Genomic DNA, 72,089 nt, shown 5'->3' on the forward strand with positions numbered 1-72,089 from the left:
TTACAAATGCGGATTGTAGTAAATAGAGCCCTAAGTCCCCACATTTTTAAACAAAGATAGGGATTTTGCACAACTTTTCACCTGCTCTGAGATGGTGAAAACAGTTTGCTGGTTTTTGTCTATGGAGGATTCGCACATGCACAGCAATAGGACTGCATTATACGCATTTAGGTGCGAAAAGTTCGTACCAGCTAAAACTTTTCGCCAAATCGCTGCTTTTTGCCCCTAAATGTTTGACTTTTCGTCCTAGATTTTCTGTTCCCAGATATGGACCTGTTCCTATGTAAGATCACTTGTACACTATGTGGGATGTCTGGGGCGGGTCCAGCTGGGCTATTCTCTACCCCTTTTCTTTCTTTTTCCGCCCCCTTTCCATGCTTCTTCTCTTACATCAGGGATGGGGAACCTCAGGCCCGGGGCCGTATAAAGCTCTTGAAATCATTTGGTCTGGCCCTTGGAGCTTTTTTCTGTTAGCCTGATCTGGCTAGCAGGGGGCCTAGAATGGCCCCCTGCAGCCAGAATCTATCCACAGTGCCGCCTGGAGCTTCCTTAGGACACTTCAGACACACCGCTGCCCTTACAGCTCCCCGGAGCATACTCAGGATGCTCCGGGCATTGCTGTAATCACCGGCGATTGTGCCCCCGCCCCGTGTGACATCATACAAAGGGGCGTGGCCTGCACCAGGCGCGCTAATAATGTTATATATATCAAAATGGCCCTCGGGGGAAAAAAGGTTCCCCACCCGTCTTACATGGATGGCCAATCCATTCTTTCATCTAATGGAGCGTACACACGGTCAGATTTGTCAGACTTGTTAGATGAACGACTGAACAATTAAGCGATTTGAACGATTTTACCAAAGTTTTGAACGATTTGAACGATTTTTGACTGCATTAAAATGAATGGAATCGTCCAAGTCTGACTGCAAACCCATCAGATGTCAGATATCATTATCTGACAAACGGGAACGCGCATCGTTGATCGTCCATCATTCAGGCATGTCAGATATGAACGATTTTCCTTCAGATATGAACGACTGAACGATTTTTAAATCGTTATCGTTCATATCTGAAGGAAAAATCTGATCGTGTGTATGCACCATTACTCTGCTTGTTTATTTTTTTCTCTTCATTACTGTCTGTCTTCACAAAAAAATACATCTGGATGAGCGTAAATATGTGATGTAATTTCTTCCGTTACACGCCATCTCATGATGCTCTTTCATTATGTGCTGTTTGCAATTATTATTGTGGTCTTTTTTGTTTAATATTAGAGATGAGCGGGTTCGATTCTCAGAGATCCGAACCCGCCCGAACATTGGGGATCTGAGTCAGATCCCAGCCAGCTCGGGTTTTCCCGCCTGGCACGGATCTGAAAACGAGGCAAAACGTCATCATTCCGCTGTCGGATTCTCGCAGGTTTTGGATTCTATAAAAGGTCCCTCGATCACCACCATTTTTCATTCCGGCTGTGGAGTGTGCACAGGGAGGGAGCTGGGATCTGTTGCTGACGCTGATTACAGGGGCTGGCTGGCTACTATTATCCATATAGGGGCTGGCAGGCTACTGTTTTCCATATAGGGGCTGGCTGGTTACTGTTGTCCATATAGGGGCTGGCTGGTTACTGTTGTCCATATAGGGGCTGGCTGGCTACTGTTGTCCATATAGGGGCTGGCTGGTTACTGTTGTCAATATAGGGGCTGACTGGCTACTGTTGTCCATATTGGGGCTAGCTGGCTACTGTTGTCCATATAGGGGCTGGATGGCTACTGTTGTCCATATAGGGGCTGGCTGGTTACTGTTGTCCATATAGGGGCTGGCTGGTTACTGTTGTCCATATAGGGGCTGGCTGGTTACTGTTGTCCATATAGGGGCTGGCTGGTTACTGTTGTCAATATAGGGGCTGACTGGCTACTGTTGTCAATATTGGGGCTAGCTGGCTACTGTTGTCCATATAGGGGCTGGCTGGCTACTGTTGTCCATATAGGGGCTGGCTGGTTACTGTTGTCCATATAGGGGCTGGCTGGCTACTGTTGTCCATATAGGGGCTGGCTGGCTACTGTTGTCCATATAGGGGCTGGCTGTTGTGCTGTATTGTCCAGGGGATGCTCTTTCCTTCAGGGGTGCTCGTCTACACCCACTCCCAGTGTGAAAAACAATATATATATTTTTTTGTGTGCGTGTTAGCCACACCTGTCACTGTCATCGGCGTAGCTGCGCAGGGGTGCTGAACTGCTGTCTGTCAAGGGCTGCTGCCCAAAAAAACTCCTAAAAACTAACAATTTTTTTGTGTGCGTGCTAGCCACACCTGTCATCGGCGTAGGTGCGCAGGGGTGCTGTGCTGCTGTCTGTCAAGGGGCTGCTGCCTCTTTTGGATGCTCTCCCTCCCAAGTGCACCCTAAAAAATAATTAATTAATCAATCAATCAATGTGGGTTTTCTTCTGTGTGTGTGTGTGCATTAGGCATGGCATCACAAACGCCTCTGCTGAGATTTGCATAAACATTTTCAAAGGTGAAAATAGAGGATATGGTTTAAAAAAATGGAATAAAGCAGCTAAAACTGCATTCTCTGATTATAGTGTTCCAACTCCCTGCCCATGGCCCCTCTACCTGAATTTCAGTGAGTCAGAGGGGCAACTCCATGCAACCGTATTCCAGAGTGCAGATGCTCCTCCTGTAGCCCAGGTCAGTGAGTGTGGTGATGATATGGTCTAAAATGGAGCTCACATCCACTAAAGTGGACAATGAATGCCCAATCTAAGTGATTTTAGCGGTTTTTATGATTTTTTAAGGAAAAAATCCAGATTCAAAACCGATAAACAAAACACGGAGGTGAGGTTTTGGCAAAACCAATCCAGATCCAAAACCAGGGGAGATCCAGATCCAAAACCAAAACACGGGGGGTCAGTGCACATCTCTATTTATTATGGACCTCTGCGTAGGTCATTTACATATTGCCTCTCATCCATTTAATAAAATGTAATAATAATAAAAAAAATAAAAGTTCTAGCATTCTATGTAAACGGCAGAGTAGAAACAAATACATTTTAAATAGTAACATGTTAAACATCTGCCTTTACCTAAAAATATGACGAGGTCTCACAAATATTTAAATCTAAGGTCATATTAAAAGAAATCTTCTGTCCTTTCTGTAAACATGTAACGGGCTATTGTTCTTATCTGCGGAGCAGGGCAGGATCAGCCTTCAAAATGTTTAGGTTATGGTGTATGGCTTTCTTGCCTATCAATGAAAGCTTATTGAATCTATGTAGAATACATGTGTCCTGTGATATACTTGTAACACCATGTGTAAAACAAAGAAAAAACAAAACTCATACATTTGCATAACACAGAAGCATTATTCGCACAGGAGATGGTATTTATATGTATATGCATCCGTGTAGTAATAGTTGTTATAAAAATTTGTGTATATAAATGTAATATGTATCGGTGGTTGTATCACGTTGTTGTAAGGAGCAGTCTATTTGTATTGCAAGAGGGAAATGATTAAATTGATCCCTCTTTATAGTGAAGGAATGTATATGGGATTTATAGACACAGTGGAGGTAATTCCCCTATATGAGTGCTGACAACACCACATGGACACATAGGTGAATGAGGTAAGGGAACTGGTGGGGCTTCCAAGTGTGATGGGACTCACAGAACATTCCAGAGGCTGCACGCGCTAGTGAGGCTCGCGCGCTAAGCGGGAGAAGAGAGGGGCTCGTGGCAGGCTGAGAGGTACGCTATATATAGGAGTGAGTCAGCGTCAGCTGGCAGTAACAATATACAATGTATATTTTTTAGAAGTGTCTCATTGGCCAATGATGTATGTTGTTTACATGTTTATAATTTATTTTTAGTAAATAAAAGAGTTAACACTTTTATATGACATAACTGAATATTTTTTGTATCTGTATATTATCAATTTAGCTGCACGTGTCCCACAGCGCTGTAATTTCTTCTTTTTTTGCCCCCTCGTGAGTCCTCGGTTTTGTGTCTGTAGCGCCGCACTGAGCTGATTCAAGCGCGAGTGGCGGCGGCTACGTGACATAGTCTGAGGAGCCAGTGTGGGCTGGACAGGGCAGGAATACCTTGTGGGAAAGGTACCTGCGAGAAGTAGAGGCGGCTGGGTCTCGGCCAAGGTCTGGGCGGCTGTGAGAATGAAGGGGGTTGTGTCCAATAAGCGGAAGCCTCCAGTGAACTGAAGGGGTGGGCCGCAGTGACACACTCCGGCAGCTGAGTGGAACAGCTGGGAAGGAGGCGGGCGGTGTAGCCGGATCGATGCATATTAGCCACACAGCAGGAGAGTCTGCAGGAGGTGGTGAGCCCATTGAAACGATGTGCCCCTATTGGTGACCGCTTGCACAATCACACTCCTCATTCTGTATAGCGCACAACTGGAGTGGTTACTGCTAAGATCAGACTAGTTACAATAATATTATACCCCAGCCGTATTAAAAGAGACCCAAAACAAGAAACTCAGTTCATTAGAGTATACACTACAGCAAGGCACTAAATTAATAGCTCATGAAGAACTGTAACCTTTAGACAGCAGGCGTCTAGAGTAATCCCTATCTATGAAGCTAGTTGATGGGAGAGCACATACCTTTGCACAACTATATAGTGCACCTTTCATATATCTATATCCTATGTGAGGGTTAATGTGCAAGGAAAATAAGACCGGTAGCCTAATTGAAGACATCACAGAGCAGACAGTGTATGGGAGGATTGCCTTCACTTTAACGATCACTGATGACCAGTGATCGCGTTGAGCGACAAAATGTGTGGGTACCAGGGACCCACCACTTTAAAAAAATGGGGTCCTACCTGACCATTTCTGGATCCCATCATAATTTATGCTTTAGAGCTCCCCATATGCCTCAGACCTCCCCACATGCCCCTAAAATGCAGATCTGATACCCCCAACAGCATCAGATATCCCCACAAGCCCCTTAAATGCATGTTTTAATGCCTCCATGATCTTTCAGGTAATGACTTGTCTGTTCACAAAACCCATAGTGAATAAGTAGGTTTACCATATCATCACTTTATACCGGGACACTCATGGATTACACAGGTTCTATGGCTCATTAAAACCAGGTGAAATCCAGGCATGAAGTCAGCCAGTCACAGAACCTTTGTAATTAATTCATGTGTCCCATTTTAAAGTGATATTATGGTTAGCCACTTTAGGTAATAGGCATATTTATCAAAGTATAAATGCCCGGTCTTTACACATTATTTTGCACATTCATGCCCTTTACACATTATGCCACAGCAAAGCCCAGCCTTTACACATTATGCCATGCAGTAATACCCCATACAAAATGATGCCGCACATTAATGCCCTTTACACATTATGCCGCTCATTAATGCCCTTTAGTCCTCCTATGCATTGCCCCCAGTAGTAGCCCCCCTGTGCATTGCCCCCAGTAGTAGCCCCCCTGTGCATTGCCCCCAGTAGCAGTCGCCTTGTGCATTGCCCCTAGTAGCAGTCGCCTTGTGCATTGCCCCTAGTAGCAGTCGCCTTGTGCATTGCCCCCAGCAGCAGGTCCCCCTGTGCATTGCCCCCAGCAGCAGGTCCCCCTGTGCATTGCCCCCAGCAGCAGGTCCCCCTGTGCATTGCCCCCAGCAGCAGGTTCCCCTGTGCATTGCCCCCAGCAGCAGGTCCCCCTGTGCATTGCCCCCAGCAGCAGGTCCCCCTGTGCATTGCCCCCCGTATGCCTTCAACCACGTATGCAGTCCAATGAACGTATCTGCCCCAATAGGTGTGAGTGACCTGGGCATTAGGCCCAGTCCACTAAAGGGCAAAAAGGTGTGCCCTCTAGTGACCTGGGCCTAATGCCCAAGTCACACACCTATTTGGGGGGCATATACCTTCAATTGGGCCTAATGCCCCCCATGTTGCCCGGGCCTTGTGTCCGCCTATAGACCCACAGGCCTATTGCCTGAATTTATCCCACGGGCCTAGTGCCCGACAACCCTGGTGGTCTAGGAAGGAGTAAAATTCCGGTGGCCCAAGGCCGCCTACCGGTACGGTGGAAGAGGCTGCGAGGGGGAGCTTCGTTAGCTCTTTTGCTTTCCTCCCCCGCAGTCCTCTTCGGTCCTCAGCTTCAGTCTTCTGCCGCTGGCCCGTCCTGGCCAGCGGCACCGCCTCTTCCTTATTGATAACGCTGTCTTCTGTCCTCTTGCGCGTCTGCCGGAACTGTTGCCGCGCCGCTCTTCTCTTCGGGAGGTCTTCACTCCTCCCCTCCGCCGACGAACTGAACTTTCCCGGACTGAATTTATTTATTCCCCAATCAGGTGACGACCGGGCCCCAGTGCAGGCTGGGAGACCAGATGACTGGAGGGGAGACATCACCGGAGCCCCGATCACCGGTCCCTGGTAAGTTTTTTTCTACTAATTATTATTTTTTTTTTTACAGTGTATCAGCGTGTGGTCTGTTTAGACCACACAGCTGATCACTGGGGCCGGCTCCGGGCTCTGCCCTGCCCGTTAGAGCGGAGCAGGAGTCTGGTAACCGGGGGAGACCCTGGATAACGCCACCTCCAGGTGGCGTTATTATCACAGGGCTTTCCCCGGTATTTTTTCACAATTTATTTTTAGTAACTGCCAGGCAGATCGCATTTCCCATTACAATTATGGGAAATGCGATCTGCTTACTAAAAATAAGTGATACTTAGGGCTTGGAGTAGAATTGTGCGAATTCTACTCCAATTGCCCCTTAGTAACTTTAGATGATACTAAAATAATGTGAAAAGGGTGGAAAACACCCTTTTTCACTTTTATGTTAGTAAAAATAAAGTTAATAATTAGAGCCCTTAGACCCCTTACAATGTACAGTAGAGAAGTCACTTACTACAACCTAAACATCAAGAACTCTTTAATAATATTTAGAAGCTATATAATTAAGGGGCCTATTTAACAAACCTCACAGCCCCATTAATCACGTTTCCTCATGATTATTACTAAATTGTATAAAATTCCTAATTATTAAGCCTATAACACAGACAATACTGGCGTCATGATTATGCTATTTAACTTTAGATGGTGTTAGCATACTTTTTCCTTTGGAAAGAACTCTGAGTTCGAAGAGGGATCCATTTAGATCTCTCCGGCTTTCACAAGATCGCACATGCACAGTAGACTGAACCTGGCAATGGAGAGGGTAGCTGCTGCTATTAGCGGCGAAAGTAATTTTTTTTCAAAGGTTCGCCAGCTAGCTACTTATTGGAACATTTGTTCTGGCACTAAGGCACTTATAACTAGTCCTGAAACGCTTCCCAAATCACTGTGAATTGCTGCGAGAAGGGATGTTAGTTAGCTAGCAATGCATTAGCACGCCCAGTATTTCTTAGAGAGCGATCACATAGTGTATGCAGACACCCACCAGCCTGTCTTAAGACGCCCACTTGTGCACTTCATGTCCACAAAGTGTATGCAACCATCGGTACATCGGATGCAATCGCAGCGCTTGAGGTTGACCATACCCTTCCGCAAGCACTGCGAACACTTCAGTGTAAAAACAAGCCAGGTGACGTGTACTATGACGCTGTCTTATGACTATGCACACCTCTAAAACGCCGTTGAGATGCTCAGGCACGCCTGCGTTTGCACCTCCACTCCCTCTGATTTTAATGGCCAGCCCCTGTTACCACCTACAAACGGCTTCCCCTGTCACTCACTCTGCTGGGCTGTCTATGTGCAGTGAGCGAATGCATTGTGAACTTTCGCTAAGGTATGCACATGCGCACTGCGATGCATGTGCACAATGTATACACACTGCATACCATCGGCAGCAGCGAGTGTTTGCATCTTAGCGAGCGGGTCTGAATGAGCTTCCGAGTGCGAGTGTTTCACACACACTATTACAGTGTGAAAATGCGAAAAAACACAGACCTGCTTCAGGATAGCGAGTCTAGCCTGAGCAGGTCCAAGTAACACAGAAACATGCACATATCCATGAGATCCATGCATGTTTCTGTGTGTTAAAAAAACTAAACAGTTAAAAAATAATGACGTGCGTGCCCCTCCCACCCACAAGCATAACCAGCTCTGGGCCTATCCTGGTTCTTAAAATCCAAGGGAAAAATCCTAAGAGTCCTTGTATTTTAAGAACCAGCACTGGGCTCTGTTGAGCCTGAAAAAAAACAGGCAATTCAAGGCGCTGTCAATTTTTACACATTTAATTAGTATATATTAGCAAATCAATTAATGTAATATAAAATACCAATAAAATACAAAAAACATATTCACATAAAAAAGATCAGCAGACCGTTTCCCTACCAAGAAATGAATATATATATATATTGTACACAGGAAAACTGCTTAAGTCAGAGACATTTGAACAAATGTCTCTGAATTAAGCAGTTTTCCTCTGTACAATACATATATATTATGTGTAAAAATTGACAGCGCCTTGAATTGCTTGTTTTTTTAGTTTGCTGTTCAGTGGGGGATGTATAATTCCCACATTGGTATTTAAGGCTGCAGTCAAAATATAGGAAATTTATTTGGTAGGTTAAGCAACAGTTTTTCTTTTGTTTTTATCAGCTGAGCCTGTCCTGGTTCTTAAAATTACAGGGGAAAAAATGTGTAGGATTCCCCTGTATTTTATGAACCAGCACAAGGCTCTTCTGAGCCGGTCCTGGTTGTGGAAATACAGGGGAATAATGAGTAGGGGTCCACTGTATTTTCCAAAATCAGCACGGGACTCTTTCTAGCGGGGGGTGTAATGCCACAGCCAGGGGAACCCTTTCACTGGGTCCCCCGGCCACAGCACTACACCTGACCGCTAGTCAGCCAAGGGAGGTAGGGACCCCCCAATAAAGGAGTACCTCTCTATAAGGGACCCCAGGCCTGGCATAATAGCCCAGGGCTATCCCTGGCATGTGGGTGCAGGGTTGATTGTGTATAAATGTGTGGTGCAAAAAATAAATGTAATGATATTCTTTGCTTTCGAACTACAGGTCCCAGCAAGCCTCTCCCACATGATGGTACTTGGAGAACCACAAGTACCAGCATGCAGGGCATTAAGGGCCCGCTGGTACCTGTAGCTCACGGGCAAAATAAATATTAAAATAACCACAAGACACACACACCGTGAAAGTAAAGTTTTATTGAAGCATACATGCACACTCACATTTATGCATATTCACCTATAATCCTTGTAGCCATACATATCGCCTTGTCCAGTAGAATCCACGGCACCTGTAAAAATAAATGTCCATATTCACCTATTCCTAGCGTAGATCATGTACTCTTCGGTCCATGGAGTTAGGAATAGGATGCAGACAGGCGGGCCGACAGCTGCACTGGGCCTGGGTGAAGGGGGCGTGGCCTTACCGAGGGAGGCGTGGCCACACCCCCTTATGAAAAAATAAGAATTTACAAGCCTTGCGTTGGGGAGGGGGGCGCTGTTAGCCCTGCGCATAGCCAGTGAGGGGCGTGATCACACCCCCCACAGGAAACTGCTGCGGCTGCTGCTTAGCAGCCGCGAACAGTCTCCCAGTGCAGCCCAGCACACAGCAACATGTGTTGGGCCGCTGTGATGTAAGGGGGAGGGGGGGCACCGCAGGGCAGGAGGCGCTGTTTGGGCCTGTCAACATTTTTGTTTATTATCATTCTCACTGTAGCTTACTCTTCTTTTTGGCTGCCCCAGGAGTACCCCTATCTCTTTCCTGGCTCTTCCCTGAGACCCTTTTTCAGGTGCACTATTTTATGTTCCTATTATAAAAAATGGGGGGGAGGGCGCCAATCAGGGGCGTATCTATAATGGGTGTAGGGTGTACGAGGAACACGGGCCCCTGGGTCCAGGGGGGCCCCTCACAGCACACCCTGCACCCATTATATTACTTACCTCTCCGGAGTCCCACGTCGGCGCGGGCGTCCGCCGCTGTACAACGACTGCAAAATGGCCGCGGTGGCCACTTTCCCGTCGTTTGTGCATGCGCAGTACAGGGAAAATGGCCGCCACGGCCATTTTCCCGGTGACCTGTGCATACACTATAGACTGTGGGCACACTGTACTGCCCAGAGTCTATAACTCCAGCGCTGGCCGCACACAGCTCAGTGCGCTGCCGGCCGCCGGGCGGAGAGGAGGGGGCCCGTGTCGGAGTCTGCACACGGGCCCCCTCCTCTCTAGAAACACCCCTGGCGCCAATGCTCTCTCTGGCACAGGGCACCAAAAAGTCTAGTTACGGCTCTGCCCGCTCCCCCCCCGCTCTTGGTGGCACTGGATGCAGAAAGGGAGGGTTAGGATACTTACCCCGTATGTATTCCGTTTTGTGTTCCAGTACATTTGTAAGCAGTCTCAGGTGCTCCTTTTTGTATGTTGCACTGTGAAGATAATATCTTTGTTCTATCTTGCAGTATTGTTAAGTAGAGCTCTCTATCCGGCCACCATCGGCTTGCACACAGCCGCTGCTTTTCCTGAGCCAACTGTGAGCCGTTCTATCTGCCCTGCTCGCGGTGTGACCGTAGAGCGTGAGGACTGAACTTTTCACCCCGGCACATCACAGACTAGCTCAGATGGAGCAGTAACTTTGACCGCTGCCTTCCCTCCATACCTCAGAACGGCATTCTGGACACTGCCTGCTGTACACAAGAGGACGGGACCAGGAGGAATACTTACCGGTTGTGCACAGACCGGTGCGGTCAATACTACGAATCAGCTAAGTACTACACCAACTACATACTCACCATTAAGGTCCACATGCCTTTCTGGGTTCATCCTGGTTAGCTACATTTCTTTTTTGGGACACAATCACCACCACAGTGCAGGGACGTCAGGATAGCACTGGTTTATGGAACTTTCCGTTTTTTTGTGACATCTGGAAATTGTACTACTTCTTTTTTACATGACTGAACATTACACGTTCTTTCTTAGGATACCAGCTACAGTGTACACCATCTATGAATCACTGGTATAGTTCCACACACACTATACCAATGTTGCTGTCCTCATTCACATAACTGTTTGAGGCTATGTTGGAATTCCACCATAAATGTGCAATTTATATGTATTATCTATGTTTATTTATATGTGGTTTTTACTTTTCATTTTAATCTCATCTTCTAATTAATTTTCATTAAATTTACATGAATTCTAATTGCGCTCCCTTTTTTCTATTTACCTTTCTTCATATCAGGGGCTAGCCACCCTTTTAGGTGAGCTGCTTATAAGATATCACTTCATAGACCACAGCGCCCGGTTAGTATTTTCCTCTCTTTTGAACTTTGTGTGACCCACTATCTCCCTGAGGCTGCTCAACCTGCTCAACTAGGGGGGAAGATTTGACAGCCAGCCAGACAACTCAGGGAGCCTGCTAAAAAGGCCCCCATTAATTGGCTGCCCTAGGTTGTGGGGCAGAGGGCCCAAGGGACGGGCTGTTGCTGGGGCCCCTGGCCAATGATAAAGGGGAGCCAAGGTGAGGGGGAGGGCCAGCCTGCACTGGAACTCTATTTAGGAGAGCTCCGCTGATCTCTGGGGGCTGCTGTCACGGACAAAGGAGAGAGGCTGCTGTGACTGAGGATCCGCGCTCTGCGGAGAGGAGCGTGGCCAGGCTGCTGCGGAGAGTTGCTATCGGGGACGAACTTTAGAGACCCCTAAACACCCCCTGTCACATCTGCCCCGTTGGGAGACTGCCTAAACCCCAGCTGCTGCTGCTGCCAGGCCCCCTGGGGCTGTGGATTTCTGGCCCTGCCTCTGCCAGTAACTTATCTCCACTGCTGAACACCAAGGAGCTGCGCTGGCTGCCCGCTGCCCCAGAACCGCTTGCTGCTGACTGACGCGTCGCCATGAGGAGGAGCGTCTGAGGCCGTCTGGAGCCCTCGCTGCCGCAGAGGACTGCTGGGAGACCCGAAGGACCCGGGAACAGGACCTCTCCAGCGACGGGCTGTCTGAAGAGGTGCCGGTAGATCGGAGGACGCCCCCTGCCGAGGAGCTCACCACTGGGACCGGAGTGAGTGGCCCACGGTTCTCAGTGCTACTGCTGCTTAGAGGGACCCCTGCTGACAGGAAGACCCCCGCAAGGGACACGAGGGTACCGCTGGCCAGCCGCTGGCAGCAGAAGGGGCAGCCCTAGAAGAAGACACTGCTGCCGGGACTGCGGAGGAAGACCCACGGAAGAGACCCCGCCTTCGGGGAGAGGACCTGCGCTGGCCAGGGAGACGACGCCGCTAGGAGACAGCAGAGGTGAGGAGGACCACGGAGGAGACGCCGCGGAGAACCGGAGCGTGGGGAGGAGGATGACGCTGAAGCCTGACCCCCTGCACGGAGTCCTGAAGGAAGAAGCGCTGCCTGATGCTGTAATAATGATGGATACCCCCGATTGTGTGAAGGGGTCCACTGGGAGACCTGGCTGTCTTAACCCTTGCAGTGTTGCTGCTGCCGGAGCCTGTGGAGCAGATTATCCAGCTCATCTATCCCCGGACATAAGCGCAGCCTGATGCGGTGCCCTGCCTCCCGGGCTGTGCCTGTTCCAGTAACCAGGAGTCGGATTTGGGCGGAAGAGCCCCTGCCTGTGGTGAGACTGTGACTACCCCTTGCCCCCTCCCCATAGAGCCTTCTGCTGGGTCCCTTACCTTTCCCTGAGCATAGATTATTTAGTAGGGCTCCCCCATTGTAGATTTGAGCTGCCTCCGAGCAGCTGTGGGAAGAGGCTCCCAGGCAAGGCCGTAACTAGGGTAGTGCGGCCTGTGCCATGGCACAGGGCACCGCAGGGCAGGGGGCACTGTTTGGGTCTGGCAATTTTCTATTTATTATTATTCTCACTTGTAGCTTCCTCTTATTTTATCCCCAGCATCTCCTGGCCTCCCCTATCTCTTCCCTGGCCCTTCCCCTTGAGGCCATGGCCCTTTTTTGGGTGTGGTATATGATTATTTAAAAAATAGGGGGGCGCCAAAGCTCTTTCTGGCACAGGGCACCAAAAAGTCTAGTTACGGCTCTGCTCCAAGGTAGTTAGGCTGTCCAGCCCCTATATTAGTGAAGTGGTTACTGTGAGCTGTCTTAGGGGCACCCAAGAGATCCTGCTTAGCTTTTCCTTGTTTTATGTGTTGTGAAAATAGGGGGGAAGCAAGAGATAGGTCACCCCTCTCCTTTCTGTCCGAGGTCGGCTTGCTTGCCCAGACTGCTCCGTGTTGTTGTGACTCGCAGCTCATGCTGTGAGTTAATGTATGGTACCAGCTCATGTCTGGTACCACTGTTTAAATTGCTATTCAATATTTAAAAATTGTTGGTTTAATCTAAAAAGCAATCTGAAATTATTTGTTGATGTATTATCTCAATTCTTATTTCACTGAAGGCTTTGTATGTATTGAGGGAACTCTAACCTGTTGGTATATTTAACATAATGTACATTCAGCTGCTGGTATTTATTCAAATGCTCATTTCAAAATGCTCCATGTGTATTAGTAAGTGGTACATTTGACCTGCTGATGTATTTTAAGCTAATGTAAATTCATTTGTTGATACATTGAAATTGACATTTGTTTTTTTTTTTTTTTAAATCTTTTTATAATATGAAAAGATAATATATATGCAATACAATGGACCAAATATATAGAAATTCATGCATCAAGTTACAGCCATATTTTCTACAATAATCCCAAAAAGTGGTTGTATTATCCATATAAACATAAATTTTTTTTATATATTAGTAATAATCGATAGTCAATAATTTTTAGTAATAATCGATAGTCAATAATCAAATAATATTCAAATCAAATGGTAAGGAAGAGTAAAAATTTGTTGGAAATACTTCCAATCCTACCCATTCATATCCCATCAATAGTACAGAACAGCAATCAGTTGAAACATGATACCAGATAACAATAGGGTATGATCCCTGGCTGAGTTACAACAATTGTTTAAGTAAATACCATTCAGTAAATTCAAATATTTAAAGAACTTGTTCATGGGTTGTACCATCTCTAGATGATCAAAATAGTACTCCCATTTAGTATAAAACTTTTTCACACCCCTTTCTGTATCTGGCATTGCTGATCTCCTATCAATATATAGCAGCTTCAATAACCAACTCTTTACTTGGGTAAGTAGTGGGATATTTTTTGAGGTCCACTTCTGTAAAATAGTTTTTTTTGCGACCGTTACAATTACTGTGAGCAGAGGAACGATACTTTTCTTAGTAGGGCCTAAGCTCCAATTTGTAGATATTGCACAGGGACAGGCAAGTGGGTCTAAGTGTATTTGTATAGAACATAATGAGTTTATATAAACAATAATTTTATGCCAGACTTTTCTGATTTTTGGGCATTCCCAGAAGTTATGGTAAAAAGATGCAGAGTGGTAATGACATCTGGGGCATCGCCCTGTCTCATTCGGTACCATATGTTTACTTTGTAACTGTGCTATGTATGCCCTGTTTATTGATTTAAAATGTACTTCCTGGGAAAAGCTTGACTGCAGATATTTCATTGTGGAATCAGCATGGATCAATAAATGTAACTGATTGGGGCTGTGTGACATATCAGTGGCCCAGTGAGCATTTGTGGTGGACCACAATTTTTGAACTTCTTTGCGTATTAAGTCTTTATGGGGGGAATTCAATTCAATGCGATGTTGAATAGCCGCAGGAGGGAGCTCCCGCAGCTATTCAATTCAATATGGGCGCGCTAAGGATTTCTTCTCGCACTCCCCTGGGCATGCGAGGAGAAATCCGACCAAAATGCCAGGTGCGCAGATGTTTTTCTGCTTAGCGCGTGGCTAACAGCTGCGCGCCCGACACTTTGGTCAGAGAATGCCGGTTAACGCGCCTTAACACCCTTGTTAAGGCGCGATAGGTGCGATAACCGGCATTCTCCGACCACGCAGCGCGGTGTATTGAATAGCTGCTCCCTCCCGCGGCCATTCAACATCGCGTTGAATTGAATTCCCCCCTATATAATAAACGAGTTCGGTATGGATTATGTTGGATGAAAGATATCAATGTAAGCAAAACATCTGGTGTGTCACTACTTGATGTTGACCAAGCAAAATAATTGACATAGTGTCTAGCCTGTAAATACATAAAGAACTGCATATGAGTGATGTTAAAAGTAGATTGGAGATCAGCAAATGTTTTTAATATGTCCCCAGGGTCAAATATGTCTTTAATTTTCATGATCCCTTTATCTCGCCATTCCAGGAACTTTATGTTTTCCTGGGCTGGGGTGAAGGATGGGTTTCCCCAAAACGTGTTATATGGAGAATTGCGGAAGTCTGTTCTCAATTTACGATTTATAGAGATCCAGGCTTTATAAGTGTCTCAAAACATTGGGATTATTTAAAATATTTACTGGGATGAGAGAGCCGGGGGGTATGCAAAAATGCAGCTGGTGAAAAAGGTAGCATCATCACTGTATCTAATGTGACACAGGCATAGATATTCCAGGAATCCTGCCTAAAAGCCAGTTGGAGATATATCTAAAAAATATAGCCTGTGAGAATGCATCTAAATTTGGTGCTCCTAGACCCCCTTCCGAATGTTTCCCTGCCAGACACATTTAGTAAAGGATTTTGGGCAGAATTCATTTGATTTCGCGGCCCGCATCTCCCGTCTGCCTCTGGCATGATGCCCTACCTTCCCTCCTGGGGGACACCAGGGTGGGAGCTCGCCTTTGCAATTTCAAAGAAGTTTGGATCAAGTCTTGCCAGGACGCGTGGGTCCGGGACATCATTATTTTGGGGTTGAAGTTGGATTTTCAGATACAACCTCCTCCTCGTTTTTTCACAACCGGTTTGCCGGCATCAGCAGACAAACGGGTTGTAATACAGGAAGCAATAGAAAAGCTACTGTCTTCTCGAGTAATAGTGCATGTACCTATACATCAGCACGGTCAAGGCTTTTATTCCAGCTTGTTTGGAGTTCCCAAGCCGGACGACTCATTGAGACACATTCTGAACTTGAAACATCTCAATCCTTATTTGCGGACCTTCAAGTTCAAAATGGAGTCCCTGCAGTCTGTCATTGCAGGGCTCGAGAGGGACGAGTTTCTCGTATCCTTGGACATAAAGGATTCCTATCTCCACATTCCCATTTGGCCTCATCAGGCATTCCTTCGGTTTGCAGTGCAGGCCTCTCATTTTCAATTTCAGGCCTTACCTTTCGGTCTTTCATCAGCACCAAGAGTGTTCACGAAGGCCATGGCAGTAATGATGGCCCTTCTTCAGATTCAAGGGGTTACTATCGTTCCGTACTTGGACGACCTGCTTCTCAAGGCTACGTCAGTCACTCAATTACTGCAGGACATCCGGGTAACACAGAGTCTTCTGTTAGAACACGGATGGATCCTGAATTGCGAAAAATCTCATCTACTGCCTACTGAGCGTCTGCCTTTCCTAGGGATGATTTTGGACATGGTGGAGCAGAAGGTATTTCTTCTGCAGAAAAAAGGTCACTTCCATCCAACACATGATGCGATTGATAGTGCGTCATCGCAGGGTGTCAGTACAACTGTGTATTCGCCTTCTGGGGAAGATAGTTGCGACCTCCGAGTCCATCCAATTATGGGAGGTTCCATGCCCGTCCATTCCAACTGGACCTCCTCTCTCAGTGGTCAGGGTCCCATCTTTTTCTTCACCAGGGAGTTCAACTGTCACCCAGGACTCAAACATCTCTCATTTGGTGGCTGAATTCCTCTCACCTATTGGCAGGCAAGTGGTTTGCAATGTGGGAATGGATTATCCTCACCACAGAGGCCAGTCTGAGAGGATGGGGGGCAGTGACTCGGGAAAGACACTTTCAGGGCCGCTGGACTTGACTGGAGGCGGTACTGCCCATAAACATTCTGGAGCTAAGGGCTGTGTTCTATGCTCTTCAGGTAGCACATCCTCTGTTGAAGGGCCATGCCATCAGAGTGCAGACCGACAACACCACGGCTGTGCCGTACATCAACAGACAAGGCGGCACCAAGAGTCGGTCCGCCATGAGGAAGGTAAGCCGCATTCTTTTCTAGGCAGAGGAATTGCTGTAGCGATATCAGCAATTTTCATCCCAGGGGTAGAAAATTGGGAGGCCGACTACCTCAGTCGACAAGACATTCATCCGGGAGAATGGATGCTCAATCCACAGGACTTTCAACAACTGATTCAGCATTGGGGTCTCCCTCAGGTAGATCTCATGGCGTCGAGGTTGAACCATCTACTGCCACTTTACTGCTCGCGGACAAGAGATCCACAGATGGTGGCAGTGGATGCTCTAACAAATCCTTGGCGGTTTCAGTTTGTTAACCTGTTTCCACCACTCCCACTTCTTCCTCGTCTGCTTCAAATAATCAAACGAGAAAGGGTAAAGGTTCTGTTGGTGGCTCCAGACTCTCCCAGACAGGCGTGGTATTCCAACCTACGTCTTCTACTGATAGACGACCCGTGGCCTCTTCCTCTGCAAGTGGATCTACTGTAACAGGGTCCGTTTATCTATCAGGACTTCCCTTCCAGGGTGATTACTACTATGTTAAGGGCTAGAAAGGAAGTTACCTCTAAGCACTATCATCGCAAATGGAAGGCATATGTCGCTTGGTGTGAACGCAAGGGTGCACCACCGTCAGAATTCAACTTGGCCAGGCTGCTTCTTTTTCTACAGGCTGGTTTATCAGCATGTCTTCGTCTGGGATCTTTGAAGGTTCTAGTTTAGGCTCCGTCGATTATCTTTCAGAAGTCACTAGCATAATTGCCGGATGTCCAAACATTTCTACAAGGGGTTGTCAGGTTACAACCTCCATTTGTACCTCCAACGACCCCCATGGGACTTGGATTTGGCCCTCTCTTTTCTCCCTATTTGAACCTTTACAGACTGTGGAATTAAAATTTTTATCATGGAAAGTGGTTCTCCTTTTGGCACTCGCCTCTGCTAGGCGTGTGTCGGAGCTAGGGGCGCTTTGTTGTCGTCCGCCTTACCTCATTTTTCATGAGGATAGGGCTGAGCTACGTACGCAGTTATCTTTTTCGCCTAAGGTAGTGTCTGCATTTGGTATACAATCGGGAAGCCGGCTTCCCGACTATCATATCCCAGCGATGGTGAAATGCCGGGCGTCTAGATGTAGACGCCTGACATTTTCCCGATGCCGGAGACAGGCGCCCGGCATCCCGATCGAAGGGATGCCGGGCGCCGCGAGCGGCCAGCCGCGGGGGGGAGGCTTAGGTTTAGGGCACCCGGGGGGGGGACTTAGGGTTAGGCACCCCCCCGGGAGGGTTAGGGTTAGGCTAGGGGGAGGGAGGGTTAGGGTTAGGCACCCCCGGGGGGGACTTAGGGTTAGGCACCCCCCCGGGGGACTTAGGTTTAGGCAGCAGGGAAGGGGGGGGTTAGGGTTAGGCACTTAGAGGGGGGATTAGGGTTAGGCACTTGGAACCAACCGATTGTGGTTCTGGTGTTTAAAGACGATTCTTCGGCTTCCAGATCCCTAGACGTTGTCCGGGCTCTTCGGATTTATGTTGATAGGACTGCATCCCTCCGGAAGTCGGATATGCTGTTTGTTCGATATGATATGGCGCGTCCGGGCTGGCCGGCTTCTAAGGCAACTATTTCTAGATGGATTTGTCTGACAATCAGACAAGCCTATCGTCGTTCGTGGGCGGCTGCCCGCAGTGTTTCCCTGACTCAGCTTTGTCGAGCGGCCACTTGGTCTGGCCGGCATACTTTTGCAAAGTTTTACCGTTTTCACACGTTTGCGGCATCTGCTTCACAGTATTACCGTGCTGTTTTGCAAGGTTCTCAGCGCTCTCCCACCCAGGATGTGAGCTCCGGGATGTCCCCACTGTAGTGAGACTCCAGTTTCCCCTAGTGGATGAAGGAGAAAACAGGATTTTGGTACTTACCGATAAATCCCTTTCTCCGATTCCACAGGGGATACTGGACGTCCACCCGGCGCTGTTCCACCTGCATTTGTTATTGTTCTTCCTGATTTGGACAGTGGTTTTTCTTCAAGGTCTGCTTGATTGTTCATGTATGTTCTAGCTTCTCTTCTCCTCTGTTATTCTATTTTCCAGCTCTCCTCGGGCACAGTTTCTTAAGACTGACCTGTATGGGGGTATAGAGGGGGAGGAGCTAGCTAATATTCTGATTTATTAGAGTGTCAGATCCCGGTTATCCCACATCTATACCTCACTGTACTGAGACTCCAGTGTCCCCTGTGGAATCGGAGAAAGGGATTTATCGGTAAGTACCAAAATCCTGTTTTATGCCCTTCTAACCCAGTTAACTGACAGTCACTGCCTCCAGTGGCAAGCATAAGCGCTGCCCATACTGTCTGGTGGCTGCTATTTATATGCCCAATAGACATAGGCGTGACTGGCAGATAAATTCAGAAGATGGGTTAATCATACAAATGGCTCCCCCATTTGTATGATTAACCATCCTCTGAATTCATCTGTCAGCCACTTATACGTCTATTGGGCATATAATCGGCAGCCGCCAGACAGTATGGGCAGTATGTGTTTGAAAATGATTTAGTAAATACTAGTCCACTGTTCAGCTGTTCCCCTGGTTAAGTAAAATGTGTAGGCATAACATGGTTAGCCCAATAAGGCATACCATTTTGAAAACAAGACCACCTAGTGCCTCCAATTAATGCAATCTTAAGTTTATTTGTACCAGGATGCCTTTTGCTCCACAGGAGGCTGCTGTCCACCCTGAGGTTGCTGTTCATCCTGATGCCTTATGACACCTTCATTACAGTTTGACAAGTGCACCACCCCAGTCAAGCTCCCTACAGTTCTGTGATGTAGCAATCCAGAGCTGGCAGCAGAATGTGCCAAGCAATAAAAAGTTGAGCTTTTCGTTGCTGGTATACCCCTGTCAGATCAAAATGTCGGGTTGCACCCGGGATTTTGAACGCGAGTCCAACCTGGATGCGACCCGTCTCAGACCCCTTTCAGGCAGGTGGCTTATTCCCGGGTTGGCCATGTCGGTACACATGGGTGCAGTGCCGTCTCTTGGAGATGAGATCATCTCCAAGCGTCGGCTCTTTCTATGCTGTAAATGGGTCCCGAATCAGATGACCCGGGTTACTCGTTTACACTGCGCTGTGACCCGGGTTGATCCCGGGTTCAATCCTTGTAACTGCCTGGGTTGAAATGCTCGACCAGGGATTTTTTTAAGGACCCTTTCAGATGAAGCAAAATCCTGGGTTGCTGCGCGTTCACGTGCAGTAACCTGGGATTTTGCTGCTAGTCTGAAAGGGGTATAAGGTGCCCGAATGTTTGGCAGCGTTGTAATTCAGAGACAACTAAAGCGCTGCTGAACAAATCACTGATTACTCCCAGGACTGCCTTTGAATACATATTAAGATACAGTAAAAATCCCTTTTTTTTGGGGGGGGGGGGGGACAATGAAAAAAGGGGTTATCACAGTTTGATACATGAACCTCGTTGTTTGTTTAGAAGCTGATGAGTCTTACCTGATATGGGATATGATCAATATCCCGGCAGATGGTATTCTGGTGGTCAGAATGCCGAGGCCAGAATCCCAAAACCGGTCAGAATCCTGGCAACGGCATCCCGACTGCCAGAATCCCGAAGGTAAGTAGCGGGGTTAGTGGGAGGGTAAGGGTTAGGCACTAGGGGGAGGGTTAGGTGCAGGGAGGGGAGGGCAAGGTTAGCTTTAGGCACTAGGGGGGGCGGTTAGGGTCAGGCACCAGGGAAGGAGGGTTAGGATACCGAACGACAAGTGTTGGTATCTTATCCCTGTCGGTATGCTGGCGTTGGGATTTAGAACGTCGGCATCCTGTACCCATCCTACCAATATCTGTGTCTCTATGTGTTCAGAAGTCTGTTTCCTTCTCCTCCTTGTCATTTTTTAAGTCTGGATTAGAATCCAGGAACCATAAAATCAAGCTGCAGCGTTATAAAAAGCACAGTAGCAAGCAGACCACATGTGGAAACACTTAAAGAAGGAATATATAGCCATGATGGCTCTTTAATTACAGAGCAGGCATTTACATGGTGGGCACATTGAGACAACCACCAGCATGAGACCCCTCCTAAAATGCTGGGTACAAACACTGATCTTACAAACAAACAAAAAAAGGAAAAAAAACAGTTTACAAGCTGCGCTTCACATAATCATAGTGCTCTGATCCTTTCAACGTTGGCCAGTTTATTTTGATAGCTTTAATGATCTATTTACAGAGATTTTACACATACTGCCATAAATGCATATACAGACATGTGTAAGCCAGCATAAATATAACACATAATCACCCACTTTTAAAAATAATTTCAGGGAGATTGCGCAAGAAACAATTACCAGAAATTGGCATGTCTTGTTCCAAACAAGCGTAGTGTCTATGGGCTACTTACCTCTGTCTAGTGCCATCCAGGGGTGTATCGAGGGCAGCACAAATATATTAATTTACAATGATAAGTAGTGAATCCAATTAGGTGCGAGTTGGCTTGTAGTTGCAATCTAATTCCAAACTCACATTTTTGTTTTTCCAGCAGAAATTCACGTTTTGTTTTGTGCGCACCCCCCTGAGGGTGCTACATGGTAGGGAAAATCTTTATTTTAAAGTAAAAATGTTGGGACAGAGTGCAAAACCAATTGGACTGCTCCCCTAATGCCTAATTCGGCATTTAGAAGTTTACAATTAGCTTAATTGTCCCAATAATTACATGTTATTTTTGGGTGATTTTTTTTAAATGGCCTCAAATTACACCCAAATCAACTTTTTTGTTAGTTTAGGCATCCCAAATGTAATTACAGTATTGTTATTTTTTTTATGAAAAGTTTGCTTTTTATCATTTTATAATACACAGGGCTGCCAAGCTTTGTTCATACTTATTACTGATCTGTTTTTAACAAAACAAATAAATACAAAATGTTGTTAATGTTATGTACAAGCGGAAAAACATATAGGGCCAGATTCTGGGGCCTATTCATCATAGCTAAAAATTCTCTGGAGGTAATTAGGTTTAGAACTCGCATGGAGTTCTACCTAATTACCGGAGGAATTCATCATTCCTCCTCTCCATAACTATCTATTCCGAAAAGCTGTCATTTTTTGCTGTGATAGGTTTTCGAGAAATAGATACTTTTCCCTGCCTATATACCTACCTTATCGCAGCTGTAACCAGTGCTGCGCTTGCGCGGTTCTGTTCACAAAAGCGGCGCATGCGCAGCTCTCATTACAGCTTTGATAATTCTGTGTCCACCCCCTTCACTTAGCTGGCCGGCTGTAGCCGCAGACCCCGACCTCCCGCCCAGCCCCGGTCTGCAGCGGACAGCAAGGCCAGGCAGAGGGGCTGGAGATTTTTTTTTTTAAACTTTATATTGTGTTCACAGCCACAATATTGTGAGAAGCCTAGGGAGTGACCACAGCGACTGAGGGAGCCGGAAGAGGACCTGCCCAGCTGAAAGCAGGTAAGTTTCACCCGCTATACGCTACCTCACAGTGGCATATAGTAACACCATCAAATTCCGAAAATACATCATTTTTGGAATTTGATGAATAGCCTAATTTCCATATCCCCATATTAATGTATGGGGAGTGTGGAAATTAATGCAGGGGGACTTAGCAAGGAGATATCAGTGATATCTCCTGTGTTAAGTGTCTTCATGAATACTAAAAACCGGTAATTAAGGAAATGTCCTTAAAACAGTTATTTTCAAAACTTGAATCTAACTTGCAGTGTAAAGTAAAGCTTTCCAGTCCATCGTTTGTGGGCTAAATGCAAAAGCAGCCAGTATTTAACCTGCATGCAAAAATAATAAATTTATTTGCACCCCTTGCATTGCATCATGGTTTGTCCAGGTGCACAGTTACTTGTCATTTTTTGTTTTTCTACCAACTCATAAAAGTAGGAGTAGGACGTAATCGGTATGTAATTCCAGTGTCTGATTAGCCGCCGGATGAAATACAGACGCCGGAAGACTGAAGGCTCTACTTCCCGACTGGGGCTGGCAGGGCCGGCTCCAGAGGTAGCCGCTCTCTGTGCCTGCCCGATGTAACGCGCTAAAATGGGGGCGTGGTCTAATTACCATAGGCCATGCCCCCTAAGTGGCATTACTTGGTGCATGCCCGCATGGCACGCCTCCCATGTAACGTCAGGCTGGGGGAGAGCCCAGCACTCCGTCACTAGCTGGGCTTCCCCCAGCCCTCTCCTGGTACTAAATGGATGCTGCGCGCATGGGTGCAGCATCCATTCAGCTATTCCGGGGTCCAGCACCTCCTTTTTTGACCACCCACGGGACACTTCGGCTCACAGGTGGAATAGCGGGACAGTGCTGAAATCGGGATATCGGGAGGGGGTGCGGCCTGGTCGAACACCCGAAGAGTCGGCCCTGGGGGCTGGTAAGCACCCTAACCCTCCCCTGTCTCCCCCTAACCCTCCCTTAGTGGTGCCTAACCCTAACCTCCTCCCGGTGGTGCCTTGCCCCCCCTTCCCGCACCCTAAACCTAACCCTCTCTGGGGGGGGGGGGGATGCCTAACCCGAACCTCGCCCCAGTGGTACTTAACCCTAACCTCCCTTCCCCTAGCCTATCCCTAACCCTCCTCGGGGGTTGCCTAACCCTAATCTCCCTCGGGAGTCCCCAAACCTAACCCCCCCCCCACGACTAACGCTAATCTGTTCCCACTTACCTTCGCTTGGGATGCCGGCTATCGGAATTTTGGCGTTGGCCTAAATATAGGCTTCGGTATTTCGACGTCTATGTTTGCTCCCAAGTCGGGCTTTCCGTGTCGGGATTCTGGCGGCCGGCATTCCGCACGCCGGTAACAAAACTACATCCCGAGCAGGACAACAGAATGACAGATGACAAACACATAGAAGGGAATTTATAAGGACAAATTAATAAATAGGATGGATTTGTGTATTTAACATTATGGGGGAGATGTACTAAGCTCTGGAAAGTGATAAATTACCAACCACTTAGCTCCTAACTCATGTTACAGGCTGTGTTTGAAAAATGACAGTTAGGGCTATTTCACACACGCTGGTTTTCACCAGCCAGCATAGTAATTTTAATAAAGTATGTAAGCAGATGGGTTCTTTCAGACGGCATGGACACGACACGGTCGCCGCGTTACAGCCGGGAATATCCACTGACAAGGATGGCTGCCATGCAGTGTTTGTGCCGTCACTGCAAGTCAGTGAAGCACAATTTGCAATGTTTGCTTTCACACACACTGGCTTTTCTGAGCTTGTACCCGCCCACAAGTCCATCTGCTGCTGCTGCACATGCCTACTACAAAAAAAAAAAAACATCATTAAAAACGGCTTAAAGCTGTTGCTTGTGTTAGGCACTGATTGCCGGCAAAAAAACGGCCAGTGAAAACTGGAGTGTGTGAAATAGCCCTTAGGAGCTGATTGGTTGGTAGTTTATAACTCTCCAATTTATCGCTTTCCAGAGCTTAGTACATCTGCCCCATATTTCCTCAAGAGAAATCATGTTCTGTAAATAAAGGAGTATCAGGTCCACTTAATTTGAAACAAAGCTAAATTAAAATCAATAAGCAAGATATAGGGCTCTATTTACTACAATCTGCATAGGGAATGCGGATTGTAGTGTGATATTACCGACTGAATTCGCATTGATAAAGCTCTGTCCCTGCGAATCTCCTCTGCACACTAATCACGGTATATATACCGTGACAAGTGCCCGCACATGTGCCGACCTGCCATCCATAAGCCCTGCCCTGTCACTAAGCCCCGCCCCCTGCGACCCCCCACGACCCCCCCTTCCTTAATTATAATTACCTGCAGTGATCGGTGCTACGGTGATGTCCTCCGTGGCTCCGTTCAGCTGACATCCCATCCTTAACTGGGACCCGGTCAGGTGATGACCGGGCCCTAGTGCAAGATGGGAGACCAGCTGACTGGAGGCAGAACATCATCGGAGCCCCGATCATCGGTCCCTGGACTCAGGTATTTTTTTTTTTTACTCATTGTTTTTTATTTTTTTTGGCAGTGATCAGCGTGTTCAGCGTGTGGTCTGTTTAGACCACACAGCTGATCACTGGGGCCGGCTCCGGGCTCTGCTCTGCCCGTTAGAGCAGAGCAGGAGTCTGGTAACCGGGGAAGACCCTGGATAACGCCACATCCAGGTGGCGTTATTATCACAGGGCTTTCCCCGGTATTTTTTCACAATTTATTTTTAGTAACTTCCAGGCAGATCGCATTTCCCATTACAATTATGGGAAATGCGATCTGCTTATTAAAAATAAGTGATAATTAGGGCTTGGAGTAGAATTTTACGAATTCTACTCCAATTGCCCTTTAGTTACTTTAGGTGATACTAAAATAAACACTTTTTCACTTTATTTTAGTAAAAATAATGTTAATAAATAGAGCCCTTAGACTTTCTACATGTAGAGATCACATTAAAGATATTGGCATCTGGTCTTGAGTGCTTTTTAATGAGGAAGGGGGCGGTATCTGGTCTTGAGTCTGCTTTGTAATGAGGAAGGGGGTGGTGTCTGATCTTGAGTCTGCTTTGTATGAGGAAGGCGGTGGTATCTGGTCTTGAGTCTGCTTTGTATGAGGAAGGCGGTGGTATCTGGTCTTGAGTCTGCTTTGTAATGAGGAAGGGGGCTGTATCTGGTCTTGAGTCTGCTTTGTGATGAGGAAGGGGATGGTGTCTGGTCTTGAGTCTGCTTTGTAATGAGGAAGGGGGTGGTATCTGGTCTTGAGTCTGCTTTGTAATGAGGAAGGGGGCTGTATCTGGTCTTGAGTCTGCTTTGTGATGTGGAAGGGGATGGTGTCTGGTCTTGAGTCTGCTTTGTAATGAGGAAGGGGGTGGTATCTGGTCTTGACTCTGCTTTGTAATGAGGAAGGGGTTGGTGTCTGGTCTTGAGTGCTTTGTAATGAGGAAGGGGGTGGTACCTAGTCTTGAGTGCTTTGTAATGAGGAAGGGAGTGGTATCTGGTCTTGAGTCTGCTTTGTAATGAGGAAGGCAGGTCTGATATAGGATCTTCTTTCTAATTAGTCTGATTGGGGATTTGATTTTTAAAGGATGTGGGGTTTGATTTCTAATGAATAAAGAGGGGGGGGGAATCTTATCTGTGATTTAATTTACAATGGCCCAGGGGAAGGGGAGATCTTTCTCTTTGATTTAATTTTAAAAGGATCTGTTTTACTTGGTCTTTACATTTCTGTCTATACTTGTCTTCGGACGGGATGTACTAAGAATCGCATTAGCAATGCGGTACATCCACCCTGACTTCGGGTACATACCACGGTATGTACTGTACCAAGAATTTTGCAAAGGACAGCTCTCCTGATAAGAGCTGTCCTTTCTGATGCTCCCGGGCAGAGGGACTTACGGGTTTAACACCCAGATGTCCCTCTGGTGTCCTTCTGCGCATGCGTAGATGGGCGCCGGCTGTGGACGCTCATGGGAGGGATCGGATCGGATCCCTCCCAGCGTGGAGCGTCCCGATAAGCCCATAGGTGGCGCTACCCATCGGGACAAAGCACCGGAATGCATCACATTCGGGGAATGCGGTAAAACCCCCGAAAACTGAATTTTTGGGTTTTTTTACCACATTTTTACCTTTAGTACATCCCGCCCTTCATGTCTACATATGCAGGGCTGTATTTAGTCTTTGTCCTTTGTAAGCCCACCATCCATACATAATTATAACTATCTATATATTTTACACAGCACTTTACAGAGAAGGTCCCTGGGTGGGATGCAGCAACGTAAGAAATGTGCTCAAACCCCTGAAAATGCTGGTTTGACGGCATTTTTTATATGCTCCAAACTGGTTAGATGCGGTAGGTAATGCCATCTTCTGATGGTGTTACCCTATAGAAGACTATGGGCTTCTATTCATAGAGTGCTGTCAGAGGGATTCAAATCGGGTCCCTCCCAGCACCCCCCCGCGGCGCATGCGCAGAATGACATGAGAGGGGCTTCTGGCTCATAGACCTGGAAGGTCCTCATTCTCAAAGGACAGTACCGAGAGAGCTATTCTTTGTGATTTTGATCATTCATAGCGGTGTAATTAACGCTGACATGCATCCCGCCCATTGTCTGAGTGGAGTGTACACTCTAAATTCCTTACAACACAATCGCACAGTAACATTAACTTACCAGTGTATTTTAAGACTGCAGGCAGGGACCAATGCATATTGGTGGAGATCCACTGCACTATGGAAAGAATGTACAACCAAGGCCCTGGAGCAATTTCTTTCAGGCCCAAGGGACCCATGGGACCAGCTGAAACCTCTATATTCAGACAGTGCCTGGTTCAGAGATGTATGCAATGTTTGCCATTGCGCATCCGTATAATAAGAGACTGGTTTGCGATTATGCACACACAGAGAACCCATTTGCAAAGTGAGTGACAAGTAGTCAGCGTATGGGGGTGGTAATGGGGGGGTATGGTTATAAAAATGCAGGTGTGTCTTATTGTTTAAACGCCGTTACATGGGCGTGCATAAATTAGCCACTGCGATCTCCTACGCAGCATGAGAGCCCTGTGCGTGGCAGCAGAGCCGCTGTATTTGAGACAGGTCTGACCAGCCGCAAGGGCTGCATTGCTGGTCGATGTGTATCAATGTTACTGATATTGACACTGGTACGCGACATTGTGCGCAGATGAGAAGGCAGCGGTGGGCGGCCCTATGCTCTGGTAAGCTTTGGTAGCAGTAGCGTATTCTTGCAGCTGCGTTCCGTGCGAATTTGTAGCTGCAATCGCATTAGCCTCCATCTCTGATTCATGCCCTTGGTGCTGATTATTTCTTTCTTTGGAACAAGAGACAGCACTACATCATAGAGACAGAGACGATGGAGACAGACAAGAAGGGAGGAGACAGAAAACATGGATGGGGGGGCGAGGGGAAGCATGATGGATAATACATCAGAGCATACTGGCCAACTCTCCCTCATTGTCAGGGAGACTCCCTGGAATAGCAGCAATCTCCCTGTCTCCCTGAAGAGCCTAGCAATCTCCCTGATTGCACCTTACCCCCATTATGAAGCTGTTATATTAAAAAAAACAACCAGATCTATACATTCAAATGTAATCATTAGTATAATTTCCCTGCATTGGGTATAAGGCACAATGATCCCTATGGCTACATGCAGTTTCTGAAAAGTATCAGTGTATTCTCATGAACAAGTAGATCTTACTGACTGCTTTTGGGCTCATTTACATTTGGATGTAAAGTTGGCCACACACTAGACCAACATGCATCCAACCAGCCAACTTGTTGATTGGTTGGAATAAAAATCTGGTAAGGTATGGGAGTAACTGATGATCAGCAACTTGCTCCTAAATGCCAAAAACAGATGAAAATGGTCGGTCAGACAAGTTTGTTAAATGTTTGATCTAAACAATTTGTTCAAACAACAGTTTTGGTCCATTTTCCAGCGTTTGGGAGCAAATTGCTGATTGTATTGCTTACCAGATTTTCATTCCAACCAATGAACTAGTTGGCTGGTTGGACAGATAATCTTTAGATGTGTGGCCAGCTTAAGTCAGTATTATGACATGCTTCTCAGATGTAGAAGTACTCGCCCACTTTACCAACACGCTCATAGGTGTTACTTTCACAATCTCCCTGAAATGCTTTTTCAAAAGCAGGCAAGCATGCATCTAAGAGCCCTTGGAAAGGATGAAAACATAGGTAAAGCATCCATGGATAAAGCAGCTGTGTGTGTGTGTGTGTGTGTGTGTGTGTGTGTGTGGGGGGGGTTAAGAAATGGGCAATTGTGATGTAACTATGGCTATAAAGCGTCTCTATGCTCCCCACCTCCCACACCACAATCACCAACATATCACTCCGAGGACTTTGCTGATGCGCTGGTTCATAAAAACATCATGCAGCATCATGGTCTCCGCTATTACATGACTACTGAAGTTGCTTATAATGCAATTCTAGAGCCCAGATGATGAAATAGTGAATGAGTGTGCCATTTGCTACACATACTAGAGACACATTCTATCCAGTTGGTCAATATTAATAAATAGGGACATTTCAGGAGAGAAAAAAAACAGCAAATCTTGAAACCCTGCCACTGTCCATTGGAACTAAAAACATGCCACGCTGCCATAGCTTAGACACTTTTTAGTACATTCTAGGTAAATGTTGCTTCTGATCCCGAGCATTTATGCTACTTACACATAATACTATTTCAGCGGACCTTGGGGTACGATAATCTCCATCTTGTTACATTAACCAAATTGGAAAATGGTGTACTTTGTCATTATAATCTTTTCCACGAAACGTGTAACACCAAGGGCTAAATTTACCATGCAGTGCTGATCAAAGCCACCTAGTCTTCAGTGGTTTCTGAATTTAAAGGGGCAATTATATTCAGTACAAAACCACACCTCATTTTATATTGAATATGATTTCCCCCTTTAAATCCAATGGCAGAGATCACTGAAAACGCCGTGACTTTGAAAATAGCAGCATAGTAAATTTAGCCCCTAGAAATAAATAGGATTTAATTGTATGTAATATGCAGAAAGTGAGAAATAAGAGTTGTGCCTTTGGATGGTACTGAAAAATAGGGACATTTCTGGGGGTAAAATTTTCAAGGACAAATCTTTAAAACCTTGTGCTGTGCCAGGGAATAATGCCGCGTATCCATTAGATGATATAATGAGCAATAACAATAACGTTATCGTTCAATCATTCATAATATCAGCCAGTGTATATGTCATCAACAACCAGTGATGCGCGCTCCTGCTGGTCGTTGACGACGTCGCTCATCACTTGTACTTGCAGGGCAACCTGACGGGGATGTAGTCAGAAACCAACGGTCGAAATCCCGACCGACGGCTTCCCGACTGGTAAATCCCGGTATGGGACTAATGATAGGCGTCGAAATCCTGACGCTTATCATTATCCACCCGCCTATATCCCAACATGCCATTATACTGAACGAAGGTAAGCCGGGCATCAAGAGCGGACAGCCGCGCGGGGGGTGGGTTAGGTTTCAGGGTTCCCGGGGGACTCAGGGAGAGACACCCCCCCCCCCCCGGAAGGGTTAGTTTTAGGCTAGGGGAAGGGGGGGTTAGGCACCCATGGGGGGAGGTTAGGGTTAGGCAGTAGTGGGGGATGTTAGGGTTAGGCACCCCTACGGGAGGGTTAGGGGGGGAAAGGGTAGGGATAGTATACTTACGGACGTTTTTGGGATCCTCATCCATCAGGCTGCCGGCGTCGGGATTTTGACCGCCGGACTAACATCCGGCGGTCATTCATATCACACCCACCTGACGATATTGTCAGGTTCTGCGAGTACGGGGATGAGGGAGGATGACGTCACTGAACGATATATCGTTCCGTGTGGGTGCTCAATGTCATTAAGGACACCACTGCCGGGAAACAGTACACGATATCGCTCCTGGAGCGAATCATGTAGTGGAGCTAATCTTCACTACATATAGTATTGTGTAAGTAGGATATAAACACAAATGAGATGCATATTGAATGCATATAGGAATACAAAAAAAATCAAGAAAGTATAACATGCAATAATGCCTCAAAGACTTGATGAAATACAGTCTTCTTTTTATTAGAAAATGTGATATACTTAGTGAAACAAATAGTATTGGTGACACCTATTAATGTAGGCTTCCCACAGTAAGCGGTCATTTCTACATGCTCCTTCCTCCCTGTCTACCCCATCTGTGTCACACCTGTCTGTCTGCCCCTCCCCTTTAGACTGTAAGCTCTCACGAGCAGGGCCCTCTTCCCACATGTGCTTCTCCTTACTTATACTTTCATCTACTCCTTACTCCCCACAAGGGCACCTAACAATGTGTATAGTAATATGTATAAACCATGTGCTTGCCCTGCATTGTATTGTACTGTAAGTCACTGGCTTCTTGTTCACTTATTTGTTCTATGTACTATGTAAAGCGGTGCGAAACACTTGTGGCGCCATATAAATAAAGGATAATAATAATAATAATTTCATGATATACCTTCTTATGTGAGAAGCTTCTCCTGAGGAACTGCTCCATACTTGTCTACTGTAGTAACTGTCATGTATATATGTTTCCTTAGCCTCTTTGTGCTTTAGTTTAGAAGATATATATGCAATTAAACTACTGTATTTGTGGTGAGATAGATTAGTGAAAGTTGTAACTAATGTTTTGGCAGTTCTTAGGTGGGATTAGGTCTCAGCAATTGTCTTTGTCATGCTCCCCATATCATGGGTGTAGAGCATTTATGCAAATGTCTTGTAAGTGATGTTCTCAGAAGTAACTCCTCCTGCCATGGAATTGCTAATTTGCATATTTTCAATCAGAAGTTCTTTATTGTTTCAGTTGTCAGATCAGGCTGGTAACGGTGGTTGTTTGGTTAAGCAATGCTGTGAAATAATTTGTCTGATTTGTCCATTTCAATACATTATTTGGCCAAAGCACAATATCATGTTGCTATTCACCTCTTGCCATCACAAAATGGTCTCAGTTTACTTATTTGTCCGAGTCATCGGTACTACCTATGAAGCTTCGGAGATTGAAGAGGTCAAGAGAAGCGTTTACCACCTGTGACAGGTGCACAATGCCTGTGATCACCAGAGCCAGCACCAAAGTGGGCAAAGTAACATTCCACACTGTGGCCAGGATATTGTAGCAACGTGCCTTCTGACCGAAACGCCGGGCGGCCTGCTCGTCCCCCTGGACCTTCTGATCTCGTGCCTGTGAGAAGATAGAATAGAAAATTTGACATCAACTTCTAAGTGGTAAATGTACGTGGTGAAATACTGTTCAAACACATTTGAATTCACACAACTTGTTTTGAAAGAAAAAAAGGCATATTTGTGATACCTATCAACCCATATAAATATAAGGCTACACAATTTGCAGACTGGAATTGAAAAACTCTTCAAATACCATGGTACATCATTAGTAAAAGGATAATCATACTGTGACAGTGGTCTATCTATCTGTCTGTCTTTCTATGGAGGGGATTCAATTAAACGCGATGTTGAATAGCCGCGGGAGGGAGCTCCCGAAGCTATTCAATACACCGCTCTGTTTGGGCGGGCAAAGGATTTCTTCTCGCACCCTCTTGGGGATGCGAGGAGAAATCAGACAAAAGTGCCGGGCGCGCAGCTGTTTTACTGCTTAGCGTGGCGCTAACAGCTGCGTGCCCAACACTTTAGTCAGAGAATGACGGTTCTCGTGCCTTAACATCCTCGTTATTCTCCGACATAACAGCGCACTGAATTGAAAAGCTCCAGGAGCTCCCTCCCAGCGCTATTCAATTCGCTTTGAATTGAATTTCCCCCTGTCTGTCTATCTATCTGTCTAGATCGTATATATTAATCTCATATTTATCTATCTATTGAGAGGCCGTTTAAGAGAGGAGGGGGCCAGTGTGTAAGCTCCATGTGGCCCCCCTCCTCTCTGGCAGTGCAGAAGACTGGCTTAGTTCCTGTGGCTACTACGCATGTGGAGGGCTCCAGTAACATGGCATCTGTGCCATATTTCCAGAGGCTTCTCTATTGCGCATGCACAAATCAAACATAAAAGAGCCCCCGTGCCATTTTCCCGGAAATTACTGCTGTTCTGCAGTGCTGGCCAACGTGGGACTTCGGAGAGCTAAGTATAATTATGGGTACACAGTGGACCTCATTCAGAGCCGCTCGCAAAATGCGAGCGCTCGCTCTGAATGAGGGCGGCCGCTTCCTTTTTAAAATGCGGCCTCCTGGTCGCTCGCTAAGCTGTGGGTGGCCAGGTTGATGGTCGCGACCATCGGGGCTTGCGACGAGACCCTTGTGGTAGGGTCGCGTCTGCCGCAAGCTCCAGTGAGCTTTCGACTCTAATAGAGCCGGAAGCTCACCACTGACATCACGAGTGATGTCAGTGGGGCCGCCCCCAAACGGCAGGCGTTCCTTCGGGCACGCCTCCGTTTGGCCAGCTACCCTCCCACCCCGCCTACAAAACGGTGCGAGCTGTCGATCACTATCGACAGCTGCCCCTTTTGTAGTGAGCCCCGGAGTGAGAGAATTTCTCTCTCGCTCTGAGGCTTGCACACGCGCAGTGCGGCCACTGCACGTGCACAGGGCCTCAACATCGACCCGCTTGCGAGCGGGTCTGAATGAGACCATGTGTGCGGTGTGGGGCCAATAGTATTTAAAACACTTAGTCATTTGGGCAGGGTCATCTTATATGTTCTTTTGTTTGTATTATGGCCCACTCCCCTCTCTAATATATAGCAGTGAGTACTATGATGGCGCTTTAGAAATAAAAGATAATTAAAATCTTGAAAAAATTTAACTTTTTTTTTCTTGCTGGCTCCTGCAATCTGCACCTGGTTTAAATGTTCAAGAATAACTTTACAATAATATGACTTAAAATACAAAATGAACATATTTGCCGAAGCTTGTACAGTTTAATGAAATCCATATGTATCACAGTAAGCGGTTTTGACTATTGTCTTATTCTGACATTTTTAACTTCAGAAATTTGACCTTATGTTCCAACAAATAACAGTTTACTGTGATTGCTATTACACACAGACGATTTTATATCACATTCTGATGATTAGCAAATGGAAACAAATATACAGGATATATTGAAGCTGTATTGTAGCAAAAGAGATGCCTACAATTTAGTTTCTGTAAAGAAGTCTTGTTATTCACCACTGTCCTCTGGTGACCCAATAGGAGATCTGATGCTCTCTGCTCCGAGTGACAGCTATAACAACAGGGCATGGCCAGGGTACTGTGCATTCCCCCACAGCTGAGTATAGGAGATTGCTGGGTTCCATTGGCACATTCCCACAAAGCAGAGCATAAACCACAACTTTAATTAAAGGAGGTTATATTTCAGTGGCCTTTCAGTACTTTTACAAGAAAATATTCGTCACATACCCTGCTCTGTTGTTTCCTTAGAGACAGAATAAGTGATTTAGTAACTGTTGGAAGTAAATGAAGCCAAAGCATGTGCATGGTTCTCCATTTCCTATCGTGTTTACGGTCTAAGGGGCCTATTCATCATCGGTTGCGCCGTGTGGCCCCCAATGATTAAGTATTGAACTCGCAGCGGGGGATAAATTACATCGGAGCAATTCATCATTGCTTCGGTGCGAGGACAGCTGCTCCGAAAAGCAGCTGTCCCCTCGGTTAGTATCTCTGCTACAGAAGTACCTGCGTTACTTACCTCCTCCCCGTCAGCACGTCTACGCATGCGTGATCCGAGGTCACGCATGCGCGAAGCCGCCGGGGACGTAGTGAGAAGGCGGCGGAGGGATCTGCTCGGATCCCTCTTCGCATCCCTGGAACTCTTTGCCATAGGAAGGAGCGTGGATCCGAGAACACACTTTCAGTTTTCGGAGTTTGCTGAATATCAGGTGGTCCATTTGGGACCCCTGATGATGAATGGCCCGGTAACTACAATATATGGAAACTAGTGTTGCCGCATGGGCCATTTATCAATGATGAATAGGCCCCAGCTCTGAATATCATAGTTACGAAAATAAAACAAAGTCTTGGCAAATATAGTCTAGAGATGGATGAGCAGGCAGTATAGGGTTGAAGATAAATTAGAATATATTGGAAAGAGCATCCATTGCTTGCACATAGCGGTGGCAGATATGTTAGATCATCTAATACTGTACATGAGCAATGCAGCATTAGGAGCAGAGGAAGTACTGAGGGAGAGGGGCCTGAGGCTGAGAGGGGCCTGAGGCTATACACTAATAGTGTGAGACTATTTCAGGGGCTATACGGAGATATTGTCAGTGCTGAAGAGAAACATGAAAGCAGATATCCATGGGACACGGGAGACAGTAAGTGAGAGGGAAGGGGTCACAAGGGGACATAGGAATCACTGAAAAACAGAATAGTTATGAACTATTAAGCAATTACAGGTATGTCGCACTCCTCACCTGCACAACACATTATTTTAGATGCTGCTACCAGTAAAGATGCTCATATATGACAACTCGTCTGTTTTTTAGCTACAAATTGCATCCAAAAATCACAGCTATATTCTGTTCTACAACATACAGTGGTTTTTGTTTTATGACTGCATTTGGCCGTGTATGGGGTCATTGTCCAACTGCGCTAATGATGCTCTCATCTGGCTGAGGGACAAATGACTAGAGCTTTGAAATGTGACCATCTAAGTATGTACACGTATGGCAAAGTCTTGTCTGGCGGCATGGCAGTCGGGTATCTTATCATATCTGTGTTTATTAGGTTATGTAGAAAGTTTTGGGTATAGGAGAACTATATGTAGGTAACGGATGCTAGTAGTCAGTATTGGTTTCCATATTTCTACAGTAATCTCCCCCTGGTTATAAACCATAAAATAAAACATATACCCCCTTCTCTCACCTTTACAGAGTAGACCAGAGCCATGAATCCAAAACAGAAGAGGTTGAGGTACAGAGTGTTGCACAGGGACCACAGCAGATGATCCCGGGGAGCTGTGGGGGCGCCAATATTGATGATTGTGCGAGAATTATCTGGCTTATTAGGCTGCGTCATAAAGATGTCATCACGTGGATAGGAGGTGTCCATATTCCTGCAGAGGGCTTAGTAATCAGGCAGTATAACGGGCAGTGAAAGACCACAGGGTGTAAACTCGGTGACTAGTGTGATAGGAAGTTATTCAGACAGAGTGAGTGCAAATAAAGGATGAGGGAAAAGGGAATAATAGAAAGTAAGAGTGAGAGATGAGTGTGTCAGACACAAGTGGTAGCAGGGAAAATAGGCAGGCATGGAAATATCAGTACAGTAATACGTGATAGGGGCTACACAGATAGTAACAATTATGTGGGTGGCTGAGCAGACAGGGCAGCTACAGGTAAGTGCAGGTAGATATTAGATTGCCAGAAGTGGATTATATAGGCAGAGTGTCAGGAGCACAGGGGCAGAGGGGAAAGGAATGATGTCTGAATGATGGCGGGGAAGAGACAGTCATATTATGTGCCCTCTTTATAAAGGGCCTAACACAGCCTCTGCCTGTCCCCTCCCTGTTTATATTACAGGGTCCATTTCTCTATACACTCATTGTGGTCACCTCCTGTGCTCTGCGTTTGCTGGGCCCTCCTCAGCCAGATTTCACACAATCGTATGTTTATTAATCCTGTGTAGCTCATGTTCTGTCTGTAATGAACATGGTCCTCCCTCCAGGCAAAGCTGTGTAATTGTAACAAAGCTAATACATGCTCAAGATATGTATATACGGTAACTATTATAATTATTGTGATATAAGAAATGCTGTCTGTAGGAGCTCATGTGAGTCCAGCAGTTACATTTAAAATTAAGAAATGAAATAATGGTTATTTAACTCCTTCCCCAGCATAATTAGACTGCAACATGGCTGACTCACATACTAATGCTGGGTACACACTGGGCCTGATTCAGAGCCGGACGCTCTTTAAGAGCGCTCGCTCTGAATCAGGGCGTTTTATTTTTATGCGGCCTCCTGGCCGCTCGCTAAGCTGTGGGTGACCACCCACAGCTTTTGCGAGCGGCCAGGTGATGGTCGCGATGGTCGCGACCATCGGGGCTTGCGACGAGACCCTTGTGGTAGGGTCTCGTCCGTCGCAAGCCCCAGAGAGCTTCCTGCTCTAACAGAGCAGGAATCTCTCCACTGACATCAGTGGTGCCTCCCACAAGCGGCAGGCGTTCCTTCGGGAAGGCCTCCATTTGTGTAGCCACCCCACCTCCCCGCCTACAAAACGGGGCGAGCTGTCGATCAACATCGCCAGCCGCCCCTTTTGTAGTGATTCCCGGAGTGAGAGAATATCTCTCTCGCTCCGGGGCTTGCACATGCGCGCAGTACCCCCACCATTGACCCGCTTGCGAGCGCTATGCGCTCGTGAGCAGGTCTGAATCAGGCCCACTGCCCGATATATTGGCCGATCAATTGATCGGCCAATATATAGTGCTCCCATCGGCCAGTGTGTACAGACGATATGTCTGTGAACAACGTCGTTCACAGACATATCGCATTGGCAGTGCTGCACAGCCAATGAGCAGATATATCTGCAGACATATCTGTCCATCGGCAAGTGTGTACGGGCAATCAGCCAATCCCCCGTACACGGGTGCAGAGAGGGGCGGGGAGCCGCGAGCAGGTACTACTTACCCGTTTCCGGCACAGCAGCCCAGCACACACTGCTATATGCTGGGCTGCACTGGGAGACTGTCCAAGGCTGCTAAAGCAGCAGCCCGAGCAGTCTCCTATGCCAAAGGGGGGAGCGATCACGCTGATCGTGCCCCCATTGGCTGTGCGCCGGGCTGAGGGGCACACAGCGCCCCCCCTCCCCAGCGCGCAGCGCCGCGTCAGATTTTTTTTTCCTCAGAAGGGGACGTGGCCACGCCTCCCACAAATACGCCACACCCCTACCCACCCCCAGTCCGGCTGGACCCGCTGCAGCAGCAGATGATGGTCGTTCATTGTGTATGAATGACCATCATCTACAGATATATCTGTACCTACCTTAAGCCAACACTTAAATTGGTTATACACCTAACAGATATATCTGTAGATCGAGTGACCTAACAGATATATCTGCAGATGATGGTTGTTCATACTCACTGCCCAACCTTCATCTGTCATCTGGCTGCAGGTCCTGCTGGCCGAGAGGCGTGGTGCGCCCCCACCCCGGCCTCTGCTGCAAGTGTATGGGCGGTCGGCTGCAGATATATTGGGCATTGGCTGTGCAGCACAGCTGACGCTATGGGGTAAATTTACTAAAGTGAGAGTTTTTAGAAGTGGAGATGTTGCCCATAGCAACCAATAAGATTCTAGCTATTATCTTCTAGAAGGTGCTATTTAAATGTTAAATAGAATCTGATTAGTTGCTATGGGCAACATCTCCACTTCTAAAAACTCTCAGTTTAGTAAATATACCCCTATATGTCTGTGAACGACGTCGTTCACAGACATATCGCTGGTACACACTGGCTGATGCACACAAGATATATTGGCCGATCAATTGAACGGCCAATATATCTGCCAGTGTGTACCCATCATTACTCATTTAGGGGCCAGTCGCTGGGCTCAGCCCTAGGCCGTCCAGCTGCTGGTGGTGATACTGCTATATGGTCACGTGGTGATAAAGGGGACCGGCATCGCTGCTTCTGTAATTAGTGGTGGTTGGCCCCTTCCCCGGGACCAGTACCCAATGGGCTTCTTCCTCCTCCCTGTCCACAAGATCCCACCACTTTCTTACTTTTGCAGGTCCGATGCCCCGAGTCCTCTTCTCCTCAGTTTCCTGTCACACTTCCGCTCCTTCTCCGGAGCTGCGCAGCAACAGAAAGACGTGGTATCTGTGGAGGTGTGTGTGTGGTGTATTACTGTAATCTAGGAGGGGGGAGGGATAGTTATTGTGTTGTGCGGCTGCAATAATGTTTGGCAGAGTGGTGTGTGTATTAATATTAATGGGGGATCATTAATGTTAAGGGGGGTAGATGGAAGTAATTGGGGTGTGCAGTATTGTTACATGGGGTGGGGGTGTAGTAATGCCATGTGGGGGTTGATAAGAGGGGTGAGTTATGGTATTCATTTTTTGTTACATATCAATGGTGTCGCTAGGGGGGTACGGACCATATCGGGTGTCACCCTACGAGGGGGTGACACCAAAATGCCAGCCCCTCCTAAGGGACCGGGAGAGTTAGGCACTGCACTGTGATGTTATTGTGCAGAGCCCAGTTCCTGGTCACTGAGAAGGAGCCAGTAGTGCGGGAAGAGTCTCTGGAGGCAGCCCAGCTTCTCTCGGAGTACTGGCCACAACCCCAGAGTGAAGAACCGGGGGGGGGGTGAACTGCCAGACCACGCCCCTTTCCTGCACGGCCACAAACCCTTTTTAGTCTCACGCATAGGACATCTATTTGGCTCACTGGGTGTCACCAACCCCAGTGACGCCACTGTTACGTATATACAGGGCCATAACTAGGGTGGTGCAATATGTGCCAAGGGCAAGGGACGCTGTTCGGGACTTGCAGTTTCCTTTCCTTTTATCCCCAGCATCTACTGGCCGTTCCTGTCACCTCCCAGACTGACTCTCCCTCCACCTGGCCACCCACACAAGCACCTTCAGTCACATCCTTTTTTATGTAACACACATTTCAAAATACTGTCATACCCGGGACTCAAACCCATCACCTCTCACATGACAGTCAGACATCTTACACATGGCGCTATCTGTCCCACAATTTCTAATGGTAGCCCCTGAGGCCACACCTATTTTCCGGGTGTGCGTCTTATGTCGCTATTTGAAAAATATGGTCAGGGGGCGCTACTGCTCTTTCTGGTCCAGGGCACCAAAAAGTCTAGTTACAGCTCTGCAAATATACTGTATACCAATATATACTTGGTACTAATACTACTGTGTATTTATTTTTATATGTGCCTTTATCAGAGCCATAACTAAAGGTGTGCAAGTGGCACCGTCACCCACCTACAGTCCCTGCAACTGGCTAGCAGGGTGCCTGGAAGGCACCCTACAGCCAGAATCTCTGCAGCAGTGCCACCTGAAGCCTCCTTAGGACACTTCAGATGTGCCCCCACAACGCTGCCATTACAACCAACATTTCTATATAGAAATATCCTCAATAAAATGGCCACCGCCAGGAAGGAGACATAAGAACCAACAATATAGAGTAACACAAGGAAGAAGGAAGGAAGAATCAAAGTAACAGATGTCTTGTGAGAAGGCAACATTATGGTCCTCATTCAGACCCGGTCGCAAGCGCTGAGCGCTTGCAACCGGGTCGATGTTTATGCCCTGTGCACGCGCAGCGGGCGCACTGCGCGGGCGCAAGCCCCGTAGCGAGAGAGAAACTCTCTCGCTCCGGAGCTCACTACAAAAGGGCTGGCTGTCGATGTTGATCGACAGCTTAGCCCATTTTGTAGGCATGGTGGGGAGGTGGTTTCACAAACGGAACGCCTACCGTTTTGTGGGCGACCGCACTGACATCATGTTGTCAGTGGCGAGCTTCCTGCTCGATCAGAGCAGAAAGCTCCCTGGGGCTTGCGGTTGCCGAGACCCAACCTTAGGGTCTCGTCGCAAGCCCCGATGGTTGCGATGGTCTTGACCATCGCGACCATCAACCTGGTCGGTCGCTAAAGCTGTGGGTGGTAACCCACAGCTTAGCTAGCAACCAGGAGACCGCACTTAAACATACAAGCGGCCGCCCTCATTCAGAACGAGCGCTCGCTTCTTGCGAGCGCCTCTGAATGGGGGCCTATGTCTGTTGGATCGGCAGCTAGCAAGCACACTGGGGAACTTTGGCCGACAGCGGTAAGGCAGGGCTAGGAAGGTATATATGTCTATGAGAGGGAGCTTGATGATAGTTGGTGTGTGTGTGCGTGAGTGAGGTGGAGCTGCCATGAGGGTATTTATGTACCACACTGAGGTGGCTGAGGTAGGGCTAGGGTATCATATAATTTCTATGATAGATGGACCGACTCGATGTTGCCCCACCGCATGCGCGAGACCCGGCTAACGACGGGTGATCCGTCGTTAGGGGTCTCGTCGTAGACGGGGCGAGCTGTCGATGTTGAGTGACAGCTCGCCCCGTTTTCTGGGCGGGCCGGGGGCGTGCCTGGTAAAACGGAGGCGTTCCAGTAGGAACGCTTGCCGTTTGGGGGCGGCCCCACTGACATCATCAGTGATGTCAGTGGTGAGCCTCCTGCTCGATCAGAGCAGGAAGCTCCCTGGGACTTAAGGTCGACGAGACCCTACCTTAGGGTCTCGTCGTAAGCCCCGGTCTTGACCATCGCGACCATCACCCTTGTCGGTCGTTAGAGCTGTGGGTGTTAACCCACAGCCTAACGACCGTCATGGAGGCGGCCGTTCAGGATGCAAGCGGCCGCCCTGTTTCAGAACGACCGCTTGTATCCTACGACCGCCTCTGGATGAGGCCCTTAGTACCCAACATGGAGTGGGTGTAAGTCCTGTACTAATGATGACGGCAGTGAATGGAAAAGCAGTGACGCATGCAGACACATGGATACGCAGCATACACAGGAGGATACTCGCATTACTATAAGGTAGTAAGCAGGCTGCTGCCGCCACCGTACGGAGATGTGATTGCAGGTGCATCTGATTCAGGGTCAGCCCTAAATCACAAAATTACAGTAACCCCTCTGCATTGTTATTAACATTGCTGACTCCACTTTACTCTAAATTAAGACTTGGTACAATGTGCCCACCGCCTTACCAACTTTGGCCTGTATTCAATTAGTTTTGGCTCGGCAAAAAAGTTCTGCTTACCCGACTTTTCGCCACCTTCACCTGTTTTGGAGGCGAAAACTTTTCGTGCGCGCTCCCGATTTACTCCGTATTCAATTCCCAAAACGGGACCCGGCGAATGTGAACCAGACGAAAAGTGCAGGATGAATTGGGGGAATCACTCTGTACCCCAGAAAAAGATGGGCTGATTTCGAAAATCATTATGGTAGTTTAGTATTAGCCCTAATTGAACTAGTTAGGGTACGTAAGTGGTGGTAATTGCTTTCTATTAGCGTCTGGGTAAAAGTGGTGAAGAATGGCATAAAGCAGTATTTTTTTTGGGAGAAAATGAGTAGTCCCATCAAATTTGGGGTGCTTGAAAATGGGTACTAGCATATTTTTATGTCTCTAAAGTGAAATTTTAGAAAAAGTGAAATTCCTCAGTCATACAAGCACCTACTGTACAATCCCAAAAACACTTGGCCCCTTCTTAGAGCGGAATCAGTATTAAATACCACCGGACGTGAGCCCGGCAGACCTAATTCCGACGCCGGAAGTTAGAAGATGAAGATCCCGACAAGGTAAGTTTTTTTCCTATCGCTAACCCTTTCCCCCCCTAATTCTAACCATCCCTTAGGGGTGCCTAAAACTAACCTCCCCCCTAAGTGCCTAACCCCCCTTTAAGTGCCTAAACCTAACCCCCCCGTCCCCGCAGCCTAAACCTAAGTCTCCCGGGGGGGTGCCTAATCCTAACCTCCCCCCGGGGTGCCTAACCTTAACCCCCCCTTTCCCTAGCCTAACCCTAACTCCCGGGGGGTTGCATAACCCTAAGTCCCCCTCCAAGATCCCCTAACCTAACCCCCCTGCGGCTGTCCGCACCCGGCGCCTGGCTTACCTTCGTTCGGTATGTTGGGCGTCGTGCTCCCAGCTTAGGTATAATGACAGGCGTTAGGATTTCAACGCCTGTCATTAGTCCCCTGCCGGGATTTGAGAGTCGGGAAGCCGGCGGTTGGCATTTCGACCGCCGGCTTATTGACTGCATCCCCTTAGGGCACCCCCAGAAGCTTATTTCGCTACTTTTTGAAGTTGTCCCCCCACTTTTTTCATTTTTGCCCCAAATTTCTAAGGCATTTTTTGGGGTGTTCCGGGAATTTTTTTTCTTGTTTTGGGTGAATTGTCCTTATGGGGGGGTGTACCAAGGGTTCTGGGTGGTTTCCCAACATCTGCACCCCAAAATATACATTTTGCACTTTTTTTCTCCTGCCATTCTGTGGAGAAAAAGTTTATCCTATTTCAGTGCATTGACTTTTCGCTTAGGCAAAAACGGACTGGAATTGAACACGGAGATAAACTTTCAGGCAAAATTATCTCCAAAAAACGGCTGAAAACGGCTTTTCGCTCCAAATTGAATACGGGCCTTTGTTTACCGTAAATGTTTTTCGGGAGCTGCTGCTGCTGCAGGCCTGTGCGTAGGGTGGGGCTGGCCTGTTGACGTAATTAGTCCCCTTCCCTTTCCTTTAAAAGTCTGCAAGGAGGGGCCGGGCTAAACGATGTGATTTGCATCATTTATGCCCGCCCCTCCGTACCAACCCACAAATTCCCCATTACTCCTCCCCAACCTGCCCGCTTCACTAGGAAGTGGTGAAGCGGGCAGGATCCAAGAGATCTGCCTACACTTCCAGGGGTGCGGGGGGCTACCCGAAAAATTCGGGAGCCTCCCGCGACTTCTGGGAGTGTAGGCATGTGTGTGTTACAGTGTATTCAAAGTATTTGTTCGGACTGCATAATCCAATACCAGCCAATGAATTCCACTTTAACCTGTGGGTCTATCTATTTTAGGAGCATTAGGGTGAGGAGGGAGGATTAAGGGTTAGGTTGTGGGAGGGTTAGGGTTAGGCACTAGAGGGAGGATTAGGGTTAGGCGGTGGGAGGGTTAGACACTAGAGGGAGGATTAGGGTGTGGGTGGAGGATTAGGGTTAGGCACTAGAGGGAGGATTAGGGTGTGGGGATAGGATTAGGGTTAGGCACTAGAGGGAGGATTAGGGTTAGGCTGTGGGAGAATTAGGGTTAGGCACTAGAGGGAGGATTAGGGTTAGGCTGTGGGAGGGTTAGGGTTAGACACTAGGGGAAGGATTAGGGTTAGGCACTAGAGGGAGGATTAGGGTTAGGCACTAGAGGGAGGATTAGGTTTAGGCACTAGAGAGATGATTAGGGTTATGCTGTGGGAGGATTAGGGTTAGGCACTAGAGGGAGGATTAGGGTTATGCTGTGGGAGGATTAGGGTTAGGCATTAGAGGGAGGATTAGGGTTAGGCACTAGAGGGATGATTAGGGTTATGCTGTGGGAGGATTAGGCACTAGAGGGAGGATTAGGGTTATGCTGTGGGAGGATTAGGGTTAGGCACTAGAGGGAGGATTAGGGTTATGCACTAGAGGGAGAATTAGGGTTATGCTGTGGGAGGATTAGGCACTAGAGGGAGGATTAGGGTTAGGCACTAGAGGGAGGATTAGGGTTAGGCTGTGGGAGATTAGGGTTAGGCACCAGAGTGAGGATTACGGTTAGGCTGAGGGAGGGTTAGGGGTAGGCACTAGAACAAAGGTTCCCAAACTCTGTCCTCAAGGCTCCCCAACAGTTCAGGTTTTAGAGATATCCTGGTTGAACACAGGTGACTTAATTAGTACCTCAGTTAATTTGATTTAACCACCTGTGCTCAACCATGGATATCTCTAAAACCTGCACTGTTGGGGAGCCTTGAGGACTGAGTTTGGGAACCTCTGCACTAGAGGGAGGATTAGGGTTAGGCTGAGGGGGGATTAGGGTTAGGAGTATTGATTAGTAATAGGTGAATTATACTTACTGGAACACTGGAGGATCACAGGTCTGACAGTCACATGACCGCCAGGACATGGAAGCCGTGCTGGAGCTGCTGCAGCCGTCGGAAGCAGGAAAGTCACCGCTGGGCCACCACAGTCAATATGTTCACATTCTAACACATATTTCATGCCGACATTATGCATTATGACTGTTGACATAACACACACACACACATACACACACACACGTCTCCAACCAACCAACAATATTTCTAAAACATAAGTAATAAGGGTAGATGGGGAGAACGGGATGGATAGAGGATGCCAGGTACTGAACACTGACAAGTGTCGGGATTCCGGCGCCTGCATTCTGAGCACCTGAATCCCCGCGGTCGGGATATTGACTGCATCCCGGGGAGAACACCCTTATGTGTCCTTTATTTTATGCATACATGCACTTTGATGACATGTTTTTTATTGCATGCAATAGAAAACAACTTCCCTTGTTGTTCAAATTAATTTAGGTTTACCCTATATGTACTGTACAGCTCAGAGGTAGATAATATGATGATCACTCTTGCAGCAGTGCGATGTCCTCAGGTGATCACATACTGCAGTCGTGCTTTGTCCTGTGGCAGAATACAGTAAAGCTGGCCACACATCTAAAGATTATCTGTCCAACCAGCCAACTAGTTGATTGGTTGGAATGAAAATCTGGTAACGTATGGGAGTAATTGATGATCAGCAACTTGCTCCTAAATGCCAGAAACAGGTGAAAATGGTTGTCAGACAAGTTTGTTAAATGTTTGATCTAAACAATTTGTTGAAACAACAGTTTTTGTCTATTTTCCGGCGTTTGGGAGCAAATTTCTGATTGTCATTTGCTTTCATACCTTACCAGATTTTCATTCCAACCAATGAACTAGTTGGATGGTTGGACAGATAATCTTTAGATGTGTGGCCAGCTTCAGGACATTCTGGTAGTGTGAAAGCTCTATATCTCCATCTACTGGCCACCAATGTTACTGCTTTTCTTTCAGCAATGCTACTGTACATAGAGCTAAGGTGGAATTCAAAGACCTGTAATTCCCCAGTCATTAAAAAAGACAAAACATATGTCTGTTATATTAGCGTGTAGCTAGCTTACTGGTTGCCTTTGTACTTGCTTTGTGCATTCTGAACATTTGTTTTGTGCCCTGAGTCTAAATCTTAGCCAGTGCGTCCTGTGGCTCGCAGCAGGAGAGCCCCCTGGGTGGCTGGAGAGCCGCTATGTCTGCGATAGCTTAGATTTACTCTGAAGGCTGATGGCTGCCAGATCTGTGTTCAATGTTATCGATATATCTGGTGTGTGTGCGTGAGCGGCAGATGTGAGATGCTGTCACTGGGCATTGCTAAGGGTGAGTCAGTAGCATGTTTTCTCAGTAGTGATCTGTGAGATATCGCAGCTGTGATGGCATTTGCGCCCATCTCTGAATCAGGCCCTGTGTCCTCACCAAATAGGAGAACTGGTTTCATCCTTGGGTAGCTCCTGTGTTCTGTGTCCCTGCTTCTGGTATGGTGGGCAATTCCAAGGGAGGGACATTCCTATTTGGTATTATTAGGGGAACAGAACAATATATGGGGGTTGTGTGTCTAAAAGTGCACAACTCCTTCCTGTTGTATTACTGGGTTATGGACACAGTCGTGTTAGATTTATAGTCAGTGGCATCACTGGGGTTGGTGTCACCCAATGCACCACTTTGTACTTGTTGGCGGCCTCATGCTTGCGAGGCCATGCCCGTAGAATATGACGGTCACGTTCTCATCGCGAGCTTCTTGACAGACCCCAGCCTCTCTCGACTCTCAGCATAGTGTCATGGCTGCACGGTGACACCATCGAAGGGGTGACACCAACATAGCAGAGTATCTCTACTATTTTGGTGTTACCCCCTTTCAGGGATGGACTGGGGCAGCCCTGGCAGTCCTCCTGCACATGCCCTTAAATGGGGTGTGTCCTTACCATAAAAGGGGCATGATTACATCTCACAGGGGGCATGCCGTGAGTCACTGGGGCCTGGCCGCGTGGCACGCCCCCGTATTTCATTATCCTGGTCGAGCAGAGCACCGGGAGGAGATGCTGCCCGGCCAAGACCGGCCCCTCAGGTATTTGCCAGATGGGCTGTCTGGCCCTGCTCCCTCTGATGGTGTCAACCAGTGCAGTCCGCACCCCCCTAGTGACCCTACTGATATAGTGAAGTCATATAATTGATAACTACTATTGTCACTCAGCAGTTAGTATATGTAAACACCTGTGACTGTGTAAGCCTGCCTATAGGAATCCTTCTAGACATTAGGGTCACCTGGTTCTCCCCTCTTTCATGAAAACACAGCACCTGCTCAGTGCTTGGGCACAATATCATAGCTATAGATTTTATCATATCTCCATTTGATGTGGAAGTAATGTCGCTCTGTGTAGATGAACAACTGAGTTTCCCATATTTATTACTTTACTACAGAGCAGACAACTGACACAATAATGTTTTACAGAAAAATAAAATGGTGGAAATACCTCATAAAGCGCAATTAGTAGTAAATCGCAGCAGATGGAAATCACTAAAGCAAGTACAAACACCAATACTTCAATATCAAAGGTACGTGGGGTTATAGTGAAAACTAAACAGCGCTAATTACTATTAGATGTATAAAATCCAACTGAATGGAAATATGATAGATACATTTCCCCCAACAATCTTGGGATTGTATATGTTCATGTGAAAAAGATCACATTTTATTACACATAAATAAACACATGGGATTTGTTGTTGCATATAGACAAAACATAAAAGGGCATAAAAAAAGCTGGATTTGTCCTGAATCGCACCCTATTTGGCTGGTGGTGTGTGCAAATGGATGGTAAAAGCCAATTGCTGTACAGAGGCAAAGTTCAGCAACACTTCCCATGTGTTTTGCCTTTAAAGTTGGTAAGTCAGGGATCCAGTTGCTTTGGCATGGCGTCTGTACGATGCATTTCAGATTATACGTCCTCCTCATGCGCATCTTCTAAATACCATTTCTCCTCTCTTCAGCATCACCCTGTGCTGTGTAGTGAACAAAATGGAAGAAAACTGTTATATTGTGGAAATATTTACAAACTTATTACTTAGCGAAACATCAAATATTGTAGATAAAAATATAGCTACACTGATATAAAATCAGTTCCTGTTTAGTTATTATATATACAGTAATTGGTTACCCTGTGTATCCCGAGCCCTAGGAGGACCTAGAATCGTTAGAGCTATAGCTGCCAGGAGCAATATATTATGTGACCCATACTCACCACCTATGGGCCCAGCGGTCGGAGCTACCTTCCCCTTGCCTGCGTCCACCCTCTGCGTGCTAGCAGGTGCATCCGCCACTCTGCTCCCAGACTTTTCAGAGAGAACTGCAAAAAAAGAAGAAGCAGCAGCATCATCGAAGCTAACGAAGGGGGCAGCAATGGAAACAGTGGTTGATACGGCAGCAAGGGCTTGGCTATGAGCTAAAGACTAATCGAACCATCTAGTAGGTGGTTCCCTCCGAAGTTTCCCTCAGGATAGCTGGCGCAGGGAGAGATCCCATCCCAGGAGGAGCCCAATAGGGGTAAAAACCCACTATGGCCTTCGTTGATCCACTTGACACTGATTGACCCCGCTTGTGAAACCACCATCCAATAACCAGGCTATGATTTACTTACCTGCAGATTTTTTCTGACAAAAGATCAAAATAAACCTCATCCCCCCCAAGGAATGCCGGTGCCGGTGATAGGCTAATAACTGAGCCCTGACCTGTCAATCACTAATAGGGAAGATGATCTAAAACACCTATATAATCTCTGGCCCCCATAAGTAGTGTCTTATGTAGCATCAGGTATATGCTGCCTTCAGCTACCTTAATCAAAACACAAATTGGTCTAAATACTATTTTTTAGTTAAGGCCTGGCCTCCACCTCCCCTAACTAGCCAGCCAATCACACTCCTGTATTATTTTTCATTGTACTGTATAAGTTGATTTGCAAATTATTGATTATTAACTTTAATATGTAATATACTGGAATCAGTATGTAATACCGCCGGATCAAATACCCAACAGCGGCAGCCCGAAGGATCGAAATCCTGACAGCAGCAGGTAAGTACCTTAACCCTCCACTCTCCCTACCCTAACCCTCCCTTAGTGCCTAACCCTAACCTTCCCCCGTTAGTGCCTAAACCGAAACCCCTCTCCCCGCACCTTAAATCTAACCCTCCCAGGGTGTGCCTAACCCCCCTTAGTGGTGCCTAACACTAACCCCCTCTTTCCCTACCCTAACCCTCCCAGGGGGGGTGACTAACCCTAAGTCCCCCCGAGGGTCCCTAAAGCTAAACCCCCACAGCTAGACGCTAAGACACCCGGCTTCGCTTCGTTCGGTATGCTGGGTGCCGGGATTTAGTAGTGGGGCTAATGATAGGCGTTGGGATTTCGATGCCTATCTTTAGTCCCATGTTGGGATGTCAGTGTCAGGATATTGGCTGGTGAGATAGCGCCCTCCGGTATCCTAACTGCATCCCAATATACTATTGTAATATATGATCAAGATATTGGCCCTGATTTAGCAGTGATCGCTACTGCGATCGCAGCTGTGAATTCGCACAGAACGCAACTGCGAAAATATGCTAATGCTTGCCAAAGCTCCGCCGATATATTGCAGATGAAATATAGTTACATTCTAATAACATCAGTTCCTATTATGTTACTATATTTACAGTAATTTGTTACTTTGAAGTGGGTTATTGGAAAAAAATTAGGGGACTCTCCAGTACTGTAATGACAAATCAGTGTTCTCCAAACAGTATAATATTTAACTTGTTTCTGCAATCTAGATGTTGTTTTTATATCGTCACTGGTGGGAAGTATTTATGTTATGTGGGAGCCACTGAGGGTATCAATGGTTTATGATAAATTGGGTTATTCATTTATTGTTGGGGTTTTATAGGGAAAAAATGACAATGTTTGTTATATAATTGTTATTATTTTGATATTAAAGTTGGTTGGAGGAAATAAGTGTATTGCTAAAATGTGAACTATTAATCTAATGTTTGGAATAGGTGGGGGAAAAGGAGATATATTTGTTTGGGATGTTATGATCCTGGTGGTCGGGACGCCGGTGTTCAGAATGCCAGTGCCGGAATCCAAACAACAGTCACATACCCGGTGCCAGCATCCTGACTGCTCACATCCCAACAGTAAGGTTTTTGGTTAGGGGGTGGGCTAGGGTTAGGGTTTGGCACTAGGAGTGGTTACAGTTAGGCTACAAGGGGAGGGGGTTAGGGTTTGGTTTCGAAGGGGTTTGGTTGAGGCTGCAGGAGTGCAGATTAGGTTTAGGGGTAAGGTTAGCCTACTTACCAGTAGGTGCCGACATTGTAACCCAGTGGGGATGCCGGCGTCTGGATTTGAGTGCCAGGATCCTGAGCACCGGCATCCCGTTACTAACACATTTATTATGCTGCAAAATGTAGTTCTACAACTGCGGGAGCATAATGCAGGTGGGAGGGAAGTTCTCTAATGATGTGTGATGAGTGGGACTCTGGGGGCCACATGGTTTGCAAGGATCAGTGTATGGCAGATGACTGCACTCAGGGCCCACAATAGTGTCAAATAAAGTCCTGTGCTAACCTGTTCTATTTGTGAGTGACAGTGTGTCTGTGGATTGAATGATGACGACAAGCAGAGTCGTAACAGGGCTTAAATGCGCCATGTGCCGGATCATCCCTTGCGTCTGATGTCATGATGTTGGGCTCATGGTGTCATTATGTCACACAAAGGTGTGGTGCTGGTAGCACCAGTAATTGCAGTGCTGACTTGGGGCATCTCGAGGATGCTCCAGATAAGCTACACAGACTGCAGGGTAATGGTCTGGAGCAACTAAATCCAGTGGTAATGCAGCAGTGATCCTGGATGCAGTATGCCATTTCAGGCCAGCGAAGATAATTAATGCAAAACTTAAAAAATACAAACTTAAACTATTTATACATTTTCAAAAGATAAAAGTCTTATTTAATTATTGGCCTAAATATTAACTTTTAGTTTATGTTCTTGCCTCCACCTCCCCTCACTAGTCAGCTAGTCACACACCCCTAAAGTTATTCATTATATATATATGTATATATATATATATATATATATATATATATATATTGAATATAAAAAAATAGTTTAAGATTAAATATTAGATTATATATTTGTATAAATTAAATAAAATATTAATATTTAATATATTAAAGATAATATATGCAAAATGTAAGAAATATAAATAAGATTTTTTTATCTTTTTTGAAAAGTGTGTATAAATAGAAACATTTTTCTACAAAACAGTTATATAGGTATATTTGGAAAATAAATGATCAAAATAAAGTAGATATTACATTTTAGTTAGTTCCGGCCTCCTCCTCCCCTCACTAGCCGGCCAAACACACACCTCTGATGTTATTTATTAGATAAACAGATTTTTTTTTTGTATTGAAAATGTAAGATTAAATATTAGATTAGATATTTGTGTTAATTAAATAATATGTTCATATATATTATAATAAAGATAAATGCAAAATTGAGAAATTCAAATTAGACTATTTAATCTTGTAAAAATTTACTAATAGTTTATTTTTTCTACAAAATAATTATATATGTATATTTCAAAAAATAATATGAAAACACAAGTATTTGCCTAAATCTAAAATTTTAATTAAAAATCCGGCCTCCACCGACCCCCACTAGCCGGCCAATCACACGCCTTTGATGTTATTTATTATATAAATATTAAACTAGATTAAATATTTCTCTATTAAATAATATTTTCATATTTAATTTAATAAAAAAGAATTAGATTAAAAATATCCTGTCAGTTAAATTATATGCTCATTTAAGATTTAAAATATAATAAATGCAAAATTTGATATTTACAAATTTTAATAAGACTATTTTATCTATGAAATTGTATAAATATTAAAAAATGGTATAAATATTTCAACTATTCTACAAAACTATGTTTACTTACCTACTGTCTCTCCATCTCCAGTACGTGCCAGGCATTCGAGAACATACTGTAGGTGTTTCATTGATGAGGGGCGATGTTATGCCACTTTATAGAACTTTGGGCTGACGGAGGGGGCCAGGTGTTCTTGTGCAGGCTGGATGTTATTCTGCGGCTACTGATGGAACCTAGAGCTGCCCGCTCCTGTGTGAGATGTTTATTCCTCTAGCGTCTGAGGAGGTGGTGTTACCTTCACTGATGGCTGGAGGTAGAAGGCAAATAGATATATTTTACATGAAAGAAGTGAGGAAAAATCTCCTGGACACATAAGATAACTAAGGCCTATCTGTAACTAGAGATTCATATAAATGCTCAAATTATTTTCTTCCGGATTAACAAATACATTTTTTCCTATAGTAGTAGCATCACCAATTACAGCAGTTAAATTATTGCTGTTTTACACATTGTTATGGTTATGGCGCTGATTACTTCCAATGATATAAAATGTATTAATCTTCTAACATCCCTGAGAGCCAGTAATCCTGGGGTTAATAAATCTGGAGGATCCTTTAGAAATCTGCTGTATGTCAGCAGGGATTGTCTAAGCAGAGTTGCCCATGTCCCAACAACAAGATAACATCAGCTTATCACCTATGGCTAATGGCCACCCAGATATTGTGAGCAGGGGAGTATCGTGGGTGGAGCATCTGGCAGAGGTGTGGGGTACTGCCTGGTCGCTGAAGTCAGTAGTGCTCATACCAAATTTCAAAGATCCCAGCGGGTGGCAGCTATGATGGTCTCAAACCCCACTACAACTGCACGTAATTCTTTCCTAATGTTTCAAGGTGAAGCAGGGCCTAGACCATGCAAAAAGGAAGGATGCCATTGTGGTTTGGGAAAGAGGTTGCAAGTATTGTGAAGCAAAAAAGATGGCCTTTAGGAAATACAAGCAGATGCAAAATAATGAAGACAAAGTGGTGTATCTTGTAAAACAGAAGGAAGCTAATAAAGTGATCAGATGTGTAAAGGCAAAAGCTGAGGAGAAAATGGCAAAACTTTATTTTAAATCTATAAGCAAGAGGAAAAAAAACAAAACGTGGAATAAAAATACTACAGACAGAAAGAGGGAGTCTTGTTGAGGGAGACTATGTAATAGCTGATCATCGTAATAATTATTTTTGTTCAGTATTCACTACTGAGAGAGAGGGCACGGGGCCACAATTAAGTTGCAGGTGTAATCAGAAAAATTAGGTAGGAACAAGCACATTTACAGAGGTGAAGATCCTAACAGAACTCTCAAAACTAAAAGTGGATAAATCAATGGGGCCAGATGGGATACATCCAAGGATACTAAAAGAGCTTAAAGGGGTGCTGGTAACACCTTTAACAGAATTATTCAACCAGTCACTAGCTACTGGAGTAATTCCAGAGGACTGGAAAAGAGCAAATGTTGTCCCACTGCACAAAAGTGGAAGCAAGGAAGAGGCAAGCAACTACCGACCAGTGAGCAGTACATCAGTAGTAGGGAAATTGATGGAAACACTCTTAAAAGAAAGAGTCGTAGATTATTTAAAATCCAGCAATTTGCAGGATCCCAAACAGCATGGATTTACCGGGGGGAGATCATGTCAAACAAATCTTGTTGACTTTTTTGACTGGGTGACTAAGGAAATAGATAAAGGGGGGGCCATAGATATAGCTTATCTAGACTTTAGTAAGGCTTTTGACACTGTTCCACATCTGCAGGATAGGAAACAGAGGGCCTGATTCAGAGGCGCTCGCAAAAAGCGAGCGCTCGCTCTGAATCATGGTGGCTGCTTTTTTTTTTTTTTTACCCGGCCTCCTGGCCGCTCGCTAAGCTGTAGGTGACCACCCACAGCTTTTGTGAGCGGCCAGGTGATGGTCACGACCATCAGGCTTGCGATGAGACCGTTGTGGTAGGGTCTCGTTCCCGCAAGCCCCAGGGAGCTTCCTGCTCAAATAGAGCAGGAAGCACACTACTGACATCACGAGTGATATCAGTATGGCCGCCCACAAACTGCAGGCGTTCCTTCAGGAACGCCTCCATTTGTCCAGCCACCACCCTCCCCGCCTACAAAACGGGGCGAGCTGTCGATAAACATCGACTGCCACCCCGTTTTTAGCGAGCCCCGGAGCGAGTGAATTTCTGCCTAGCCATCGACCCGCTTGCAAGCGCTATGCACTTGCGAGCGGGTCTGAATCAGGCCCAGAGAGTTGTAGTAAATGGAGTGCAGTCTTAAGAGGGAAATGTTGCCAGTGGAGTACCTCAGGGATCTGTACTTGGACCAGTGCTTTTTAATATCTTTATCTGTGACATTGCAAATGGTATTGAAGGGAAACTATGCCTTTCTACTTCAGGGTCCATAGGGGGTCCACAGGGTTGACCTTGTGGTATAGCTGTATCTGGATCCACGGGCACCACGCAGTTAAAGCTTTGCTGCTCCCAGGATGCACTTTGGTCCGTCCTCCTCTATACCCCGCCCCCGGCCACAGGCACCTCAGTTTTAGTTTTATGCCCGGCCGGAGTCGGGTCACCCTGTTGCAGTGGGGCTGTTTTTAGCAGCCCCATAGCTTTATTTTTGAAGATAGAAAATTTTATTTTATTTAAATTTTTACTCTTCAGAGCGGCAGCATCAGACTGTCCAGCTGGACGTCCACGCTGCCGCTCCAACAGCCCCGCTGGCGCTGCGACGCCAGTACTGATCTGGGGATCGCAGCGGGACCCCGGAGTCAGTACTAGCGTGGCTCCGGGACCTCCCTCTGACTGCTGCCGTGCTCACGGGGATTCAGGTAAGCCGCGTGTAGCGCTGTCAGCGCTGCATGCGGGGGAAATGCAGTCTCTAGCCGCCGGTCTCTGGGGACAGACCGGCGGTGCTAGTAGCGGCGGCGGGCTCCCCCCTCTGCAGGCATACCCCGCGCGTCCGCTGGACCACCAGGGAATAATGGCTGGAGGGGAACCAGCGTCCCTGGGGTTAATTACTAGGCAGGGGAGGCAGCCTTCCCTGGTTTAGCGGCTCCTCCCCTCAGCTCAGCGCGCCTTCTCTCACGTGTGCTGGCGTCGCTGAGCTGTTCTTCATGCGGCCACTCCTCCTCAGAGCTCTCCGGCGGCCATCTTCAAGGCTGTAACGCAGACTCCCAGGCGGTGCATGGACCGGTCCCCCTGGGTACCTCTCCTCTGCAAAGGGACAGTGTACGCAGCGCTATAGCCCTCCCAGACACTGAATCTGGGAGGTTGATTGTAGCGGAAGGTGCGGTGAGTCAAATCCTTACTGCATTGTATGTGACTTTTGCTAGTGCTGCTGTCTGTGACTTATTTCTAACTTACTGTCAGCTTGTACCTATCCCTTTCCTTTTCCATACGGCCCGACAGGTGTGTGGGGGAAGGGCTTTTTTCTGTGGACCTCGCTTGTATAAATCAAGTATTTGCGAGGTCGGTCACATACAGTTGTGTGCTGCACACTTCCATATTGTGGGCTGTTTGTGTTGCATGCTGTGAGTGCGGAGGTGTTTTCACCATATTCCCGCTGGTGATACGTTTTCATTGAGCATTTCTGTATCATGTCTGATGAGGAGACTGAGCACTCCGGAGCTCCTGTGCTGTTTTCCTGCAGACGCTGTGCTGCTGGAGTTGATAGGGGGGATCTATCTCAGGATGGTCTGTGCGGGCGGTGCCAGCTGGTGCCTGGCCCCTCTGTGCCCCCTATTTCACAGGATCCTCCTTGGGCGATGTTTTCCCAGGTGTTGGCATCTATTGTGAACCGTTTAGCGGTGCCGGCTGCGGTGCCTGTTAGGGCGTTGCCCCAGCCTAACATCCCCCATTCCCCGGGTATTCCGCATTTATTGCAGTCTCCCCCCGTTTCTCAAACCGTGGGTCCTTATGCGGGGGTGCCTGTGTATGTCCAGTCCCCCCCTGTGACTCAGCAGTCGATGGTGTCTTTTCAGGGTTATCCTCATGCTGCGCCTCCACCTTGGGTGGATGTACTCTCCAGCTCTGTGCAGAGTCTGGCGGCCTCATCCTCTGTTTTTGTGTTGCAGAGTGATTTGCCCCCTAAGGCGCCCAAGCGTCAGGTTGTGAGTTCTCTAACAGTGCAGCTGTCGGACTCGGATGTGTCTTCGGATGATGGAGAAGTTCATGAAGACACTGACTCTGACGCCGCGGCCCAGGAGATGGAGACTAAATCTTCCATTAATGTGCCGGCATTGGTTAGGGCGGTGCGCGCTATCCTTCATATAGAGGATGATGCACCGGCCCCTAAATCTAAGCACCCTAACTTTAAAAAAGCTAAGGTTACGTCGAGTGTCTTTCCCTTGTCTGACCAGTTGACGGATCATATGACGGGGGCCTGGCAGTTGCCCAGTAAGAGATTCCAACCACTAAAGAGGTTGGCATCGAATTATCCTTTTCCTGAAGCGCATTGCAGGAAGTGGGAAACTCCACCGGCTGTGGATTCCCTCATCACTCGCTTGATTAAGAGCGCTACGCTCCCATTACCGTCTATTTCCTCTTTGAAGGATCCCACAGACAGGAAGGATCCCACAGACAGGAAGGTCGAGGTATGTTTGAAATCCATTTACTCCCTTTCAGGGGCGGTGGCGCGCCCGTCCATGACCATTTCATGGGTGGCTAAGGCCATTGAGAGCTGGGCTAACGCTTTGGACGATACTTTTCCAGAGGATGCTCCGGAGATCCAGAGAGCGTTAATTGGTCAAATGAGGGATGCCGCTTCCTATGTAGGAGAAGCTTTGTTGGATGCTAGTCTGCTGACCTCTAGGGTGTCGGCTGCAGCTGTGTCTGCTCGTCGGTCCTTGTGGCTGAGGTCTTGGCGAGCAGATGCGGACTCTAAAAGGAGTCTGGAGGCATTGCCTTTTAATGGTGAGTTGCTATTTGGTCCGGACTTGGACAAAATAGTGGATACCTTGGCTAAATCCAAGTCTGCCTTCCTTCCTTCGGGTTCAGTGCCGGCTAAGGTTCGGAGCTCCGCCTTTCGGTCCTTTCGGGTTCAGGTAAGGCCAAGGGTCAGTCCTTCCCGAGACATTCGGCGACCAAGGCTGCACCCAAGCCCAAGAAGCAGGCATGGAGTGCTCGACGCCCTTCTTCCAAGCAGGAGGATAAACCTGCTGCCTGATGGGACGGGCCTCTCTCTGGGGGACCCCAGAGTGGGAGGCCGACTTCTCCTATTCGCCCAGTGTTGGCACAATACCACCACGGATGCCTGGGTTCGAGAAGTAGTCTCTCAGGGGTACGACCTGTCTTTTCGGTTCAGGCCGCCCCGCCAGTTTTTCTGTATGAGTCCTTCTCTGGACAAGACCAAAGCTGTCCAGATTCAGGTAGCTATAGAATCCTTGCTACAAGCAGGGGTCATTGTTCCCGTTCTGCAACCTCAGCGCGGGATGGGGTACTATTCTACTCTGTTTCTGGTGCAGAAACCCAATGGTTCTCATCGCCCTATCCTGAATTTGAAGTCTCTGAACAAATACCTCAGAGTTCCCAGGTTCAGGATGGAAACGTTACGTTCCATCATTCTGGTGATGGAACCCAGGGATTACATGGTCTCCCTCGATATCCAGGACACCTATCTCTATGTGCCCATAGCCACGGCTACGTGGGTGTTCACCAAGGTGATGGCAGTTATGGCTGCCCACCTTCGTGGTCAGGGCATACGGCTGTTGCCGTACCTGGACGATCTTCTTCTGCTGGCAAGCTCCCCAGAGGTGCTTCTTCGACATCTCCAACTGACCATTGCTTGTTTTCAAGCACACGGGTGGTTGATAAATTGGAAGAAGTCCTCTCTGATCCCATCACAACGGATGGTCCATCTGGGAGCACTTCTGGATTCTGGTCAACAAAGGATTTTCTTGACTCCGGAAACGGTGTCCTCTCTACGACTGAGGATACACAGTTGCCTGAGCAGTGGCAAAGTGTCGGTCCATTCAGCAATGAGAGTCCTGGGGTCCATTGTGTCGGCATTCGACATGCTGGAATTTGCCCAGTTCCATTCCAGGCCCCTGCAGGGGCAGATTCTATCGGAGTGGAACGGGTTACCTCACCGGATCCGATCCCAGATGCTGGTTTTGTCCCTGGAAGTGCACCGGTCTCTGGCGTGGTGGCTTCAGTCAGCTCATCTCGTCCAGGGTCGCCTCTTTTGGATGCCGGACTGGGTTCTGTTTACGACAGATGCCAGTCTCCGGGGTTGGGAGGCAGTGACCGGCTCGTTGTCACTTCAGGGTCGTTGGTCCGCGGAAGAAGCTCTTTTTCCCATCAACATTCTGGAATCCGGGCAGTTTATCGGGCCCTGCAGTCGTCCGGTCCCGCTCTTCACGGAAGGGCGGTTCAGTTGCAGTCCGACAACGCCACCACAGTGGCGTATATTAACCACCAAGGTCGGCAGCGATGTTGGAGGTGTCTCGCATCCTTGCTTGGGCGGAGTGTCACATTCCAGCGATCTCGGCAGTCTTCATTCCCGGAGTCCTCAATTGGGAGGCGGACTTCCTCAGCCGTCACGACGTGCATCCCGGGGAATGGTCGCTTCACCCAGAGGTGTTTCAGCTACTCGTGAACAGGTGGGGGCTGCCGGAGCTGGACTTGATGGCCTCCCGTCACAATCACAAGTTGCCCGTTTACGGGTCAAGGACAAGAGACGCAGGCGCCAGTCTGGTAGACGCGCTGTCGGTGAAATGGACGTTTCACCTGGAGTATCTGTTTCCTCCGATATCCTTACTTCCTCGGGTTCTGCGGAAATTCAAGCAGGACGGCGGCACGCTCGTGCTGGTAGCTCCGGCGTGGCCCAGACGTCCTTGGTACTCCGATCTGAGGTGTCTCTCCATCGACGCTCCGTACCTTCTTCCTCAGCGTCGGGACCTGTTGTCTCAAGGGCCCTGCCTTTACCCGGATCTGGGTCGGCTGTCTTTGACGGCGTGGCTCTTGAGACAGCCGTCTTGAGGTCTAGGGGTTTCTCCGGTTCGGTCATTGGTACCATGCTTAGGGCACGCAAGCCTGTCTCCGCACGGATTTACCACAGGGTGTGGCGCACTTTCAGTGGTGTGAATCCAGAAACTATGATCCTCAGGTGTTCCGGGTTTCCAGAATCTTGGAGTTCCTTGAATCAGGTTTGGACCTCGGCTTACGCCTGGCCTCTCTGAAGGTTCATGTGTCTGCTTTGTCCGTGTGGTTTCAGCGACGGATTGCTACACTACCGGATGTTCACACCTTTTTCCAGGGTGTTCTCCCGGATCCAGCCTCCCTTCGTGCCACCTGTGGCTCCTTGGGACTTGGCGGTGGTGCTACGGGTCTTGCAGGGTTCTCCTTTTGAGTCTCTTGAGGTGGTGGACCTCAAGTGGCTGACGTTCAAGACCGTTTTTTCTCCTAGCAATTGAAGTCGGATTCTTTGTTTGCCTCTTCGGTTTTCACAAGAGGGGTTGGCCGGCCAACAAGCAAACGTTAGCCCGTTGGCTTCCGACCAGTGAACATTACATCAGTAGTAGGGAAATTGATGGAAACACTCTTAAAAGAAAGAGTCGTAGATTATTTAAAATCCAGCAATTTGCAGGATCCCAAACAGCATGGATTTACCGGGGGGAGATCATGTCAAACAAATCTTGTTGACTTTTTTGACTGGGTGACTAAGGAAATGGATAAAGGGGGGGCCATAGATATAGCTTATCTAGACTTTAGTAAGGCTTTTGACACTGTTCCACATCGCAGACTGTTAAATAAACTGGAAAGCATGGGATTGGATACAAAGATAGTTGAATGGATAAGATCATGGCTGCAGGATAGGAAACAGAGGGCCTGATTCAGAGGCACTCGCAAAAAGCGAGCGCTCGCTCTGAATCATGGTGGCTGCTTTTTTTTTTTTTTTTACCCGGCCTCCTGGCCGCTCGCTAAGCTGTAGGTGACCACCCACAGCTTTTGTGAGCGGCCAGGTGATGGTCGCGACCATCAGGCTTGCGATGAGACTGTTGTGGTAGGGTCTCGTTCCCGCAAGCCCCAGGGAGCTTCCTGCTCAAATAGAGCAGGAAGCACACTACTGACATCACGAGTGATGTCAGTATGGCCGCCCACAAACTGCAGGCGTTCCTTCAGGAACGCCTCCATTTGTCCAGCCACCACCCTCCCCGCCTACAAAACGGGGCGAGCTGTCGATAAACATCGACAGCCACCCCGTTTTTAGCGAGCCCCGGAGCGAGTGAATTTCTGCCTAGCCATCGACCCGCTTGCAAGCGCTATGCACTTGCGAGCGGGTCTGAATCAGGCCCAGAGAGTTGTAGTAAATGGAGTGCAGTCTTAAGAGGGAAATGTTACCAGTGGAGTACCTCAGGGATCTGTACTTGGACCAGTGCTTTTTAATATCTTTATCTGTGACATTGCAAATGGTATTGAAGGGAAACTATGCCTTTTTGCAGATGACACAAAGGGGATGTAGTTTGGAAGCCGACGGTCTAAATCCCAAACGCCGGCTTCCAGACGTTCTAATCCCGGAATGGTACTAATGACAGTCATCTAAATGTAGACGCCTGTCATTAACCAGACGCCGGAAGACTGACGCCCGGCATCCCGATCGAAGTGATGCCGGGCGTGGTCAGCTGCGGGGGTGGAGAGGGTTAGGTTTAGGGCTCCCGGGGGGGATTTAGGGTTAGGCACCCCCCCTGGGAGGTTAGGGTTAGGCTAGGGGAAGGGGGAGTTAGTGTTAGGCTCCCCCGGGGGAGGTTAGGGTTAGGCACCCCCCGGGGATTTAGGTTTAGGCAGCGGGTAAGGGGGGTTAGGGTTAGGCACTTGGGGGGGAGGTTCTGATTAGGCACCCCTAAGGGAGGGTTAGGGGGGGGGAATTAGGTTAGCGATACTTACCTTGGGGACGATCGGGATTTTTACCCTTGCTGGGCTGCCGCTGTCGGGATTTGAACAGCCGGACATTTGTCCGGCGGTAATACCTACTAGACCCACACAAAGGTATGCAACAGGGTAGACACACAAGGAGGGGTAAAACAAATTATTGATGATCTAGGTAGACTAGAGGAATGATCAAGAACGTGGCATCTACAGTTTAATGCCAAAAATGCAAGATCATGTATTTGGGTCTCAAAAATCCAAAGGCTAAATATAGTACTAATGGCACTATACTGGAAACTACTGAAGAGGAAAGGGATCTAGGAGTCACTATTTCAGGTGACTTAAAGGCAAGCAAACATTGTAACAAAGCAATGAGGAAGGCAAGTCAGATGCTTGGTTGCATAGGGAAAGGAGTCAGTAGCAGAAAGAAAGAAGTGATAATACCACTGTATAAGTCATTGAAACGACCTCATCTTGAATACTGTGTTCAGTACTGGAGGCCATATCTCCAGAAGGATATTAATACATTAGAGACTGTACAAAGAAGGGCAACTAAAATGGTGCAAAGTCTATTCCACAAAACGTACCAGGAAAGACTAAAAGATCTTTAGATCTTAATATGTATAGTTTGGAGCAGAGAAGTTAAAGCGGGGACATGAAACGTTCAAATATATAAAGGGTTTTAACAAGGTAAAGGAAGGAGACATTCTTCAAAGAAAGAGAAGTATTAGAACAAGAGGACATGTTCTGAAACTGGAGGGTGGTAGGTTCAGGGGAAATTTGAGGAAAAATTATTTCACAGAAAGGGTAGTGGACAAGTGGAATAGCCTCCCATCAGAGGTGGTAGAGGATAAGGCATTAGAGCAATTTAAACATGCATGGGACAGACCTAAGGATGTCCTTCAGAAGAAGTAAGGATCAATAAGGGTTGAGGTAGCAAGATATTTAAAAATAGGGCATACTAGATGGGCCAAGTGGTTCTTTTCTGCCGTCAAATTCTATGTTTCTATACAACTGCTCCCCATACGTACTGGAAGTTAACACTGACAATGCCGCTATGACATCATATGATGTGATACCTGCGACGCTGTCAGTGAAGGAGCTGAAGAGGAGAAAACAAGAGACGCCCACTGTAGAAGTGAAGGAAGGGAGAAGCTGTGTGAACCAGGGGAAAGTAGAGAGAATGCAGGAGAGAAGTGGTGAGAACCAGAGAGGAGGAATTAGTGATTATGTGAGTCGGAAATGTAAAATATATGCAGGACTAGCGCGGCACAGCGTGGAATAGGCCATGCTATATTCGAATTTCTATTAATTTTAAATAAAGTGAATTTTAAATGTTTAATATCTTAAGTTACTTTACAGCACTTTTTATAGTTGACTAGATTGTTCAAATAACCACTTACTCACATTTAAGTTTCTGTGCATGGTTGAGCTCTTTCTTTTGTTCCTGGGCATTAGTGGGGCAAATGGATACATAATTTATTGTTTATGTGGCCCAATAAATTGTCACGCATATAAAGCATCTATTTTATTTGTAAACTGACTTTTATACGGGCTTGAATGTATGTCAAGCAGTGGTTGGATGGTGTTGGCCACGGTATGCCGGCGCTCGGGATCCCGGTGGTTAGAATCCTGGAACCGGCATCCCAACACGGTTAGACACTTTTCTGTCAGTATTCTAACCGTCCCCCTCTCCCTACTCTAACCCTCCCTTCCTGGTGCCTAAACCTCCCCCCTAGTGCCTAAACCTAACCTCCCCCTTCCCGCACCCTAAACCTAACCCTCCCCCTTAGTGCCTAACCCTAACCACGCTACTTACCTTCGGGATTCCAGGCATCGGTATGGTGGTGCCGACATTCTGGCAGGTGTCCATATTCCGGCGCCGGCATTCTGAGCGCCTGAATCACCGCAGTTGGGATATTGACTGCATCCCTTGGCTACCACCCACGATCCTGCATATTGGCCATGACAGTCACCCCCCCCACGCTGGCTAGAATACTGTAGATACATGTCCTATCCCCTGGAGACATCTCCCCGATCACTGCTGCTGCACCCATACAGGAAACATCACAGTGTTGTCTATTTGTCTATCAGTCATCCGTAACCCACCGTCATCGGTGTCTGGAGTACGGAGTCACTCTGGACAGAGACGGACAGGTAAAGTGAACTTGGTTGGATCTGTCACCTGTCTGCCAACACAATATGCAGCATGCAGACAACCTATGCCGAGTCACCTCAGTATCTTCCCTCTGCTCACCTCCGCACTATCTACATGGCCCCACCCCCTCTCTGCTGTCCTCTTGTAGCTCCGTCCTCAGCGCTGTTCTAGGGCCTGATGCAGAGATGTACACAAAGCCGTTGTTTATGCAGTTTATCGATTATCGGTTATCTGCGCGTGCGTATGAGTTGCACTGCATATGCATCATGTTTGATTACCATTGTTGCTCGCAGTGAGGATATATTCACAATGCAATTGACAGGCAGGGACCTTTTATGGGTGGCAACGGAGGGAGGGTAGTGGCAACTCAAACACTTGTGTCTCACCCTGCAACTGCGATCCTAAACGCAGTAAAATGTCTCTGGCGTCTCAGTTACGATAGCCTTTCCGAGTACCCATACTGATCTGCGACCGATGCTGCATCTTTTGATACAGTCATTTGGATTTGCGCAGCCGCCTGTGGCGTCTCAATACAGATCTCAGCGGCTGCAACATTTGCCTATTTTCGCACAGCTGCTGCATACAAATCGCCATTAGCATCCATTTCCGAGTTTCGAGCATTGTGACTTTTTTCATAATTTTAAACTATATTTAATATTCTGTGTTTGTGTCTTACAAAATTAGCATGCATGTTAGACTAGATTATTATAATACTACATTTCCAGTAGATTGTTGGGTTACAATAACTCTGATAAAATTATAGTTGGTAGATTTTTTATTTTGAGATGCATCAGAAAGTAACTAAGACTTATCTCTTTAACCAAATTATAATGGTGGAAGAAATGGGGGTTTAAAAGGGGTTTGAGAAGGGCCAGTGCAAGGTTTCCGGTCGCCCTAGGCAATATTTCACCAACCGCCCTGCTCCCTCCAATTCATTATATGCCGCACATCAGTCTCCTGTTTATAATGTGCCACACAGCAGTGTCCCAAATTCATAATATACTGTATAGAATATGTCACACAGCAGAGAACCAAAATCACAATGTAACACTGCCACAAATTCATAGTATACCACACAGCTGAGCCACAAATTCATTATATGCCACTCAGCCATGAATTATGCAAATTAGTTTTTTTTTGTGGACTCAGCTGCGCCCTCCAGTGGCCGGCGCCCCTAGGTGGCTGCCTAATGGTAGCACCGGCCCTGAGTGTATGGGCACACAATTTAATGTCAACAGGTAGCCCATCCCTACCATGGTTCCCATAATATAATGAGGGTTGTGATAGGCAGTCGGGTGAACATGATGAGATTTCTATCTATTAACCCCTAGTTATATGCACTTACTTTGCCGGGTATGAATGGGGGCTGCACTCGAAGATCTTCTAACGCAACCCAATCAATACCCTCGAAGAACGGATGATGACGTATCTCACCGTTCACACCCAGACGCAGCTTAGGATTACCACACAGGAGCTGAAAAGAGCAACGTGAGCGTAACTAAAGTGACAGTTCAGCTGCAATTTGTTCCCTTTTATATTGCATGGTGCAGCAAAGTGCTGTGGTGAGCCCCAGACCATAACGCTTCCTCCTCCATGTCTGACAGTTGGTGTCTTAGGGGTAGTTGTACTCAGCCTTGGAGAGAGAGATAAAGTACCAACTAATCGGCTCCTAACTGTAATATTTACAAACACAGCCTGTAAAGTGACATGTGCTGATTGGTTGTCACTTTATCTCTCCCACTTTATATCTCTACAAGGTTTAGTACATCTCCCCCTTAGTGGATTATGTATGTAGTGTCGCCGCTTAGTGTGTGGGGTGTTACTATATTTATTAAGCTGCAGCTTATACAATCCGCTGTTTCCTGGTCTTTTTAAGCCCAAGATATAAAAAGTACAAAATGTACAAGCACAACGTGGGGTGTTTTGCTATTAAAATCATTGTATTTTTGAGTTTTGGGCATAAATAGGCCAGGAAGTGGCGGCTTATAGTAAATAAAAACCACACACTGAGCGGCTTTTTTAAAGTTTTCAAAAACTCTGGCTAATGAACTAAAGATTTAACATTTTGATTCATCAGTCAATAGGACATTCTGCCAGTCTTCAGTAGTTACTGGTGGTGCTTCATAGCCCAGGCAGCCTTTTACATTGCTGCAGAACATCTGTACGTTCTTCTTACCTCATTACTTGTTCCCTGAAAAAGGTTTTGTTCTTTTTATAGCTATACATTTTACTCTGTTTTTCAGTTTTTACTGATTTAAACCTATGTAGAACCTTTAGCAGGTCACCACTTCCCATTGTACTATTTCAGATAATTTGCTGGTCTTGATTTGCCTAAATTGCAATAAATGCTGGAAAAATGGGGGTGTTCTAAAACGTATGACTGGTAGTGTATGTCAGTGGTACAGTGAGTCCTGCAGCAGTGATTGATCTGGCTTGCCACCACTTGTTTATGATTATCAGAAAGGGGGAACCAATAACAGTAATGTGACATATGTAAGTACAGATATTTTCCCCATATACATTTACCTGACCATTCATAGCAAGAACAACTACATGACAGATACTAGAAAATGGGAGTTTTATAGAAATAACGGTGGATGACCAATGGGACGCACTGTTCATAACATCCTTGTACCTAGTGCCAAATGCCAAGTAACTTCTCACACTCACCTCTTTAATGATGTCTCTCGTATTCGGGCTCAGGTCACAGCCCGGTAAAGCCGAGATCTTGCAGTGATACTGGGATTTTCCTGATGTCATGGAGAACAGTACTACCCCGAAGGAGTACCAATCAACCCCAGCACCGTACGGCTGTCTTAAGAGCATCTGTCAATAAAAGGTAAGCACTTTACCAATTTCTATGGTATTATAAACAGGAGAGCACATCTAGGCAGTGAGCACTGTACAATAGCCACATACCGGTAGTGTGGACGGAATCAGTGTGAATGACCAGGGATTTAGGTACAGTAAGTATAACTAACCCTACCCCCCCCCCCCCAACCCTAGCCCTCCCTTTGGGGTGCCTAACCCTAAGCTCCCCCCCTAGCCTAACCCTAACCCCCCCAACCTAACCCTCTCGGGGGTGCCTAACCCTAAGTCCCTCCCCGGGAGCCCCTACCCTAACTCCCCCCCACGGCTGTCCGCGCCCGCTGCCCGGCTTACCTTCGCTCCCTATGCTTGGCGTCAGGCTCCCGGTGTAGGTATAATGACAGGCGTCGGGATTTCATCGCCTGTCATTAGTACCCTGCCTGGATTTGACAGTCTGGAAGCAGGCGGTCGGCTTTTCGACCGTCTGCTGTCTGACTGCATCCCGTGTGGACAGTGCATGATACTACAGGAAATGAAGTATTAAGCTTAATGTATAGATCCATCTCCAAATACTTGTACACCCGTATAAATCTAATGTATGGAAAGACTGTAGTGCCTGTAGAATTATTAACGTTTGTGTATAAGGCACTGCAAAGTGTGCTCAGTGCTGTACAGGGAAAAGATAGAAAATATTTCACAATAACAGTATCAGAGCATAAGTGTAATACATTATGGCAAAACAACATAAGTATATAGCATACCAAACATTACTGTCACAGCACAGACTGGGTAGGACAGATAACATGAGAGAGAGTAGAGCAACTCACTGCAGAGAGCAGGAGTCACTGGTGGGAAATGTTTCAGTGCTTAGTAATCCTGTACCCAACATATGGGCAAGCAGATAGTGCCAAGGTGTCTGATGGTGAGGAGGAGACAAGGGAGAAGATCACAGGTGACATAAAGTGTGCAAGGAAAGACCAAGAGGGAGGAGGGCCCTGTCCATAAGAGCTTATACACAATGAGATGATATATACACGTAACTCCTCTTCTACACTTTTTACTTCCTTGACTGTAGAGAATGTAAATTGTGTGAACATGTATATTAATAGCGTCAGCTTGTCTCCTAATGCCGGGTTATTCATTAGCTCTTTAAGGAAACCCCACATTGCATTAAGTGTTTCCCAACGTGTATTATAAGATTCCCTGCAACAAATGTACAGAACCTGCCTCCAGGTGACAGACTGAAAAACATGAGACCATACATGTGAGATGAATGAAAGCTCAGGTCATGTATACCATTTATAGGCATGCTGGGATACATTTACAGGACCAGGCTTATTACCTCCCTTACTCTGTAATGTGTGCCCAATAAGAGGGCTAATCAATATAAATGTAATTAATTGATGTGGGTTTAATGATTATGGGGATACGGAGTCAATAATTACAAAGGCTTATTCATACCACAATAGTCCTAGTATAATTGACAGGGAGCCCTAAGATCCATGGTCATTATACCAAAGGCATAAAAATAAACAAACTCAGATTTAATTGAATAAGGCCTCTCACTACTTTAGTCTAAATTGTAAAGAGAAACTAATAAGAAGACCCAGACGCTCACAATGACCAAACCCCTGCAAAATGCGCAAAGAGGGATTACCCTGCCCTGCTTCACAGCCAGCCAATCATAAGCCGCCAGAGTGGGAAAACCTGTGATTGGCTGGCAGTGAAGGGAAATCCTGATTACACAATGACTTAGATCATTAAGCTGTGATTGTTTGTAGTATACAGGTTGGTCATCCTGGTTATCTGGGCATTGCCCCCCAAATTACCTTATTACATAGAGCCCATATATAGCAATAATATACTGTAACCTCACCTCTATGTTATAGCCTCACCTCTGGGGCAATGTAGCCTCGTGTTCCTGCACAGTCCTTAACTCCGTGGGTCTTGTGTACGGCCAGCCCAAAGTCGGCGATTTTAATATGGCCGGAATCATCAATTAGTATGTTGTCTGGTTTTATATCTCTGTAATAGAGACAGTTTGCAGTTAGCAGGGGCTGGCTGGCAACTTTTAGCCTGGGGGGCAAGTCCAGAGCACTGGCCCATAAGTAACGGTGCCTCCTTAAATGGAGGTTTTTGGTATAATACATATTTATTAATAAAAAAAAATAGGCCTTGTGTTAATTATCCCAAAGATACTTTATTATTATACATTTTACATTTCAAATAAGAAAAATAAATAAAGTAAAATATATATATAAAGATTTTTTTTTTTTTACAAAAATTGACATGATGCTAAAGATTATGTACAGGTGCATTTTTACAACCACTCTCTGCTAACACCATGTTAACACCCCAAACGGTCACTTCCTGTCAATCACTTTGCAAAGGAATCCACATTGCGTGTGTATTCACAGCGGCACCTTGACGCATGCGCAATGCGAACGCAGCACATGAGCAGCCTGCCAATAATCGCTCAGTTCCGTGGAACATCGGCATTGCATAGTTCTCTGAATCAGGCCCTGCACAGTATACATGCCAGCAGGTAGACCTGCTGATATATGAAAGACGATAAGCCACAAAAGTGCGCTTATTGTTTTCTGGCAACATCTGCGTGATTTCCTTCGCTATACAATAGTTATGGTGACAGCGAAATCATTAGATGTTTGCAGATATCATAGAGAAAAGTGATTTTCACTACGTTATCTACTAACATACATACAGATGTTCAATGGAAGTGTAAAATAGCGCTGGTGGTTTAAAGCACATTTGACATTTACCACCTTGTACATATCCCCCAAATGTCAGGAGAGAGAGAGAGAGATTACATACAGGAACTCCATCCCACCATACTTTGTTTTCAACAGAAAATATAAATACAATACTACACATACACTTACCTTCATGTCTTTCTTTATTACTCTTTTCCTCTGCTTTTTTCCCTTTCCACGTTCATTTCCTTTAATTGGGTTCTTCTTCTTTCCTTCATTATTTTTAATCCACTTCCAGCGAGGAGGCAGCCAGGGGTGGGCTTTCCATGGCCCTGCTTATATGGGAGTTGCCTATTGACAAAGGCTCCCATGTGGGGTCCTCCTACCAGGGGTCGGCATTGGGCAATAATAAGCTACCCTTTAGCTGCTGGAGAACTACACATCCCAGCATGCCTAACACTTTTCAGCATGCCCTGATAGAAAAACTGTGGCAGGGCATGTTGGGATGTGCAGTCCCACAGCTGGAGGGCCAGTTATTTATTTTAAAATGACGAATTATGGGAATCTATATATTGTCTTTTTTTTTGGGGGGGGGGGATATTGGTATTAATGGGCTGTAGGGGCACCAAAGAAATCTGTGAGGTGGGGGGGGTTCTGGGTGACGCGGCCGCTAGCAGCAAGGCAGCTTTGTCACTCATATACTGAGACTACTGCTGCTTTGCTGTGCAAGCTGGCTCCAGGCGTCCTCTATCCCCAGTGTGATACGGCCGTTTATGCGCGGTGGGACGGCTGTATCACAGATTGCCTTTTTGGTAATAATTGTGGACCTACAGGGCTTCCGTAGCCCTGTAGGGGACACACACGTGCACATTAAGAACAGTCATGTGACCGCGGCTGCTGCCGGCGACAATAGTCAGAATGCAGCCGCGGCATTACACTGGACCACCAGGGCGGCGGGACCCTTTGCTGTCTGAGGAGGCATGGAGGCCCGCGACGCTCAGCTATTGAGCGGCCCAGGGGGCACATGGCACCCTGCCCCCCGGCCCAGCCCGCCACTGGCAGTTAGTATTACATTAGGTACTGGTTTGCATAGACAATATATGATATATATCATAAGTGACTGAGGCTAATTTCCGAATGTAGATACCTGCATTCTACCAAGGGACAAACTCCTATTACACATGGCCAGACCATGGGTGCAGGGTGGGCTGTGCTCTTGGCCCTTGAGATAAGGGGACCCCGGGCTGCTCACTGAGCATCACTCACTGGACAAGCGTTGGCACCTGTTATATTATTATTTTCCCCCTTTCAGTAGTCTGTACAGATTATTGTGCATGTGTGCACAGAATATAGCCCTCTCCTGTATATTTATTTAGTTATTTAGTATAGTGTGTATCCAGCTTTTAGGTGCCAAAAATAAACAGATATACAGTATACACCAATAATATACATCCCAATGTATCCATTACAGAGGGACCATCTCTATTTGCTGGTTCTGTCCTAAATGTATTTCCATTACCTTCTGCCCAGCTCTGCTAAAGCTGTGTGCGGCAGTGACCGTGTGGTAGGAGGGTCACTGGAGGGACATAAGGGTTAGCCTAGCCCTACACACCATGGGGCTGTGACCATGCCCCTCTGAGATAACGCCATTACATGGCCACACCCCTGTCCCAATCTGCCCACATCCAGCTATACCAATAGCACAGATGTCCCTTTCCTACATATTTGTACTGACCTGTATATTAGATTTAAAGGAACCTGATTACCAAAATAATCATGATACTAGTAATTAGCACTGATTGTAACTACTTTCATTCATTTCCCATTGTAAATACAGTTACGTCTGGGTTCACCATGAATCCCAAAAGTGAATTTCTTCTATGTGTATGTAAGTGAGGAAAGAAAGGTAGATACCGATGTATGAAGCCCATGACATGCAGGTACTGGAGACCGGAGACCATTTCAGCAGCGTAGAATCTGTTAAAGAAGAAATATAAAGATACTGTAAGGTCCCAGATCCCTTTCTGTGTGAGGATTCTTTAGGTACAGAAATAATCATGTACATAGGATATAGACAGGGCCGGCTGCAGGGGTCGGAGCACTCTGGCGAAGCCGTGTGCACCCGAAAATGGGTGTGTGGCCTAATTACCATAGGCCATGCCCCCTATGTGATGTTATTTGTAGGTGTGCCCACATGCCACGCCTCCAAATAACGTCAGACTTGGGGGAGCCTCACTAGCTGGGCTTCCCCCAGCCCTCTCCCGTCACTGAATGGATGCCGCACGCATGCGCGCATCATCCATTCAGACTCCGGGGTCCGGCACTGCCACACAGCTGCGACGGTGGGGGTCCCCAACCTCCCGATTTGACCACCCATGGGCCACTTTGGCTGAAATCGGGATGTTTGGGAGGGATGGCACTCCTGTGCGACCGCACTGGTCGAAAACCCCTAGAGCCGGCCCTGGATATAGATGTAATTTATAGGACACTTAGGAAATGATGAACAATGTATGAGGGATGTTATATAAATGTGTAATATTATAAGATGTGATCAGTGCAGCACAGGCTGGGCCGTATCTGTAGGAGCATAAGATGCAGATGTAAGAGGAGCTTTTGTGTTATGGAGTGAGTGCACCAGGCAGCCGCTGTATAGTTATTATAGCACCAGCCAGCCGCTGTATAGTTGTTATAGCACCAGGCAGACGCTGCATAGTTATTATAGCACCAGGCAGACGCTGTATAGTTATTATAGCACCAGGCAGACGCTGTATAGTTATTATAGCCCCAGGCAGACGCTGCATAGTTATTATAGCACCATGCAGACGCTGTATAGTTATTATAGCACCAGGCAGCCGCTGTATAGTTGTTATAGCACCAGGCAGCCGCTGTATAGTTGTTATAGCACCAGGCAGCCGCTGCATAGTTATTATAGCACCAGGCAGACGCTGTATAGTTATTATAGCACCAGGCAAACGCTGTATAGTTATTATAGCACCAGGCAGCCGCTGCAGAGTTATTATAGCACCAGGCTGCTTCCTTCCTCCTCTCTGTTGTTTTCTCTGCAGCAGATACAAGTCCTCTGAGCATCTGGTCCAGAGGAAGAGGAAAGGTGTGAGCAGCCGCTGTGTAGTGCACTATGCCTAAATTGCTGACATCTCTGATATCTGCTACGGTCACCAGCTATATGAATTCTGGGAATACTTCTAATTTGCCCCATACCCCCCAAAAGTGGGACATCCCATAAATAATAAATGATAAAAAGACCCCATAGTGATGGGTAACCAGTGGCGGCCGGTGCTGGTATAATCAGTAGGACAAGTGTAATGAAGGCAGTGGTGTGACAGATGTTCTGCCACTGATTATAATGTACCTCATTCCCCACACTGTAATCTCCTATGTCTCATATTCTCTATCACACACAATTACACAGAGTGTTACATCAGCTCAGTGATAGATCTTACGTTGCAGCTTCGATCTCAAGTTGGCTTCGTTTCTGCAACAGTTGGCGTAGATCTCCTCCACTGGCGTAGTCCATGACGAAGGTCCAGATGTTCTGTTACAGGACACAGACAGAACAGATTAGTACAGTCTTTACTGTTACAGTGACCTGGTCTGGTGCTCAGAGCCTACAGCAGGCGCCGCGCTCTCCACCATCTGTTACACAGTGACCGTTACTGTATCTGATTGTAACTGTGGGGAACCTGGTGACATAGACGGAGCTGACATATATGACATTATGGGCGGCATTCAATTGATTCCAGCCCCTATCGCGCCCGACGGAGCTAATCAATTCCTGCTCCTGTCGGGCGCGATCAGCTGCCAGCGCTACATTTCAGCTCGCAGCCCCAGGGGGATGAGAGCTGAAATGTGTGAAAAGTGACCTGTTTGGGCGCCCAAACATCACTTTTCGCGGTCGCGCCCAGCACTTTGGTCAGGTTTAGCTGCTTTACGCGGCTAAACCTGACCTCTATGGGCATGATCAGCGCGGAAAACGGCATCAATTGAATAGCGGCCAGCGATCTCCTGTCACTTTAGACCGGAGATCCGGACCGCGTAATCAATTGAATTCTGCCCTATGTGACTTATCTTACACCCAGCTATGATAATGTACATGTCATCCACATGTCCTACAGTATAATCATACCGAAAATCGTGTGGTGCTACCGTCCACCGCCCGCACCCTTTACAGATGCTCACGTACCAAGCACGAGTGGGTGGTCCAGTGGGCTATGATGCGATCTGTGTGTCATCGTAGACCACCCCACTTTACAATGCCTGTAATATTGGTACTGTATACCAGGAGGTGTGGTAACGATGACTCGATCATGCCTGCACGCCCCCACATGCCCACCTATGCCAAACCACGTTCTCCCCCGCCCCTCTCCTCTCTGATCTAGGTATGCGCTGTGCTCTGGACTATGTACTGTGCCCCTGCCCAGCAATGGGTCGTTCCACATCCCTCATTTATGCTCACATTAGGCATCCTATTAAATTGGGAGTTATATCCACCGGACTAACCAAGTGGTACAATGTGTCCCCCAATGTGTCATTAGCGGATATTCTCACATCCTTTGTGTGAATAAACACAACTCCTCTCAGCTTCTTATACAGAAATGCACTATAAA

General features: G+C 46.9%; 1 protein-coding gene across 1 annotated transcript; it reads right to left on the reverse strand.

Moving 5' to 3' along the window:
- Positions 1–30,445: 30,445 nt before the first annotated feature.
- IFITM5 (interferon induced transmembrane protein 5) lies at positions 30,446–35,810 on the reverse strand. The gene is made up of 2 exons (XM_088454493.1): positions 35,250–35,810; positions 30,446–31,602 (listed from the first exon to the last, which is right to left on the reverse strand). Exons 1-2 carry the CDS (start codon positions 35,433–35,435, stop codon positions 31,378–31,380), a joined length of 411 nt encoding a protein of 136 aa, XP_088310619.1. The 5' UTR covers positions 35,436–35,810; the 3' UTR covers positions 30,446–31,377.
- Positions 35,811–72,089: the final 36,279 nt, after the last annotated feature.

This window comes from Taudactylus pleione, unplaced genomic scaffold (assembly GCF_031769625.1).
Source record: "Taudactylus pleione unplaced genomic scaffold, aTauple2 ptg000619l, whole genome shotgun sequence".
In the NCBI taxonomy this organism is placed as follows: domain Eukaryota; kingdom Metazoa; phylum Chordata; class Amphibia; order Anura; family Myobatrachidae; genus Taudactylus; species Taudactylus pleione.

Bases quoted from the DNA above. Each gene is read 5' to 3' on its own strand.
- IFITM5 (XM_088454493.1), bottom strand. From the start codon at position 35,435: ATGGACACCTCCTATCCACGTGATGACATCTTTATGACGCAGCCTAAT. The intron at 31,603-35,249 runs GTGAGAGAAGGG...ATCTTCTCACAG, and splicing joins CTCTGGTCTACTCTGTAAAG to GCACGAGATCAGAAGGTCCA.